The sequence below is a fragment of the Amborella trichopoda genome, chromosome 11 (genome assembly GCF_054954075.1).
Source record: "Amborella trichopoda isolate Santa Cruz 75 chromosome 11, AtrichopodaSantaCruz75HAP2 v2.0, whole genome shotgun sequence".
NCBI classification, from domain to species: domain Eukaryota; kingdom Viridiplantae; phylum Streptophyta; class Magnoliopsida; order Amborellales; family Amborellaceae; genus Amborella; species Amborella trichopoda.
In genome coordinates, this window is record NC_142346.1 from 36,259,579 (window position 1) to 36,331,667 (window position 72,089).

General features: G+C 34.6%; 2 protein-coding genes and 1 long non-coding RNA gene across 20 annotated transcripts in view; all 3 read left to right on the plus strand.

Moving 5' to 3' along the window:
* The first annotated feature begins 7,287 nt into the window (after positions 1-7,287).
* LOC148779883 (uncharacterized) lies at positions 7,288-11,488 on the plus strand. Its single transcript, XR_016043958.1, has 2 exons — positions 7,288-8,532; positions 10,637-11,488. It is a non-coding gene; the product is annotated as an uncharacterized LOC148779883 (long non-coding RNA).
* A 14,518-nt stretch (positions 11,489-26,006) lies between these two features.
* Positions 26,007-40,335, plus strand: LOC105420851 (uncharacterized). 13 transcript variants are annotated; one of them, XR_016043966.1, is made up of 10 exons: positions 26,007-28,411; positions 35,983-36,087; positions 36,177-36,231; positions 36,336-36,430; positions 36,514-36,605; positions 37,364-37,460; positions 37,960-38,016; positions 38,095-38,143; positions 38,329-38,395; positions 40,029-40,335. XR_016043966.1 is itself a non-coding variant. In XM_088851407.1 (5 exons), the coding sequence occupies exons 1-5, from the start codon at positions 26,630-26,632 to the stop codon at positions 40,087-40,089; spliced, it is 2,016 nt and encodes a 671-aa protein (XP_088707533.1). In that variant the 5' UTR covers positions 26,007-26,629; the 3' UTR covers positions 40,090-40,335. The 13 variants fall into 13 exon arrangements, 4 of the variants coding, with proteins under 4 accessions (XP_088707533.1, XP_088707534.1, XP_088707532.1 ...); XR_016043962.1 differs by having other exon boundaries at positions 36,336-36,413; XR_016043959.1 differs by having other exon boundaries at positions 36,336-36,605.
* Positions 40,336-50,668: 10,333 nt separating this feature from the next.
* The window catches only part of LOC18436747 (long chain acyl-CoA synthetase 9, chloroplastic), a 25,123-nt gene continuing 3,702 nt past the window's right edge, over positions 50,669-72,089 (plus strand). The window contains exons 1-10 of one of the 6 annotated variants that reach the window (XM_088851410.1): positions 50,669-51,004; positions 52,768-52,841; positions 54,357-54,892; positions 55,206-55,286; positions 56,432-56,704; positions 57,353-57,484; positions 57,861-58,034; positions 58,186-58,415; positions 65,736-65,853; positions 72,083-72,089. The exon at positions 72,083-72,089 is cut by the window's right edge and continues 125 nt beyond it. In XM_088851410.1, coding sequence (XP_088707536.1) covers positions 54,446-54,892; positions 55,206-55,286; positions 56,432-56,704; positions 57,353-57,484; positions 57,861-58,034; positions 58,186-58,415; positions 65,736-65,853; positions 72,083-72,089 — 1,462 coding nt within the window. In that variant the 5' untranslated portion in view covers positions 50,669-51,004; positions 52,768-52,841; positions 54,357-54,445. Of the gene's footprint in view, positions 51,248-52,767; positions 52,842-54,356; positions 54,893-55,205; positions 55,287-56,431; positions 56,705-57,352; positions 57,485-57,860; positions 58,035-58,185; positions 58,416-65,735; positions 65,854-72,082 lie in introns of all 6 variants that reach the window. The other 5 variants (XM_088851411.1, XM_088851412.1, XM_006846969.4 and 2 more) reach the window with 5 other exon arrangements.

Here is a 72,089-nt window from a genome sequence, read left to right on the forward strand (position 1 = left end):
CATAATCATCTTTAGAAACTAAGTTTTTGGATTTTTTATTTATTTTTCCTAATTTTATTCCTTCTTGCATAATGCAAAACAAGGTTTAGAGTATCTCTAATAAGTAATTTTATTTATTTTTTATTCATATCTTTTTTATGTTAGTTCAAAAAGAACATTTAAAAAAAAAGGTTGAATTTCGGACCTTTGAGGTCCGAATTTTATTTTTACTCGTTAACTTTAGACTGTGAATGTCCTAAGTAGGGATAATTTAGTCCGTTCAAAAAAATTCATATCAGCATAATAATGAAACATTTTGGGGAAATTTATAAAGCAATGGAAATTTCAATGGATAATAGCCTTAAAATTTTCAAAATAAAACAATTTACTTGGTGATATTTACAAAATATGGGATATTACATGCTCTATAATAGAATGATAAAAGAACTGCATACAACTGGGTTTAGATCACCTTGAGAAGGTCTGCCCCCGCCTTCATATTACATGAGTCAAATTCTCTCATGTTCTAGACATTTTATGTCATCCAATGCTTTTCATAATTCAACACCTCACAAAGGATCCTTGGTTCCATGACTCGACCAAGTCTTCTTGGACTTGGACTTGGACGAGTAACTCGGCCTTGCCCACTTGGGGAGAAGTTAGGCGTCTAACTCGCTATATACAATATATATACATATATATATAAACAAAAATAAAAGAAAAAGACACCAGTACATTATTTAGAAATACAACTTTTAGATGATCATAATATTTTTAAACTTGTCGGATAATTTTTATTTTCTTTATTTTTAATTTTAAATAAAATTCTCTATACATTATTTAGAAACACAACTTTAGACTATTATGATAGTTTTAAACATGATCAGATAATTTTTATTTTTTTTTATTTTTTATTTTAGCTATTTTTTTTTTAATAATCCATCTTTTATGAATTTTTAATCTTTTTTAATCTTCTAATAATTTGTTCTGCTCCTTTCATCATCCTCTATTAAAAGTTGCTCTCTTGACCAGCTTTTTCCCCCTCCTTCGCTGCTAACTCTCTCTAACCTAAAAGCATAGCCTTTTTTTCCCATTGAAAATCTATAACTCATTTTGCCATTAAAGGTGCACCTCAATAATTCACATGAAAATGTTGTTTCAATGCCAAAAAACCCTCAAATCTGATCATCTCAACCTTGAGATACATTAACATAAAAAGAAAAAAGACTTTAAATCTTAGAAATAGTGCATCTTGCAATGTATTATCTTGACCATCAAATTTTAAGATTTTCCAGTGTTTATAGATCTGCTTAATCTATATTATTTTTTTAAGTTTTAAATTTTATAATTAGATATCAAAATAAATTTTTAGGTCATCATAATGATTTACTGAAACGACATCTTTCGACACTATTTGATGGTGGGCCTTTGTCACACCCCAAGAATTTACAATACTATTATTCCTGAGATGTGACAGACAAAACATATATACATCTATTGATAGGACAAATTTACAGTGGCGAGGTCTTACATAGTAAATAAAGAAAGCTAGCACAACAACAGTATCTTCCAAGGCTGATCTTAACTAACACTCAAAATGAATCCGTAGTTATCCTGAAAAATGTTTACCATAGTTTAATGAGTTTGGCTACTCAGTAAGTGATCATCATAATCCTAAAAATAATCATGATTGAAAGATATCAATATTTTCCAAAATGAGATCTATTAACAGAAATGCATCAACAGTTTCACTTTCAATAATTGCATAATTAAGTATAATCCGAGTAATTGAAATGTTTATAACACTTTTAACGGCAGTACATAATTCAAAGGATTTCACAAAATACCCTACTGGCGTCCCAAGTAGGTCACCTATATACCCCATCAGCGTCCTGATGGGTCCACTTAATCCCTATCGGCGTCCCAGATAGGTCCACTTAATCCCTGCAGGTCCACTTATACCTCACCGGCGTACCGGATGAGTCCACTTAATCCCTATCGGCGTCCCAGATAGGTCCACTTATACCTCACCGGCGAACCGGATGAGTCCACTTGCATACTTAAATTATTTCTAAATCTCTTTAAACATTCGAAAGCAGCAATATCATGTACTCAACATATCACTGAAACCATTAATATGAATTTCACTTAAACCATTAATAACAGTCACTCTCTATAACATTTCAAAAATAACCAATCAAATATTTTGGGCTCAAATTTAAAAAGGTAGCAGTTTGTAAAGGCATTCTAGCATAATTGCCAATTTAATATGTATAGAAAAACTCTTATAAAAATTCAAGAATACGGAATTATCACAATTTATGGAATATCAATTCACAAATAAACATTTCACAACAATACTATAATCAATTGCAAAAATGTCAATTTTTAAATAATAAGGCAGTCATTTGCACATGAATTTTACAATGTCTAAATATTCAAAACAGTAGAAAGAAATATCACAATTTTACTAAAAGCAGAAATATCACATTTATTTCTAACAATAGACAAGAAAAATAAATAAATTTATTTTTCTAATTTACAGCATTCAAAATTTCTAACATAGATAAAATATCACAATTTTTATTAAAAAGATTATTTTTCAAGATAATGAGGTCACGTGCGCATAAAATTTATCACGGCTAAAATTCATGCTAATAAGCAGAAATAATTATTTCATTTTATTTTTAAAAAAAATGGATTATTTTTCGAGACAATGAGGTCACTTACACACAAAACTGATAAAATAAAGATCCTAGACGGAAATATCACTATTTATTAAAAATAGACTATTTTTCAGAAAGACGATGTCACTTACCCACAAATGTTTGGGAGGGAGCTTCCGATAAAAAATTCAGTTTGAGAGAGGAGTTCACTGTGTTTCGACCAGAGAGAGAGAGATCTCAAAATTTTGTTTTAGGGTGGGAGTGCTCACATCCCCTATTTAAATTCTTATAACGTATTATTATATTATTTTATTACGCTCTACCTCATACCTGAGGTGTCGCGTTAAAAGTCTGCTTTTAACGTACGAAAACCACGTCCGCTAAAGGACGTTGCCAGCTGCAAGCAGGAAGCAAAAGCAAGCAAGCAAAACAGGCAAGCAAAAGTTAAACGAAGTAAAAATTTTTGAAAATAGTGATGGTCCCCAAGGACCATCATACCAAACAGACCATCACCTATTTAAAAGCATCTTTTCTCCTTTTTTTTTTTGTTTTTTTAGGATTGTTACAGCCTTAGGGCCTCAACATTATACAAACGACACCCATATTTTTTACAGCTAAACCTTTGCAAAATTGTTTCATGCGAGCTGGACTGCATTTCTACATATGCGGTCCATAAAGTATAAAGCATCCATCTTTTAAGATGGATGCAAGTATGTGTTCTATCTAAAAACAATGGAAACTAACAGTTCAAATGTTTTTCTTGGGTGAGGTTTGTATAGAGCCGAGGCTCTAAACAATCAAAGTAGAGTCCACCTTCAAATATTATCAACAAATGTGTTTCAATACTGGAAATCTTTGTGATAGTTTTAAAATATATTTTCATATCTAATTATAAAATTTTTAAGTTTAAAAAAAAGTGTAGATCAAGCAAATCTATAAAAACATGAAAATATTGGATTTTTTTTTGGGGTAATTCAATGAGGATGACGAGCCCCTATCCGTTTTTTTAGAAATCGTTAGTGATTTGCATTAGGTGAGAATAGAAGTCTAAAGCTTAGCTAGGGCATAAGTGGTGCTACCACCACGACTCCAACCCCATTCTCAATAAATACATTACAAGATGCATTATTTTCAAAACGTGAAATCCATTTTTTTCTCACGCCCATGCATCTCAATGTCGATATGATCAATTTGAGGATATTTGAGAATTAAAACACCCTCTTTTAGTAAAATGTTTGAGGTGCGCTCTAATTTGATTGTTTAGAGCTTCGGCTCTATATCAACTTTTTTCCTTTTTTCAGCCTTTTTTTTTTTTTGATATTTTTTTAGCTCAAACAATGCTTGGGCAAGTCCTCAGACTTATCCGGGTAACTCTCTCGGACCAGAGTGAGCCATAGCCCGAGCTGGGTTTAAAACACTCCAAGGAATTCAAGACATTGAAGTGATGATCCATAGAGCCAATTCCGACATTAGGTCAGCCTTACAATATTATCGTAAACCCAATTTTGTTGTTATCTAGAAAAATGAAGTGACTTGGCACTTTAACCAATTGCGAGAATGTTTTCAAATATATTTTATAAAAATAAAAAATATTTCAATTTAAGAAAAATTTAGCAAGAAAAAAAAATTGAATCTGATTCTTGTCCATTTCTTATACACTTGATATCGGCTTTACAATTGAGATTTGTTTCAGCTTCATATAAATCTAAGATTTGGAGTTGTTGGATTCTCCCATCTTCAGGTGTATTAGCTCTCTTATTCATTTAATAAAAAGGAAAAGTTTATACAGAGACTAGCCTCTTACCTCAAGCATTTTATTAGAAGAGGTTGGTTTGATGCCCAAATATCTTCAAAATGATCATCTCGATATCAAGATGGATGGACATAGGAAAAAATGGATTTCAAATTTTGAAAATAGTGTACATTGTAACGTATTTTTGGACCGCCAATTTTCAATATTTTCAAGTTTTCATAAATCTACTCGATCTACTCCATTTTTTAATCTTTAAATTTTTTAATTAAAGATGAAAATATATTTCACGGCTATTACGAAAATGTCTGCTATTAAAACCATATTTCTCGATACTATTTGAAAGTGAGCTCTAATTTGATCGTTTAGACCCTTAATAAAAACGGCAAGCTTTGTATGCTGCCCCTACAACATAAAATTTATATACTTCCCCTTATCCACCTGTCTATTATGAATAGAGGATTAAGATTGTCCCAATCACAATATCACGTCTCTATACTATTTTATTTTTTATTTTTTCTATAAACTATTTTGACATCAAATTTTGTATGTCCAATCTTCTATTAAACTCGCACTAGCGAAAAATATAAAAGAATACTTTTAATAAAATAAAATGACGAAAATACCCCATATAACATGAGTTTGTTTTTACGATATTTAAAATGCTGTATAATATGGGCGGGTTTACAGTACTTAAAATGCCGTATAACATGACTTAGTTTTTACGGTGGTAAAAAAAAAAAATCTTAAATTAAAAAAAAATAATACGACTAATGTGAAGTTATTTTTGGTAAAAAAAACTTAAAATTGAATGAAAAAAAGATATAAGTGAGATTAAATAGATAAAAATTAAAATATATTTATGATAATTTTTGTACTTTTTACAACTTCTTAAATAATAATTTTCCTTGAAAGTGGTGAAATTTTAAAGGGCATGTGAATTCGCATGGACCTTAAACTGATATACAGGGTGACCAACGGTCACTAAAAAATGTGAATTCCCATGGACCTTAAACTGATATATAGGGTGACCAACGGTCACAAAAAAAAAAAGACCTGTGCCAATTAAAATTTAAAAATGAACGCGTTGTTTTTTAAAAAACCCATTGTTTTTTGCAAAACCGCTTGCCCTTACAAGCGGTTTTAAAAACCCTGCTTGTGTTCCTATTTAAACGCTTTAATGGCGGTCTGAAAAGATAATAGGTGGGAAGGTTTAATGGTGGAACATGGAAAGTGGTGTGGTAGCCGGGGGTTTGAGGTTGGGCGGGTTCAGGAAGGCGGCTTTTATATTCATTAGTAACCCTAGCTTTCCGAATCCGCCTATACCTGATACTTCCGGCTTCTATCCCCTCTTCATAGTCCACCCGAGCTGTGATCTTGGCTTCGGCTTTCATGCTGATTTAGGTTTTCTGGGTGGTATTGGTTTCAGCTTTTATAGTCGATTTTAGGTTTTGAGAGGTGGTTTTAGGTTTTCAAGGTTTTTGGGGAATGCTATATGAAAATGGTTGTTTTTATATACAGAAAAATGGTTGAGTTTAGAAGGGCACTGGTTCGGCACGGTAAAATGGCGATCCGGCCCTGTTTTTTGTCGAGTTTATTGTTTCTTTGTATGTATTTTTGCTGGTTGCTGTGTTTTTCTCATAGTACGATGCCAAATCGGACTGCCAGATTCACTGGATTTTGGGTTGCCCAATTTAAATCACTGCTTCTATCTGACAGAGTGGAATGTCAGTAGCTTGACAATTAATTTGCACTTTCGATTATGAAATTTCATTTTCCAGTAAAGTTTGTAGATATGGCGTGTCTTTGATCCATTTTCTGGTTTTCTTTTGGTGGATCTTGGGAAATTGTTAATTTGGAATGCAAAATGATTATTCTCTATGATGGGAGATGGGGAGACACTGAATCCCCGTGCTTTCCACATGGTTCGAGTATTAAAGTTCGGAGCTGGTGAGTACTGTTGGGAAAAACAAATAATACTATTTTGAAAGTATTACAATTTAAAAGTGAAATTTAGAAAATGTTTGATATGGCAAAAATGGAATATGATAAGGTTTGGATCTCCCATTTGTTTCAAATAGTGCCCACTTATTTCAACTACTGAGAGATTGCTGTGATGGGCTTCATGCAGGGTAGTGAGTGACAATCTGCCTCAAAATTGTCAAAAGATATTGCAATGCCAAAAGATATTCTACTCCTTTGTATGTGGTCCATTTAGGTTAAAGGCCCCACTAAGACTAGTTTTAGGGCCTTAATTTTTCGGGGTATAATCTCTTTTAACATATAGCAATACAGTTTTTGTTGTTTGTTGTCACAAATTGATTGGACTCTGAACTTCTATTTGTTTCTACTACTGCCATCATGCTGTACTCTGTTAACATCTATCTTTTTGATGTGGTCATGGATCATGGTGTGCTGATTTTTATTTCGGTGACTTTCCATATGCAACTGATTTTTAGTAACTGGCTGCAATCAATCTTAATGATACTGTTCTGATTTTTAATATGTGGTGGTTCTAGCTTACGAAAAGACATGCATGGTAGTTTTTTCTCTCTTCTGCTTTTTAATGCTAAGGAGATGCATACTGATGTTTTTTTTGGTTGTTGTTGTGCCCTCTGAATTTCGATTTTATTGTAAAACTCTTCTAAAGCTGCATTAAATATTTCCATCTTCTTATATTGTCTTCACTTGAATTGGTTTAATAAATTTGGTGTGAATTGGTTCATTTAATGCATTTTTTCTTAGTTCATGCTCATGATTCACATACAAGAACTATGCATTGGTTCTGAGTTGATTGTCCATATAATTTTTCACTTTGTTCTATTGCTACTGTTGTTGCAGCAGAAAACCAACACCTACATCATGATCACATCATAATGAGATGCTGTTTATGAAATATTGTGAGGATTGATTAGTTTCACCATCTGGCTATCTTGCCTACTAATTTCCATGAAAGATTTAAATACTTTTTATTTTTTCTGGATTTATTGTACTTTTTTAACTAGCATTTTATGATTTATTGATTATCATTATTGTAGGGGCTGTTTACTTTTGACAAACATCTTTAAGAAAGAACTAAAAATACCACATCTTTGATTTATCTTGTCTACTTATGGTTATCTTATCTACGTATTTTCATGAATGATTTAAATACCTATTTATTTTTTCTGAATTTGTTGTGGGGTATTTTTTTAATGAGGTGATGTTTATGAAATATTGTGGTGTAATCACTTAATTTGTGTGGATGTCTTAATTTTTGGTTTATGACATGGATGGGTTTCAATGTACACTTAAACATTGGACATGTGTTGACAGGTTATATCTATATGGTGTTTATTTTTGTGATGTGCTTGAGGATTTGTTGACGCATTTGGGAACTGAGCCTTCATGAGTCCTTGTACCATGATTGTCTATTGCTTTAATTATGCATTTTGTAATGTGGAGAGTTTGGTATCTACAACTTCTTCAATTATTGATTTTGTCCATTGTTTTAATTATGCATTTTTCCATGTGGAGAGTGTGCTTCTTTAGAAACATGCTATGTGGGGTGTATGTCGTAGCATTCGATGCTCATGAATTCAGTGGTTTTCCTCTCTCTCCTTGTGATTTTTATGGGTCCATGATTTAAAGTACTCCATATTTTTTTGTTTTATACCTTTTATGTGTTTCCATTGGTAAAAACTCATAATTGCCTTCTGTTAGTCATGTTTGTAGCCACGATTAATTTGGGTTTTCTTCGTTTTGGATACTGTAATGGGCTTGTTGTTTAGTGACTTTTTACCTTCTTTTAAGGTTTTGGAGATTGTTGGTGTGTTTATTTCATGATGGAATTGGTTTGCAGGAGAAGTTGAGAAGGTGCTTAGTTACAATAGTGAGATGAAGAAAGGAGAGACCATGAGCAAGGCATCGAAACTTCTTTCAGATTCTTGATTAGATATATGAGCCTGGGTGCACTCAAATTTTTGTAGTCTAGGTTTTACAGTAGTGGGTCTTTAGTTTTTTCTGCAGGTGGTGAATTTACACCAAAAAAATAAAATACAGAAATAGAAAACAAAGCATGCTAGTGGGGATTGATGCTTTCATCCTTGAATGGTGCTGCTGCAGTTTTGTGATCTAGCAAAACTGAAAACTAAGAAGGTTGTGTTTTCACTTATTTACAAACTGAAAACAAGCTTTCACTTATTTACGTTTTGCAAAACTAATGTCTTATATTTTTCTTTCTATTGGTGGCTGTGTTTTCTTACACTAAATTTGTTTGATCATGACCTTTGTTTTTTTGCTTCCATCTGTTAGATAAATCATGAGGGACTTGTTTGTGATGTGATTAAATTTAGACAAAATTGTTGGGACTCAATCTAGTTTAATATTCTGATAAGATTGATTTTGACTTCTATAATCCTAACTGTGGAGATTGTATGATTATGCATCCTTGTCAACAATGCGTTATTATTCGTGAGTTTTAAAATCCTAACTGTGGGACATATATGGTTGCTTAGTCTTCTAAATAGTGTGTTCTCGTTCATGAGTAACTGTGGAGCTTATATGACAGTGTAGACTTGTGAAGTATGCCTTATTTGTAAAAAGAAGAACAAAAAATTTACCTTTTAAAGAAGAAATGGCTATCAATAATTTTTCTATATATTTTTTTGGTGATAATTTTCTATAAACATGTCTGTGACTTTAATTTGTTTTTCGTTTTAGTTATATGCTTTTCAATATCTATTTTTCTTTCCTTTCCTCTCTCTCCCTTTGAACATTTGCAGGCTGTCCATATCATCGGCTAATCTGATGATTCGGAATGCAAAACTGGTTCCTCATTTCTTTCTCTTCCTCTCGCAATCTCCCCCCTGCTGATAGGGGACTCATTACCACCGTTTTTTTTTTTTTTTGGGACTTAATCTATTGTTTTTATGTTGTATTTCTTTGCCTTATCTTTTTTGTATGTATCAGTCTCACTAGTTCGTTAGGGGCATAAGTCCTTGTATTGTGAGACATATGGCCATCTAGAGCCTTATCTCTATCTCTCCTCTTTCCACTCCTCTCACAGAGACATGTTCTTTATATTTAAAATTTTTGATGTTATTCATATCTCTCTTGGTTTGATTTTTGCATAACATGTCACTTTCTCTCTATCTAGAATAAAGGAATCCATGTTTGATGCTTCTTTGAAGGGGCAGGAATATCTGTCTATGTTCTTTATTTCTTGCTAATGTTTTCCTGGCTCTGCAACTGTCTAAAGCAACCTATTTGAGTTCTGGTGACTGGTGCTGCAACATATTGGGTTCTCTGCTCTAGGCGTTTTGCTGGATTAGCTTTGAAAGATCTTTGGGTTTTTTATTTCTGAAATTTGTTGCAGTTTTGTTGAATGTCCAGCTATGTATTTATATATGTATATATGCATGCTGCTGGTTGTGTACATATAGTACATGGAGGCATGTATTTATATATGCATATATGAATGTTGCATGTTTGGATTCTGTGAATAAAAATGAATTTATACATGTAAGATGTGCACATATACATGTGTTTGTGACCACTGTTGCAGAAATTCAGGCATGTATTTCTTGTACTACCTGCACAACAAAACCCAAGTCCAAGAACCACTCGTATATACTTCAAATTAGAGTTATAAAACCATATATACGGAATGGAGAGAGAAAAACCAGAAAAAAGGCAAAGCTGAATTGTAAGAGGAGGGGGATAGGAAGTGAAGCTACATTTGGCTTGTCTCTCCTTCTTTCCTTGGGTTTTATCTGTGTAGTGATGATGCTAGTGGCCTGCAGCTGATTGTTTCCAATTTTTGGATGTGTATGCTAAAGTCAAGACGTTGGCATCTTTGATGATTCCTGCCCCTGCCTTTTGTGTTTCAAAACAAATAGTGTTGCCCAATGAAAGGCAATGCATACAATGATCAGTGTAATGCTACATTATTGTAAAACCCATAGATACAGTACATGTAGACATATATTCTAGCCAATATGTTTTGCAAACAGGAGATATGGGCTGGAAATGTTTGGCTTCAGAATTTTTGTGGCTTCAGTACATGTAGATATACATACTAGCCAATATCTCTATCTCTCTTTCTATCTAGCCCACCTTTTACTGCAATGATATTTTCTTTTTCTCAAACTAGAGAAAATTAGTAAAATAGAGCTCGGCATCTTCCTTTTATCAAATACAATCACCATGAAATTGAAGACTAAAGATCTTCTTGTTACTAACAGTTTTCTCTCTTTGTTAGAGATAAAATGGCCATCGCCCTATCGGCTCATATTGCTATGGAGTACAACTATTGGGCTTATACTGTAAAAATTTGAAATTGGGTGTCCTGGTTCCCATACTGTTTCTCTCTTAACAGTTTTCTCCACTTCAGACCACTGGATTAGTTTCCCCTCAGGTCCTTCTGGTTGGAAACCTGGTATGACCATTGAGATTTTGGTGATATACCTGTTGTTCCACCTGGTTGGAAACCTTGTGACCCTGTTCCTTTACCCCTCTGTTGTGGAGGTACCAGCGGGTTAGAAACCAGGAGAGATGCAGTTGTTCTTCCTAAGCCTGCTAAAGAAATTGTTCGAATGGTTCAGAAGCCGATAATTAGCACTGCAACAGAGCCTATCCAAGTCAACTTTGGCAGCTCGATATCAATCTAGATCAGGATAATTATAGTAGCGAGTATGGTAGTGATGTGGGTAGCTTTGAGGAGGATGATGGAGAATGAGAATTGGGTGTGATTATTTCTGTGGGTTGCTCTGATGTGGTTGTTAGGGAGTGGGATTTTGATGGAGAAATGGGTTTTGGATATGGGATATTGGTGCATATTTAGCTAATTGTGTTTGGATAATGGTTGTCCCACTATACTTTTCTGCTGTGGAGCAGATTGGAAAAGATATGTGCAAGTTATGAGGTGGGAAATATCTGCTCATGTTGGAGCAGGAAACAATTTTAAGTGAAAACAAGGTAATTTTGTTGATTACAAGAGTCTTGATTTCCCGATTCGATTTTAGTATGTGACCTTTTTATCAAAAAAAAGAAAAGAAAATTTGCATGGAGTTTGTAAGAAATATGGTTCATTAATAATAATACACATTTCAAATTCATGACATCAATTTGTGCATTGTAGAGTATTTGGCTGATAAGGGTGTATGTTTCAAAAGTTTCGTTTTTACTTAATCTCGTCTGAAGGCACCCCAAATGCCTATTTGGGAATTCTGATCGAGTATGACTGGGGATTTTATATCTCCACTTCTTTTCATGCTTGTGGCCAACTCCATGAAGGTTTCTAAGAAGGCCACCTCAAGTAGTAAGATTGAGGGTTTGAAAGTTCTAGACAAGCAATATCTGTATGATTCAATTGTTTTCTTTAAACAGTTGTTCCTTATGGCTACCCTCTCTCTCTCTTGGTTCGTTTTTTTTTATTTGTTTTATGGTCCCCGGTTTTTACTTTGGTTCTATGTGAAATAATGCATGCTGGTTGTGATGGTCGATCTCTCACTCTTGTCGCGCTTGTTCCTTTTTTTGACGAGATGCTCTGTCTTTGTATAGTTCTTACTTTTAAGTTATCTGATGCAGTGGTTTTTATTGCCTCTCTCTCACTATCAGATTGTATATTAGGTGTGTGTTTTATTTAATTTTTATTTTTTGTTTGATGAGTCCCCTGTTTTTACTCTGATTATATGCGTATTAATGAATGCTGGTTGTTGATGGGTGATCTGTATGTCTCCCCCATGTTCTTTTTTTTTGGCGGGATGCTCTGTTTTTGTATGGTTGTTACTTCTAAGTTATCTGATGCATTAGTTTTGATTCCCACTCTCTCTCTCAAAATCCACTTCACTAATTTGATAAACAAAAATTGTTCAAAAGCATTTGCAAATCACTACGAATAATAGAAAATAATTGATCTCGGGCTCCAAATATACTTCAAATTATGATGGATCTACTGTTCATTAACATGGTGGTCGTATTTGATAGTGTGACATGATTAACCTCTATAATTTGTGAATGTTTTTCTTTGGTACGGCCTATAAGGAATGATTTCATGCAATGGTTGTATAGCAGTATAATGCAATTATCTTCAAAACTATGTTAGTGATATGTGTTTGACACGAATTTTTAAATGTACATTCTTTTCATTTTGAAGAATAATCACAAAAAAGAAAATTTTGAAAAAATGTTCTAGAAAGTTTTCATTTTAGCCCAATTAATATAAGCCGTCTATTTTATTGAGATGGTTAGATATAAGTCTTAGAAGCAATTTTTTTTATACCTAAAGTTTTTATATAGCATTATCATCATTAGATTAATAATGCTAAAAGAAGAAAAAATGATTTTGAATTTGTTAAGGTTTAGATCTTGAAATTCACCAAATGGATGGTTAATATTCATTGTTGGATGAGTATTAATTTTGACCATATCTAGGGTGTAAATTGAATTTTGTTTTCATAGGATTGATTATGAGGATGAAGAGAATGTGTGTGTAAAATTTGGGATCATACAAATGTTAAAAATATAGTTTTTTAGATGTGTGGTTGCATTATACTACTATACAACCGTTGCATTGGATCATTTCATATATATATATATATATATATATATATATATATATATAACTCGGTAATTTTGAAATATTGTTTCATTTGGACAAACACTAGAAAATAAGATTCAATAATCATACTGTTGGAAATGGTTAATTGTTTAAAATAATAATAATTTATAAAAAAAGTAAATTTTCAAGAAAAATATATTCCATGCAATCCAAACAAGTAATTTGTATTTTCATAGTTTCTACCGGATACAATCAAAATAGCATACACCATAATGTCAATTCCAATAAATCTCAATTTCATTATGCATTTGTCCACCGGATTGAAAAATCCAAGGAACCAAATGGGCTCTTAGGGAGGTAGCATCAATCTCGACAATGAAATATTTGTAAGAAAAAACATTTTAAGCTCAACATTAACGTATTGGATTAGTTTATTTTTTCAAAGGCATAGTATACAAAGAGATCATTTATTTTTGTACAGATCACAAATATTCTTGTTTGTTAGATTTCAAATTAGATGGTTGTAAGAGTGTGTCAATAGATTTAAAGTTAAAAAAAAAAATTATTGAACTTCAAGACATACACCATGCCATCTAATTAAACATCTAATATTTGTGACCTCATTGTAATGACATTTGTTGTCTCGTAGTATATAATTCCCTTTCAAAATTTTAAAGATCCCCCTGATCTACCCTATATTTGGAGTGTCAAATTTCATGTTCTCAAGTGGAAACTATCGTAAAAGTTTCGTGTCTCGATCTCAACTGTACATTTTTCAACCTTTCTCTTTAACATGAAGCCTAAGCTTTACGGTAACCGCACCTACATTGTAAACCACTAAATATTATTTTCAACTTTGTTAGGGTTTCTACATGGCTTTAAGATTGATTTATTTATATTTTTGTTGATTTTATCCTACTTTGTAATGAAATTATTTTTTTGCTCAGTCCTTTATTTTATTTTTGAAATATGGCTCTGAATTTTTAAATATTTGTAAATATTGTTCAATGGTTTAACTTTTCTTTTTTCTTGTTTTCCTTATTTCTAATAAATCCATTTCTTGTTTGCTTGGTTTTGCATTTTCCTTTAAAAAAAAGCAAAAAGCTTATTTATCAAAATTCTTACGAGGACTATTTAACAATTTAACTTCTAGAGCTATTTTAACTTAAGATCCCAAATAACGGATCTCACCTAAGACTGTATTTGTAGTTAGTTAAATCTCAAATAAACAAACACAATCACAAATCTAGTGTGAGAATTTAATCTTAAATAATAACTCAACATAATATTTACATGGCTTACCCTAAGCGAGTAGCACCGATAGCCGCAACGAGATAAAATTACTTTTAATGAATATAATTTTGGGTTACACAAGATATATATCTTTCTAGACATTGACAAAACTATTATAGTTTTCCCTTTTAAGAGCGCTCCCTAGACCGAACAATAATGCCAAGTAATTTCCCTTTTTATGACCACCTTTCGGCTATTGGAAAGAGAATCTTGAGAGCAAACAAAAATTCTCTTTCAAAAATACAAAAATGAACCAACCCAAATCTCATGAAAAAATCGAAATCTATATCTCTCTCACCTAGAGATACATCTCACTCTTGAACATCCCTGCCCCATGAATCCAAGGGGTGTCTCTAAAAGAAGGAAAGTATTGTGTGTAGGTTTCTCCCTTGTTCATCATGAAACTCCCTTTTGCCTTTTGCCTTTTGCCTTTTATCCAATATGATAATAAATCAATCTTTTTAAGGAAGCATATGACTGATGATTTCGGCCACACATAACTAACTGTTTTCACTTTCAAACAAGGGAACCAAGTCCCTTGGTCCTTTATTTTCCGTTAGGACATTGTCCACCTTTGAATCAAAAGAGCACTGGATAGAGCCGAGGGAGTAGATGTGCAATATACTCCCATGAGAGCACACGATATGCGCCGTATAGATGTGCAATATACTTCCATGAGAGCATTGGATGTGGGACCCTCCGACGGGACCAATCCGTCTCGGTAAGGGCACAAAACTTTGACCCGGAGGGTTAGGTTCGGGGCCAAATCTTGGACCTGAAAATTAATCGAGTCCCGGTCGGGGTCTATATTGGCCCAACTCAGATCCGATCCCAATAGTGTTAAACTGTTAATATTTAAATAATTCTAACTGTAGATTTTTTAATATTTTTAATTATAATATTTAAATTATATATATATATATATAACATAATATTTAAATATATTTTTTTTGTTTTTGAGATGGATTCAATTGAGTCTCAATCCGTCTAGGCCGACACGTTGCCACCATGGACCGCGTTGTATCAAAAGTAAACAGTATGTGTAAGTTGCTTTATAATTATACTCTGATCCTCGTTTCACCCAGTAAACCTCAAAACTGAAGAATACCCTCCAGCCCACCCTTGTTTATTATAAAATCCCAGTTATCCCGTATGTGTTAGAAAAAGCCAAAATAAATCAATTCTTTTGGAAAATTTAAAAAGAGAAATTCTCAAGACCCATTTACTCTTACTCTCACGCCCATGTAAGTGACCGACCCGTGGCTCTCTCCATTATTCTTTCGAGGGTTTTGAAAAACGTCGATCTAGATCAGAACCATTCGATTTGAATCGAGTATATGTGGGATTAGTTTGATTTCCCACCCTATATTGAGAACCAATTGATCTGGCCCATAATTTTATTTTCATTATTTTTCAATTTATTTATTTATTCTCTATTTTTATTATTTATTAGCCTATTCACTTGATTGGATTCCTCATCTGAACCACCAATCTACTGATCCTTAACGATTTTCTAGACAGATGATATAGGTCACCGATCGACTTTTTTAAATATAATTCTCTACCCATCCCATTACTCTCCATGCTCCAAATTTTCTAGGATTTACCAAAAATCCAAATTTTTTTAGAAAAATTACAAATAACCCCAACAATATACTTCATATGCAACTTACCCCAATCAAACTTTTCTTTCCCACTTTTTACCCCAAAATATACTTTCCTATCAAATACCCCTCAAGTAAAAAAAAATACATTTTTTTTTTTTACGAAAATAGCCTTTTTCGTACATAAAAAATTAATTTGGCCTATACATTCATGTGGACTTATGCACAATACCAAAAGCTACATAGACTACCAGACTACCATGTACCAATTGCTAAACACCATTAAACTAAACAAAGTGTTTGACCGCCTTCATTATCAGCTAGACCGCATATATCGTACTGCCATATAAATATGTCAGACCACATGTTTGTCCATGAACATAAGTGTTGGACTGCCATAGGGATCTGCCAAACCGCATTTTGTCCAGGAAAAAAGTGCTAGACCGCATTGTACATTTGCCGGACCTCCTGTTTATCCAAAAAGAATAATGTTGGACCGCCATGTATATCTGTTGGACCATACGTTTGTCGAGATGAGAGAAAGGCATGGGTAAAAGTCAAGGAAGGGTAGTTTAGTTTTTCTTTCTTTTTTTTCTTTTTCGGTTGGGGGGTTATTTGCTAGAAAAAGAAATTTTGGGATAAAAAGTGGGAAGAAAAAGTTTTATTGGGTTAAGTTGCATAAGTCTATTTTTGGTGGTTATTTTGTAATTTTTCTCACGAAAAGAGAGAGAGCATATGAATCAATGATAAAACTATGAGTTGCACGAAAAACATACATACCTTAATAAAATAAAAGAAAAACTTCGTATAGAACCCTAATTCATCATATTATTTCATGGTAGACCCTCTTTCTGACTCCATCATCTCTTATCTCTCTCTTTTATTGACTTTTGATTATACAAATTAGCTTTAACAAAAAAATTTATACCATTTCAACCCAATTTTGTTTTAATGGGTAGAAAGGGGAATAGAGAGTTTAAAAAGTTTTTGGGTTGAAATGATATAAAAAGATTTGTTGGGGCTAAGTTTATGATAAAGAAAAAGATAAGAAATGCGGGTACGGTGAAATCCTTAGGAGTTTTTTTATGTCATTCGAAAGAAAAACGGAAAGAAAGTCTACTATAAAATAATATTAAAAATTAAAGTTCTATACGAAATTTTTCCTAAAATAAAATATAGGGACTGTGACTTTGGACTCTCTATCTACTTGAGCCATTAAAGAGTTGTAGATCTCTGAAAGTAGCAGCATTGAAGTGTGAGAAGAGATAGCAAGCAAGTTTCCAAGGAGTGTAAGAGGTTTGTGGCCCAATGTTTTTCATATTTAAGTTTGAGCTTTTTAAGGTATTGATTTTTCAGATACTGTCAGAGACTTTTCAGATATCCCGAAAAGGGTACACCAACCTCACGGGAGATATGGAGCTCATATATGTGAAAAATGAGTTGTTGATAAGTGTTTTGCAAAATCGAACCCTTAATCGGATATGGGCCTAGAAGCGGTTTAACCAGCCTAACTAGTAAATCGGTTGACTCAACCGTTCTAATTAGGCAAGTCTCGGGCGATCAAAAAAGTGAAAAAAAATAAAAAAATACAAATTTTTTTTACTAAAATATGAAAAGCATATAAAGAATAATTAAAACAAAACACATTCAACTGAAGTTAAAAATTAATGAAAAAAATGGATTTTAACCTATTTTATATTTTCCAATGGCTTTTTAAAAATTTTTCTAAAAAAGTTGGAAAATATAAAAATGAGTATTAATGACCAAAACAATATTTAATCTTTATTATAATGTAAAGAATATTTAAAAATGCATTACAAATCAAATTCTTTATTTTTGTGAATTTATATGCATTTTTAAAAAAAAAAATTTAAAAATACCGGTTGATCACCCTAACCGCCCAAAACCGGATCTGCCCATTGGCTGGTTTTGATCTTACCAAGCAGTTAGCAGTTAGATCAGACGATTTTACGAACAATGATTGTGATTTCCAGCCATGGTTGCGAACATATTGGGAGTGGAGTCCATTAGAGTTCATTAAGGACCTCCTTGTTGAAGAGCAGGGTGAAAAATCTGACTAACGTTTTACCCAAGCTTTCAGACTTGGCTCGGGCCCGAATCCGGACCTAGTCCGAGTGGACTCGATTGCATTTTGTACAGTAAAGAACTAAAAATAATAGTTTGTTAAAAATAATTAAAAATTAATAAAAAGTAGAACACAATATATTTGAAGATTTTTTTACAAAACTAATGACTTTTAGTAATATTTAACTAGGTTGAGTTATCCCTATGACCATAGGCAGAGGCGAGTCACTCAGCCAAGTACTTATAAATAAAGACAGAATATGGATGTAGAAGGAGATTAAGAATCGCTAGTCTTAGAATCGGGATCTGAAAAAAAACACAAAGAAACAAAAAAAATGAATTTTTTTTTTTCCAATCGTGAATACTATTTTTTCTTCACACAAATAGTTAAATATTCCTTAAAAAATTGTAGAGAAAGTTATGGAATGAAAGGGGCCTTGAGCAGTTTTTTCAAGAGAAAATATGATTTAACTTGGAGATTTTTTAAAAAAGTTTAGCCAAAAGAAATCATACTCCCCTTAACAGCACTGTTAAATTACTCCCATAGGTAAAATCCCATCTATGATTAACATTACAACCTCAAATCTTGGGGACGTAACGTCTTTGATCCATAGATTAACATCGATAAATTTTTTTTATTAATTACACACTCTATGGACATAGAAAAAGGAAAATCTCAATATTTATTTTGTTAATAATTACAGGATGACATCGAAGAATTACAAAACTCATTTTTCAATTTTTTTTCTTTTTTGAACAATCATCGAGTGACTTTTAGATGGCTCCCCAAAAAAACATCCTTCCAAACAGTAGTTTAACCCGAAGGAACAAAGTAATCTATCCTCCCATGGGAGTATATTAAGTGGTTAGAATATTGGATTAATGTTAGAGACTTCACTTTTAAACTTTTTCATTCCATTCATGAACTTCTCAAAAATATTTTGAAAACACTAATCTACTCTCATTAATTTTACCTACACTAAACTATTTAAAATATTTTAAAAATACAAATTTACTCTTATTAATTTTTAGATTGTGACCTCTTTATACCTAAATGGTATTTTTGTACATTTTTCTTAAAATGCCTCAAGTTTCAACCATGCACACAGGCAATTAGATTGTTTTAGTATATTTAAATATGAGATTGTATACAATGAGACCATTTACCTTTGATACAAGGTGATCACGATTTCTTACAAAGATGTGAAATTTGATAGCTTGGATGTGTAACAAAGTTCAATAAAATTTCTTTTGAAATTTGAGCTTGGTCAATGGAATAATTGCAGCCATCCAATTTCACATCAAATGGTCAAGATTTTTTTGACCATATTGTATCAAAGGTAAATGGTCTCATACGCTAGAGAAAATAACATATATATCTATTAATTATGAGCAATGATCCAATGCAACGGTTGTATTATAGTATAATATAACAACACTTCTAGAAAATCATGTTTGTGGTATTTGTATGACCTCAAATTTTGTACACACACTCTCTTCATCTTAATAATCAATCTTCCCCCCAAAAAAAGTTCAATTTGAACCCTAGATATAGTCAAAATGAGTCCCCTCCAAAAACGAATCTAGACTGTTCATTTTGTGAATTTCAAGATCTTAGCCTTTATAAACTCAAAATCATTTTTTTTATTTTTAACATTGTTCATCTAATGATAATAAAGCCATCTAAAAAAATTGGAAAGAAAAAAATCTTTCTAAAGCCTAGATCTAAGCATCTCACCAAAATGAACGGTCTATGTTACTTGGGCTAAAAAAATTCTTTATAGTTTGTGTTTTCAAATTTTTCTTTCTTTGTGGTTGTTCATTAGAATGAAAAGAGTGTATAACTCAAAATTTGGATCAAACAAATGGCCATAAAATGGTTTCTTAAGGTTATTGCATCATATTACTATACAACGATGGCATGAAATCATTGCCCATCCAATTATATTTAACATTGTCATTAGAATTACCTGGAAGTTTTTAGGAAGTCATTGGAAAATGAAAGATAGTTTACGGTTTTTTAAACAAAAAATATATCAAATTTTTAGATTTAAAAAAAATCTAAAACACGACAATTTTGATTTTGCAAAAACCGAAAATCTCTCTTTTCAGTAAATTTTCCACTAAATTATTGGAAAAGGAAATATTGATTTTGGTTTTTGAAAAACCGAAAACACGATATTTTGGGTTTTTCAAAAAAATGAAAATCTCAGTAAATTTTTCAATAAGTTACCAGAAAATGATAGATATCCAATTTTCGATTTTTCAAAAACCAAAAACATTAGAATTTTTTTTTTCAAAAACCAAAAATATGTTTATTTTCAATAAACTTTCCATAAGTCACTCGAAAATAAAAGACATTTTTTGAATTTTGAAAAACAAAAAATATCTAATTTTCGGTTTTTGAAAAACCAGAAACATGCCTCTTTCAATTTTTGAAAAACCAAAATGTTTGTTTTTCAAAAACTGAAAAGGGCAATTCCATTTTTTTTAAAATGTTGTGATGTTAAAAAAAAAAGTATATATGTAATAACAGTAATTCCATAATAATATTAAATATAACAAATATATACATTATTTTCTTAAATAACCAAGTGAGAAATTAAAATAAATATATATACCTCAATTTGGATGTTTTCGTTACCTTTTTGTAAATTAAATAATATTTTCCTTGACAATGTTAAAAATTTATCCGAAATTCACGGTGCCTTAGAGGGCCTGAGAATTTCTATGGCCCTTAAAATTGTAAATATGGTGACCAACGGTAAGAAAAAACCTTAGGCCATTTAAAATTTTAAAACTTAAAAAGGAAAAAATTTGAAAAACGCAGTTAAAACCAGGGTGTTTTTTTGGGCAAAAAGCAGTACCGAGTGCCGACCTTCAAAGTCCATTGTTTTTTGCAAAACCGCTGAACCCCACTAGAGGTTTTAAAAACCCTGTTTGTGTTCCTATTTAAACTCCTTAATGGCGGTTTGTAAGTAAGCATAAAAAAAAAAAAAAAGGTGGTGGAAAGGATATATGGTGGGGCATGGAAAGTGGTGTGGTAGCCGGGGGTTTGAGGGTGCGCAGGATCTGGAAAGCGGTTTTTCTATTCTTAAGAAACCCTAGCTTTCCCATCCGCCTACACTTGAGACTTCCGGCTTCTTTCCCCTTTTTATAATCCACTGGAGCTGTGATCTTGAGTTCGGCGTTGTTGAGGTTGTTTCATGCTTATTTAGGCTTTTTATTGTCCATTTTAGGTTTTGAGAGGTGGTTTTAGGTTTTCAAGGTTTTTCGAGCATGTTTTAAGAGGTGGTTTTAGGTTTTCAAGGTTTTTGGGGCATGTCTTTGCTATATATATGCAAATAACTGTTTTTATACAGAGAGAAATGACCGAGTTTAGAGGGGAACTGGGTTTGCATAGTAAAATGACGATCTAACCCAGTTTTTATCAAGTTCATTGTTTGTTCGCGTGTTTTTTTTAAATAGAAAAATTGTCGAGTCTAGAAAAAAACTGGTTTTGTACAGTAAAATGGAGATTTGAACCCAATCTTTGCTGGATGACTGGTTTTTTCTCATAGTAAGATGGCAATCCGGATTTCCAATTCACTGGATTTTTGGGGTGCCTGATTTAAATCACTGCTTTTGTGGAATGTGAGTAGCTTGAGAATCAATTTGCACATTCGATTATGAAATTTCATTTTCCATTAAATGTTGGAGATATAGTGTCTTTGATCCATTTTCTCGTTTTTTTTGGGTGGATCTTGGGGAATTGTTAATTTGGAATGCAAAATGATTATTGTCTATGATGGGAGATGGGGAGACAATGAATCCACATACTTTACATAGTTCCTGTATTAAAGTTCGGAGCTTGTGAGGCCTGTTAGGAAAAACAAATAATAATTATTTTGAAAGATTGTGCAGGCAAGTTCTGATGCGGGGAGAAAATTATTTTAATTTATTGATTATTAGCATGAAGCTGGTTAGGTACTATTTGTTAATGAGCGAAGTTGAGGAAATTTTTATCTTTTGCATTCACCAATGAAAGGCTTTATTCCTAGAAGACTAGAAATGTTAGTAGGATTGACTAGTTTCACTATCTAGTTATCTTGTCTACTTATTTTCATGAACGATTTAAATACCTATTTATTTTTTCTGAGTTTATTATGGAGTATTTTTTTAAAGAGGTGATGTTTATGAAAGATTGTGGGATGATCACTTTGTTTTTGTGGATGTCTGAATTTTTGGATTACGACATGGATGGTTTTCAATGTCCACTTAAACATTGGACATGTGTTATGACAGGTTATATGGTGTTTATTTTTGTGATGTGCTTGAGAATTTGTTGATGTATTTGGGAACTAAGCCTCAATGAGTCATTGTTCCCTGATTGTCCATTTCTTTAATTATGCATTTTGCTATGTGGAGAGTTTAGTATCTAGAACACCTTCAATTATTCATTTTGTCCATTGCTTTAGTTGCGCATGTTGCTATGTGATGCTATGTGATGCGATGTGGGGTATATGTCATAGCATTTGATGCTCATGAATTAAGTTGTTTTCCTCTCTACTTGTGATTGTTATGGGTTCATTAATTAAACTATTCATATTTTTTTGTTTTATACCTTTTATGTGCTTCCTTGGTAAATAATTACTATTTTTGGTTGTTGACAACAAAAAAGATAACATTTTTTGTTGTTGAACATCCAAAAATGTTATATTTTCGGATGTTCAGCAACCGAAATTTGGACTATGTATTTCAAAAGCTTGCTGGAAATACGTAGTCCAAATTTCGATTAATGAAATCTGAAAATATAATATTTTTGGATGTTTATGAACCGAAAATGTTATATTTTCGGTTGTTCAACAACCGAAAATAATAATACAGGTTAGAATAGGCATTGCTATTTTCGGTTGCTAAACAACCGAAAATGTTATTTTCAGTTGTTGAACATCCGAAAATATAACATTTTTGGTTGTTCAACAATCGAAAATACTAATGTAGGTTAGAATAGGCATTGTTATTTTTCGGTTGTTGAACATCCGAAAATGTTATATTTGATGTTCAATCACCGAAATTTGGACTGCATATTCCATAAGCTTGCTGCAAATATGCAGTCCAAATTTCAGTTGTTGAACATTCCAAAATATAACATTTTCAAATGTTCAATAACCGAAAATGTTATATTTTCTGTTGTTCAACAATTAAAAATAGTATCGGTTGTTGAACAATCGAAAATATAATGCAAGTTAGAATCCCTAGTGCAATCTTGGAATAAAAATAACAATGTCTTTTGCAATCTTGGAATGTTGGTTTTTCATAAATTAGGTGATCACAAATTTACATATAAAATGAGCTCTCAAATAAATCTAGTCACGAATTATTCTATCCAAAATATTGAAGCTTGTATGTATAAAGTTATTTATTACCTATGTACTTCTAAAACCACAAGCATTTGCAAAATGTTCAAGGTAAATCTGTACTTGAACAATAAATCAAGTACAAAAATTTGTCTTTAAGCTACTCAAACCATCAACAAGATAAATCAACTCTTTCCTAAGATATCGCTTCATCTTTCACAAATTTATACCTAAAACTATTTAAGAGTATCAAAGCTAACACACAATACACTATAATGTAAAATTTGATCCATCATTCAAAACAAAGCATTCAATCACAATTTTGTGAATTTCCTCACGGTCACTAAAAAATAGTAATCAACTCAATAGATCCTCTTGTAAAAATTTCGAGTTCTAATAAAACCCTCAAATTTGTAGTTCTCAATAACCCCAAATTTGTTTATAAATTCTTAAGCAATAAATAAAAGGAAAAAATGTATAAAACCCCCCAAAATAGACTTTCTAATCAATTACCCCCACATAACTTTCCTAGCAACTTCCCCCCTAAAAACCATGTTTCATAGCAAATACCCCCAATACAAAAAATTTATTGTTTTTGATTAAAATACCCTTCCCTATCATAACAAGAAACACTGGACCGCAATTGTACAACGACAAATTGATCTTTTCAAAATGCCAGACCACCACTTTAAAACGCTTGACTGCCCCTTCAAAATGTTGTACCGCCACTTTAAAATGCCTAACTGTCCTTCAAATTGCCGCACCGCTTTTTCAAAATGTCGGATAACATGATCCTTGGACTGCCACAATAAAACACTGGACCGCCCTCTCCAGCGAAAATGATTTGTTATGTAAGGCAAGGGTATTTTCATCAAAAAAATGACCTTTTTGTATTGGGGGCTATTTGCTGGGAAACATGGTTTTTTGGGGGGAAGTTGCTAGGAAAAGTTAGGTTGGGGCTAAATTGATTTAAAAAACAAACATAACTCAATAACTCATCCTATTAAAAACCCAATAACCCTTGCTATTAAAAACCCCAAAAATTTACACTTCTTAAAAACCCCAAATATCACTCAAACAAATTGTCACTTATAGAACCGTGAAATCCATCAAATACACCTTAAATTGCCATATTCTACTCAAGTTTCAAACCCTAAATCATAATCTTATACAATGTTAACTTCTAAAAATCGAACAACAAATCAGTTTATAAATACCTTCACTACATAATTGAAATCTGTCAAATGCTTTCAAAATCTGTTAAATGTAGTTATAATCTGTCAAAAAACTTGTATCCAAATCCAAATAACATGTTTTCTTGTGAGAAAGGTAAGAGAGAGTGAGAAATAAATTAAAAGAGACGAGAAGTGGGCCGGTGGAGCGCTAGAAATTGAAACTAGAAGTATAAATGAGACTCGTCTATTTTCGGTTGTTCAAAAACCAAAATTAGCTTCATTTCGGTTTTTGAACAACTGAATAACCATGGTCGAAGCTCGAACGCCAACTGTTGAGCGCCAAACCGAAATTAGTTATTTTCGATTGTTGAACAACCAAAATTGACATATTTTCGGTTGTTGAATAATCGAAAATCTATCCAATTCGGTTGTTTAAAAACCGAAAAAGGATAAAATGGTATTTTTTAAAATTTTTGTTATGAAATAAAAAAACGAACATTCCAGTAATAACGGAAAATATTTGGTAGTTTGGTAATAACAGAAACTATAACGGATATATATATATATATATATATATATATATATATATATATATATATATATATATATATAATTTTCCCTTTTTTTTTAATCCTCAGCAAAGTTTATTTCCGATTTCACATTAACTGCCATATATTATTACAATAATATCAAAACTCTGTAGGTTGAATATCCCCATGCCTTCCTAAAGCAAGTAACCTTGTCCGCGCCTATAGTTAGCAAGTCGGGGAATATCAATATATCGACTAACAGTAAAATCAGAAATAAATTGTTTTTATATTAAAAGTCGAATGAAAAATCGAGAAAAAACTACTGAACGGTAAAAATACTTTATATAAAAATGTTGCAAATATAGCGGACTAGGTTAAAAACCCGGAATGAAAAAAACAGATAAGTTTAAAAAAGGGGCACCATATTGATTAGACTAGCTATTCTAACTATGTACCGTACTAACTATATACCATTATTAACTATATACCATATTAATTATACGATTATGCACCGTACCATCCTTTGTACCTTATTTGGACTTTTAGAGAGGGGTGCATAATGCCTACGTAGTTGTAGAGAGAAGGTGCACCATCAAATTTTATTATGGAATATAATTTGATATAAAATGTTATTATTGTTCTCTTAAAATTTGTTTTTATATTTAATTATAAAATTTAAAATTTGAAAAATGATTAAAATCTAATAGATTTATAGACATAAAAAAATCTTGAAAATAAGTGATGTAGATAATATGCAGTAAATTATATTTATTTTTTAGACTTAATTACTTTTTATGGTCAAACATCTGGATTTGGATATGATATCTCCACCATCAATCGGATGGTTTTTCAATATTAAAATTACTTTTTTCGATAATATTAAATCGACCTTTTTCTATAGATTATTGAGGTCCATCCGTAGTTATACATTATAAACGTTTTCTGACAACATTAAAACTACGTTTTTCGATGAATTTTTTAGGTGCATCCGTACTTATACATTGTAAGGCGTCTTTACATAAACTTTGTCCCTTAGAGGGAGAAGACGAGAGTAAACTTATTCATTTAGAGAGAGAAGACGAGAGTGGGTGGCCATTTCCTTTGGAGCCAGGAGAGAGAGAGAGAGAAGTGGCGTAGGAGAAAGAAATGCAGAGGGAGAGAAAGAGGTGGATGCAGAGAAAGAAATAGAGGGCAGGAGGTGACCACGGATCTCTCAAAGGAGCACAGAAGGGCAGATAGGGTTTTTCAGAATGGTGCTGTCTTCTTGAAGCAGATGATGGGTTGAATCAGGTTTAGGGAAAAACACTTTGTTCTATGTTAATTTGGGGATTTTTGAGTTATGTTAAATTTGGGGATTTTTTATGTGATTTGAAAGTTCTGTATCAGATTGTCCTCTATTTTCCCCTAAAGTACATACAACCGCAATTAGTTCACAGCAAAAACTCACTGAAAACCATTTTTCCCTAAAATACATGCATATTTTCACCTAAAATACATTTTCGTATTTTCAAACACAAAAACGCATACAACTGCCATTAGTTCATAGCAAAAACTCAATGAAAACTACCATGAATTCTTGCACATCGAATCCTCTCTCTTCTTGCCAGTTTTCCCTATCTGACAATTTCTAGGGTTTCCACTCCATTGCTCTCACCCACCTGAAAAAATGGCGCTCAAAACTACCAGGATTGGCTCTTCTGTTGTAATTAGGGTTTATTTGAGCTCTTTGAATCTAACTTCCCATAGTTTCAGCTCTTCTTTTCTTTCTTACCCTAATTCTGAGGATTTAACATCGAAGGAAGACCTCATCAAATCTCTCTGTAAATCTGACATGGTTGATGAGGCTCTCGAGCTCTTCAAAGAAGTGGCTTCGGAGGTAACCCCAAAACCTTCTATTTCAACCTGTAATTATGTTCTGGCTACTCTAGTTAGGGTTAACAAATTCCAAGCTACATTATCTACTTATGATCTCATAAACCAGTCTCGAATTGTTCCTGATCTTGTTACTCTGAACATTATGATGAATTTTTATTGTGAAACCCATCAAATTGATCGTGCTTTTCAGGTTTTAGACCAGATTCAAGCCTTTAATTATGCACCCACTGTTGTTACTTATAATACTTTGATTAAGGGTCTTTGTAAGAGCAAAATGGTTAGTGCAGCTTTGAGAATTTTGCAGAAAATGGGAATGGAAGGGCCCTTTCCAAATGATCGAACTTATTCAATTGTCATTGATGGTCTTTGTAACTCTTCGAGATCAGAATTGTGTTTGGGTTTGATTGGGGAAATGTTGCAGAAGGGGTTGAATCCCACCGTTGTTACTTACAACACCATTCTAGCTGGCTTGTGCAAAGATGGAAAAATTAGAGCTGCTAAAAAGCTCTATAAAGAGATGAAAAATCAAGGAATTAGGTCAAATTTGCTCACCTACACTGCACTTATTGATGGGTTGTGCAAGGAAGGCTCATTAGATGAGGCCAAGAAGTTGTTTTACGAGATGTCGGAGAAGAATATATCTCCAAGTGTTGTTACATACTCTGCCTTGGTACATGGGTTGTGCGCTAAAGGGCAGTGGCGAGATGCCACGATGATTCTCCATGAGATGCTTGATAGGGGACTAAGCCCTAATGTTATTACATACACGGGAGTGTTGGGTGGATTATGTAAGGAAGGTAGGCTCCCTCAAGCTTTGAGATTGTTAGATTCCATGTTTCAAAAGGGCATAGAGCCTAATGCCGTGACATATACTACTTTGATCGATGGTCTCTGTAAAGGTGGGCGTTTGGATGATGCCATGCGAACCTTTCGTCTCATGGAAGAGAGGGGACATGGGTCTAATTTGGTGGCTTATAGCGTGTTAATTGATGGTTTTTGTAAGATTGGAAAGATAGAGGAAGCCATGGAGCTTTTTAGAGAGCTTGTTGCTAAGGGATCCAGACCTCATGTGATTATTTATAACACCTTGATGGATGGATACATCAAAATGGGGCAGCTCGAAGTTGCTCAAAGACTCTTTGATGAGATGAAAGAACAAAACGAGGAGCCTAATGTTACGAGTTATACTGTGTTGATGAATGGGTTTTGCAAAGCAGGTGCTTTGGAGAAGGTCATGGACTTGTTTGAGGAAATGACAAAGCAAGGGAAAAAACCGAATGTTATCACTTATAATACACTCATAAATGGGTTGTGTAAAGCGGGCAAGTTTCAAGATGCAAAAGGAATGCTTTCTGAAATGTGTGAGAGAGGGATTGAGGCTGATGTGGTGACATATTCATCAATTATAAATGGCTTACGCAAGAAACAACAATTGAATGAGGCCAGGGAAAGTTTTGCTTATGTGGTGGAGAAAGGGATCCATCCAAACATTGTCACTTACAATAGTAATTTGCAAGAGCTTTGTGTGAAAGGTGAGATTGAAGAGGCGCTCAAGTTACTCCATGAAATTAATGTGAGTGATATTGCACCATCTGCTTATACAATCTCTCTGTTCCTTGAATGTGTTCATAAATCTGGATATTTTGAGAAGGCCTCAGAATTGATTTCAGTGTTGGCTAGTAAACGACAGAAAGATGGTACCCACTCTGATGTTGAACTATTGGACATTCTTTGTAACGAGTTCAATTTACCCAACCAAAAGTCTTGATTGCTTCCCCCAGCATGATACTGTAACATTTTTGTTGTAAATTCTTGGTAATTTTTACTGTGATTGGTCAAAAGGTAGAGCTCATTGTATTTTAGAACCTGTCATGATTTATTCATTTTGTACAGAAGTTACAGGGTTCTTTCAAAGAGTTCCATATTTGGCATCTTTCCTGTTAAGATTTCTGTAGAGAGGAATTGCATATTATTTTGGGAAATTGTATCAATGTTACTCTTTATTAAACTATTTCAGAGGTTCTGACAATTTGTTTTATGATTGAAAGATATGTGTATGCAGTATTCCATAGATTAGATTCAAATGTATTGTACATATGTAGCTTGTTCATAGGCTTTCGAGCTAAAAATGTAAATGCATGCGCCCTAAAGTAAAAGGTAACTGTTGAAAGCCGTAATGAAAGCATAAACATATCGCATTGTTAGATGTGTACTGTCTGATTGTCAACTTCCCAGTGTCATTCTGGTTCAGGAAGCCTTACATAGACTCTTCACATGTACTAAGCTTCCTTCCTTCTGTCTTTGAAAATACCTTATCTTAAATACCACCAGATCTTAACTGTATTATTCTGGCGTTATTTGTACATGTTTCATTTAATATTTTGTATGTCTATAGGGTAGATTGCCTTAAGACTGTAAAATGCTTCAATCGCATGCTTAGAATTCTGAGGGTATATGTTCACTTCTATTTTGTGCACCTCTCTGCTATGAAAGATTAGAAATTATTGTTACTCGGCCCTAGCCTGAGGTGAGTTACTTGGGGGTTCACTTGGACTCGCTTGAAAAAAAAAGCTGTTGAAAAAAAAAAAGGAGCAAAAATAGTATAGTTTCAATGAAACCAAGAACAATCTAAAAAGTTCAAATTATCTTAACAAAAATTACAAAATATGGATTAAGAAAAAGAATGATTTATAGTTGGGGATAGTTTAAAAAATCCAAAAAAAAGAAAGAAAAAAGATATATGGCAAAAAAAGAACTAACTGATCTTTGACTAGAACATCCAAATTAAATATATACATCTATCCCATATATTTATATATCTTTTTGTATTTTTGTTCTATTTTTTAATATGACACGAGTTATCCTGGGTAACTTGGCTCACCAAGGGGATGACCACTTGGCTGACTTGCGAAAGCTGCCTTCAACTTCAGGCATTTCATGCTTCCACCATCAAAATCCTCTCAGTGGAGATATTCTTGTTTAGTCCCCACATCAGTATAATTGCTGCATTTCAGGTGCATATTTAGGTTTGTGCATTCTGGCGTTTGTTAAGAGAGAAAGAGAGAGAGTTGACTAAACATATCGTAAGCGGACAAGAAAATCTCAACTCTGATATTTCAGTGTTCCTATGATGCATCCTGAGGAAGAGATGCATCCTCCATACTGATACCAGATTCAAGAGTTTCTTTTCACAATATGTTTAATTAACTTTCCCTCTCTCTCTCTATCGCTCATGACAGCAGGTTAGATATTGGTGTGTAATGAAAATAGCAGGAGCTCTTTAGTATCTATTATTTATCAAAGGGTGGTTTTCCTGGATATTCAATTTTTAACGCATCGTATGGGCAAACATAGAGTTAAGAATAAAGTGAAAATAAAGAAATTGAAGATACAGTGATGCCAATTTGAGAAAAAAGAAAAAAAAGTTACACAAGTGAATTCAAAAAAGAAAAGAAAAACAATATTAATAGAAATGACTACATTGACAACTATATTTGATTTTGAGCCCATATCTAATGCGGTCCGTATTTCAAGCTCCATGAGGAATCTAGCTTCCTTAACAGAAATGGAATGGAAGTTGATGTTGAAAGTAAAACATATACCAATATATAGAAGGGAAAATTTATTATTTAAGGTTGTATGCTTACAATATAGAAGACGGTGCACATAAAAAATCCACTAGAATAAGTGTTCCAAAGTTAAAAAACCTTTCAGTTGATAATCTCGACCTCAAGATGTATTGAGATAAAAATAAAATAAAAATTCAAGTCATAAGAATGGTGCATCTTGTAATAAGTTATCTCGACCTTCTATTCAAAATTTTCAAATGTTTATAGATCTATTTGATCCCTGTATTTTTGGATTTTTTAATTTCATAATTAGGATTGAACACGAATTTCGAACGACCATAAGGTTTCCAACACCACAATTATATCATCTGGCAAAATTTAGAGGTGTGCCTTACTTGAAATGTATAAGGTGGGCACCTTATACAAACCTCACCCTTTATAGAAAATGCAACTTGGAGATAAAAGGAAAAAGAAAATTTAGCATGGCATAAAAGAAAAAAAAATTGGAATGAAAGGAATGAAACCCAATACGGAAATCAAAGAAACAACTGGACGGAATCTTCCATGTTCTTCTTTTCAACTTCTTTTAGTTTCTTCTTATTCCTTGTTTGGTATTGTTTTCCAAGTATTCGATGTTCCAACTCTTTTTTTTCATGAGTACTTATTTGTTAATGTTTAGGGAAGTTTAGGCTAGTATGCCCAATAACTTGTGGAACTCATCTAGTTTTAATATTCTGATGGGAGATTGATTTTGACTTCTATAATCCTAACTGTAGAGCTTGTATGGTTATACACCCTTGTCAATTATGTGTTATTATTCGTGAGTTTTAAAATCCTTACTGTGGTGCATATATGCTTGCTTAGTTTTCTAAATAGTGTGTTCTCGTTCATGAGTAACTGTGGAGCTTATATGACTGTGAGGACTAGTGAAGTATGCTTATTTTTCTATATATTTTTTTGCTGATAATTTTGCTATAAACATGTCTGTGACTTTAATTTGTTTTTGTTTTTAGTTATAAGTGTTTCAATTTCTGTTTTTTTTCCTTCCCTATCTCTCCCTTTGAACTTATGCAGGCTGTCTATATCATCGGTAACTGATAGGAGACTCACTGTACCACAGTTAATTTATAAATTTTTTTACGTTTTATTTCTTTGCCCTCTTTTTTGCATGTAACAGTCTCACTAGTCTGTTAGGACATAAGTCCTTTTATTGTGAGACATATGGCCATATCAAGCCTTCTCTCACATCGTTCCACTCCTGCTCTCACCGAGACATGTTCTTTATATTTTAAATTTTTTATGTTGTTCATATCTTTCACTCTGTTTGATTTTTGCATAATATGTCACTTTCTGTCTCTCTAGAATAAATGAATCCATGTTTGATGCTTCTAAGAGTTATCATCATAACCCATCTTTGAAGGGGCGGGAATCTCTCTTTCTCTCTCTCTCTCTCTCTCTCTCTCTCTCTCTCTATCTTTGTCTCTGTTCCTTATTTCTTGCTAATGTTTTCCTGGCTCTGCAACTGTCCATAGCAACCTATTTGAGTTCTGGTGGTTGGTGCTGCAACCTATTGGGTTCTTTGCTTTATGGGTTTTGCTGATGAGCTTTGAAAGATCTATGGGTTTTTTCTGAAATTTGATGCAGTTTTGTTGAATGTCCAGCCATGTATTTATATATGTATATATGCGTGTTGCTGGTTGTGTACATATAGATGTACATGGATATATATGGAGGCATTTATGTGTATATCTATATATGCCTGTTGCATGTTTGAATTCTGTGAATTCATGTAAAATGTGCGCAAATACATGTGTTTGTGACCACTATTGCAGAAATTCAGGCATCTGTTTCTTGTACTACTTGCACAACAAAACCCAAGACCAAGAACCACTCACATATACTTCAAATCAGAGTAATAAAACCGTGATATATACAGAGTGGAGAGAGACAAAAACCAGAAGAAAAGGCAAAGCTGATTTGTTAGAGGAGGGGGATAGGAAGTGAAGCTACATTTGGCATCTCTCTCATTGGGTTTTATCTGCGTAGTGATGCAAGTTTTTTAGATGTGTATGTTAAAGTCACCACAGTAGCATCTTTGATGCTTCCTGCCTTTTTTTTGTGTTTCAAAACAAGTAGTGTTGCCAAATGAATGGCATGCAATGACCAGTGTAACACTATATTATTGTAAAACCCATAGAAACAGTACATGTAGATATACATTCAATATGTTTTGCAAACAGGAGACGTGGCTGAAAATGTTTGGCTTCAGAATTTTTTGTGGCTTCAGTACATGTAGGTATACATTCTAGCCAATTTCTCTCTCTCTCTCTCTCTAAGCCTTCTTTTACTGCTATGATGTTTTCTTTTTCTCAAACTAGTAAAATAGAGCTTGTCCTCTTCCTTTTATCAATACAATCACCATGAAATTGAAAACTTGCTACTAACAGTTTTCTCTCTCTTTGTTAAAGATAAAATGGCCATCGTCCTCTTAGCTCGTATTGCCATAGAGTACAACAATTGGACTTATACTATAAAAATTTGAAATTGTGTTTTCTGGTTTCCATACTGTTTCTATTCTTAACAGATTTCTCCACTTTAGGCCATTGGATTAGTTCCACCTCTGATGCCTTCTGGTTGGAAACCTGGTATGCCTATTGGGATTGGTGATATTGCCATTGTTCCACCTGGTTGGAAGCCTGGTGACCCTGTTCCTTTGCCCCCTGTTGTGGATGTACCAGTGGGTTGGAAACCAGGAGATGCAGTTGTTCTTCCTAAGCCTGCTAAAGAAGCTGTTCCAATGGTTCAGAAGCCGATAGTTAGCAATGCCCCAGAGCCTATCCAAGTCAACTTTGTGCAGCTCGATATCAATCCAGATCAGGATGATTATAGTAGCGAGTATAGTAATGATGTGGGTTGCTCTGAGGAGGATGATGAAGAACGAGAATTGGGTGTGAGGATTTCTGTGGGTTGATCTGATGTGGTTGTTAGAAAGTGGGATTTTGATGGAGAATTGGGTTTTGGATCTGGGATAGAAACAATAAGAAATCTGGTGTATTAATAATAATACACATTTCAAATTCCTGACATCAATTTGTGCATTGTGGAGTATTTGGCTGATAAGGGTGTATGTTTCAAATTTTTCTTTTTAAATTACTTAATCTCCTCTTCCCCCTGGTCTATCCCCAACAGACCACAGCAGCGAGCCTCAGGGTTCTGGAGATCTATCCTCCACTCCTTGCCTTCTTTCAAAGACCACATCCTCCTCCATCCGAGGGATGGATCCATGTTTCGTTTCTGGCTAGACCCATGGATATCTCTTGCTCCTCTCTTTATGGTGTCTCCTTCTCTTTCGCCTGGCAAGAGCACCTTTTGCTTCTATCCAGTGTCTCTTCCCTTCCAAGAACGGTTCAAGAGTCTGGGACCCCGACCTCCGGCGCTTGCTTCGCGATTCAGAAGTTCCCGCCTTTCAGGAGTTATCCTTTCTGATCACCTCTTTCCCACCTCTACTAAGTGGGGCAGACCGCCTCTGCTGGGTCCCGTCTCCTTCCGGGACCTTCACTATGGTATCTCTACCACTCTCTCGCCAATCCTCTCCCAAGGACCCCTCCCTGCCAGGCCACTATCCCACGAATGTGGTTCAGTTTTATACCACTCAGGATCCAATTCTTCCTACGGCTGGCCCTGTGGGGTAAGGTCCTTATTGTTGACCAGCTCCAAGCTAGAGGTATCCAAATTCCTAATCGGCGTGTGATGTGTCTCAAGGCAGAGGAAACCAATGATCGCCTCTTCCTCCACTGCCCTTTTGTGGCCGATATTTGGAAATTCGCCCTCTCTTTCCAATTGTCTGGGTGACCCTAGGTGGTGGCATTTTTAGAGACTCCGAGGGTCTCACCCTCTTTGCCTTGTCCCTTTCCATTGGGAGAACTGATTCTACTGAGGCTGAGGCTCGAGCACTTCTAGAAGGCCTTAAATGCCTTAACTGCTCTTGGGGTCACCTCCTTGTAATAGATGGGACTCCCAGAATAATATCTTTGGCTTCGGGGGTTGCCCAACTTCCTTGGAGACTTTGGCATGTTTTTGACGAGATTTATGATCATTGCAGGGGTATGCGGATCTCCTGGACTCATATCTAGAGGGAGGCAAACCAGGTCGCAGATGATCTTGCCAAATAGGGAGCTGCTTCTGATCTTATCTCGGGTTAATTGGGCTCTGGTTTAACTGCCCACTGTTTTCGGGCATTTGTTTTAGCCCTACTGCGTCAGGTGGTTTTGTTTTACTTTATTTCGTCTTGTGACTTTTCACGTGCTCCGGTGACATTTTGTACTTTGACCCTCTTGGTCTTTTTGTATTTCTTCTATCCTTTAATACAAAGTCAACATTAAAAAAAAAAAAAAAACTTAATCTTGTCAGAAGGCATCCCAAATGCCTATTTGGGAATTCTGATTGAGTATGACGGGGGATTTTATATCTTCACTTCCTTTCATGCTTGTGGCCCACTCCATGAAGGTTTCTTAGGAGGCCACCTCAAGTAGTAAGATTGAGGGTTTGAATGTCAGTGAAATTTCCACACATGCAATTTTTGGATGATTAAGTTGTTTTCTTTAACAATTGTTTCTTATGGCTACTTTTTTTTTTTGGGGTCCCCTGTTTCTACTCTGGTTCTAATGCATGATAGTGGACCTCTCTCTCTCTCTCTCTCTCTCTCCCCCTTGTTCCTTTTTTGACGGGATGCTCTGTCTTGTATAGATCTTACTTCTAAGTTATCTGATATCTGATGCAGTGGTTTTGATTGCCTCTCCCTCTCTCTATCCGATTGCATCTTTCGTGTGTGTTTTCCCTTATTATTATTTTTTGTTTGATTGGTCCCCTGTTTCTACTCTGTTAATGAATGTTAGTTGTTAATGGGTGATCTCTCCCCCCCTTTTGTTCCATGTTTTTTGACAGGATGCTCTCTCTGTATAGTTCTTACTTCTAAGTTGTCTGATGCATTAGTTTGACTTCCTCTCTCTCTCTATCAGATTGCCTCCCATTAACTCTCACCCAGAAAATCATGTAGCTGCAACGCAAATCCATTTCACATAATTTGATGAAAAAAAATGCTAAAAAATTAAACAAACTAACATTGTGAGATGAGCAATCCTAGCTCTCTTCAGACGGCTGCGAAGTGGGGTGACATATATAACTCATATATAGATGGGGTCCCATACAATGCTTCGCATTATCGAGTATGGTCGATGGGCATGACTTGTAACATGCTGTTCTTGTTATACAACAGTAAGGTTGGCAATCCAAATTTCCCTGCCTCACGGCACAGGGGCGAGCAGCTCTTCAAACGCCTCTGTGGTTTTGTACATGCATTCCTTGGGACTTTCGAGTTCTCCATTGAAATTAGGGTTTATCATTCTCTCTTTAAATCAGTAGCTTGGTTTCCATTTCATATTTCTTATTGTAAACGAAAAATCCGGCTTTCCTTTTTTCTCTTCCCTCTGAAAACCAAAATCTAGCCTGTTTTTTTTTTGAGGTTTGAGGCTTTTTAATCTTCTGGTCTGAACACTTAATACCTGTGAATTATCAGCTTGAAATGCTTCGCTTAACTGGTGCTCGAGACGCCTGCTCGTTAACATGGAGGTCTTTGAAGAGCTCTCGTCGCTTCCTTCCTCTCTCTAACTCTATTCCCACTGTATGTCTTTTGGTTTTATTGTTATCTTGTTGTCTTTCAATTTTCTTACTGAATTCTTGAATGGATTGACGCATTATTCTTCTGCACAGGCCTCAAAAACTTGCAACTCTTCGTCCATCTTTAAGAGCTTAATATCTAATAAAGGTGTTCTTTTACTCTTTTTAGGATTTTTGTAAAGTGAGTGTCCAGATCTTTGGGGTTCTCTGAAACAAAATTTGATTTCTCTTGAGCTTTCTTGGGTGTTTCAGTGAATTGGAGAAATGGGTTTCTTAGTGAGTTGCTATCAAATAGAGGGAGATTTTCAATTCGATCCGATCATGCCACTGGTGGGCACCTCTTTGTGGTTTGTATTGTCTTCAATTTTCTTCTCTTTGCTTTCTCTGGATGGAGAATAGAGAGTGTTTGTGGTTTGCATCTGTTTTATAGGGTCGAGATTGATGGCTTCGAGAGACGTCTATGAAGTGCTTGGAGTCGGCAAGAATGCAACAGATTCATAAATAAAAAATGCTTGCTATGCGGTATGGCACTATAGAGGGTTCAAATTAGAGCAATTTTTCTTTTGGGTTCTCATGTATAGTTGTGGTTCAACTTGTGTTTATGTACTTTTGGATAGTTTTTAAGGATTGAATTTAGTCCATCCCAATTATCACTTATGAAACAGATTATCATAATCCTGTTATTCAGTTTTCTATGAATTGAAGATAGAAATACAAAGGCACATTTGGATGATTTGTTTAGTTTAAACAAGCAAATTTAGTTGTTGATTTGGTGAGGTGAATTTTGTGACTGGTTACCCTGGAGTTGGCAACTTACTTTTTGGAACAATTAGTGGACAAAGGAACCAATTGTTTTAGCCTGATTCTGATACTAAACAAAGCACTCTGTGTCTGGTGCCTTTTTTTCTTTTCTCGAAAATTGAGATCAAGGAAATAAATGCATGATATGGTGGTACGATTCAAGTTCAATTTGTTGAATAGAGTTCTTTGATTGTTTCATCTTGCATAACTGCCTCAAATTATGTCTTAGATCAGGTCACTTTGTAAATCTCCTGCTCCTACCTCTGCTTAAAAAGGGAGATTTATAATCTTGTGGTTGAATGAGCAGATTCAGATAAGCAAATTGCTTGAAACTGCTATATGTTCAATTTGGATGAAGACTCAATTTGTTAAAATAACTTATCGTGTCTTTTTATAAATCATCTCTTCCATGGATTATTTAGACAATCTGATGAGAAACGCTTTATTGCTCAGTCTTCACTTGTTGTCTGCTTCCGTAGCTTGCAAAAAAGCTTCATCTTGATGCCAATACCGATGATGCTGATTCAGCAATAAAGTTCCAAGAAGTTCAACATGTTTATGAGGCGCTGTTTAGATGTGAAACTGTTAACTTATTCCATTGATGAACAGCATTCCATTTTACATTCCATTTTACATTATTATTGATAACATCCCTTACTATCATTTCTCAATGTTACCTTATCATTAAAATTTGGAAGTCATTGTAAATGTTATTGAGTGTTATTGTAACAGTCGTTTTTAATCTAAATAATAGTCATTTTTAAGTGTAAGGACCATGTTATACACCTAGCCTACTACCTTTATTCAGGCTGTTACTTCCATTGTAGTGGCCACTTTTTAAACCTTGTTGCGATTCAACAAAGTTACAATTTTATATGGTTGAAAACTATAGGTTTTCTATTATTTATCAGTGTTTATTCATGATCGGCAGATTTTTTTTTATCAGAGATTGAGAAATGATTCTGTTACCATTAGTTATTGCATTTGTTGATCATCTAATTCGATGATCCAAAGTTCCGTGCATTTATATATGCTTGTTATATACAATATCTGATATATTATTGACTATGTTCAGGCAATCCTTGGGGGAGCTGTTCCGGTTCCAACTCTTATGGGGGATGTTATTCTTAAGGTCACTTGAACTGTATATAATTGGAATTTTCCTAGTGTGATATTTAGTGGAATGATAAATTGGTGCCTGGTTCTTTAGGTTCCACAAGGTACCCAACCTGGCCAAAAGGTTATTTGCAAAGGGAAAGGTAAGAACTACAGTTAGAGAGCTATGTATTATTTATAGCATCTTCAGTTTTATAATGTAGTGTGTCCAAGATTTCCTTTTTCTGGTTGAGTAATTTTATCTGCTTTTCTTTCCTTTTAGTCATTCCATGTTGGGTTCAGTGGAACTGAACTCTGAATGAATATATATGTTTGAGATTTTATGCAGGAATAAGGAATGGGAGGCCATATCAACGTGGAAAACAATATATTCATTTTAATAACAAAGTTTCAACGTAAGTATCCCAATGGCCAGACTGGTTTCAATGAATGCTCATTCTCTTTGTTATAGGTCCTTGAGGCGTAAGCTCAATCTCTCTAATCACTTTTATGTAGTGTGAATCCTAGTCTTTCATTTAGGGATTTGGGCATGCTTTGCTTTTTTTCTCCCTTTTGATTTTACTTCTCCCAGTTTTGTATCGTGTCATTGTATCTCACGGTTTATGAAAACTGCATATGGCTTCTACTGATCAGGAGGCATAAGAAACATTGTATGCTCCAATTATCAAATTGAGAGAGAACTTTTTGTAGCAGTAACTTTCTTGGATTAGTGGTCTTTGCATTGTCCCTCTTGAAAAATTTTCTTTTTGGTAGGCTAAAATTGTATTCATTTGATAAAACACAAGTATAGATAAGTGTATTGACCTAACTTTACTTTGCATTGCATTTTCCATATGAGCTAAAAAGGTGGTGCCCATGGAGGTTATTTTCACACAGTAATAACAGGTGTAAACTGGATTCAAATGTGCTCGATATAAGTTCCTTGTTAGTGGCATGAATTCTATTGATTCTCTATTTGTCGAACCTGCCATGCTTTGCAGGCCCATGTGTTGACATAAATCAACTTGTTTTCTCCAATATATTGTAAGGGAAAGCTTTCTATACTTCACCTACTGTATATATGTTATATATTTACCCCCATCTAGCCATTTAAATTGGATCAAGTGAGCTACTAATTGTTTGATTTAGATCCAACGTCTCAGAGTATTTCATTTTGATTTTCTTTTTTACAAATCATATGAATATGAAATTTTATACGTGACATCATCTCAATGGAGCACAGTTAAAAAAATATTCTTGATACAATAAAATGGCCAAAATACCTTAAGACTTTCAGGAGTATTTTGATCATTTTATTTTATCAAGGGAATATTTCATATATTTTTTGCTGGTGCAAGTTCGAGATAGGAGTGGATGTCCAAAATTTGGTGTCAAGGTGTTTTGTAGAAAAAAATTAAAAAATAAAACATTGTAGAAACTTGACATTGTGAACAGGTCCATCTCAACCATCAGTTCAGACGGCTGGATAGGAGGAAGTATATAACTTATATACAGCAAGGGAAGTATAGAAAGCTTTCCCATGTTATAAAGCCCCGTTTTGATGCATCTTCTGTAGCAATTTGTTTTTTGGCTTACTATCATTAATAAATTGGTATGCTCCAATTTATGGGCCAGCTTACTTTTCCTGGAAGCCCGCTTGTGCCCAAAAATGCGACCAAGATGTCCCTATGGATACAAGAAAAAAGTTGTTTCCTCTATTCCTTAAAAAGAGAAGCTTCTTGATATGATTATGACCATTTAGGACCACGAATTTTCAAGATTACCCATAATGTTGAGCAAAGTTTTTTATTTGATACGACTATTGGTGCCTAAAAAATTCTCTAATGTGATTTTGTGTGGGAATAGTTTCATACCAATTGGTCTTAGTGCATCTTTGCACACCAATTGGCTACTAATTGATGTAAAAATATTCTCACATTTAATCACATGAGAGAATTTTTTCATTTGAAAATGTTTTCTGGAAAACAATTTCACACGAACCAAACGTGGACCTATTTTCTGGCTTTCATATGGGTTTATTATGTGCAGGAATCTGAGTGATAGACAATGTTGTTTGATTGAGGACTTTGTGAAAGAGAAGGGAGAGTGAAAAGGTTGATGTTGCAGCTGGAGCGAACTGGTGATATTTAACTGACATATTTCTGGAGATTATTTAACAATTCAAACCCTTCTCGGTTTGAAAGTTTCTAGACTTTTGTCTTGGTTGTGAGGCTGTAGCATATTAAATATCCCAAGTTTTAATTAAGGTTCATAATATATTGAAACATGAGAGAAAATTTTGATAGTAGCGAGTGTACATATATAACTTTAAATATAGCATATAGTTCCCCTGGTATTCTATTCTATTTGCATGTTTCTCTTCTTTCTTTTTTATTCTTTTTTTATTATAGGGTGTTCTCATGCATAGATAACTTCATTAATTTGTTTAGACAATCAGTGTTAGCACCATGTGGAATTTCATAGACAACATTTGAAAGCTAAACAGAGTCCCTGGCCTCTGAAACTCAAAATGTTAAGATCTGTCTACGTTCTTCTTGTATCTAGCAGGTAGCAACATATCAAGGGTTTGAGGTTTCAAAATTGGAGTTCAGATAATATTTATTTAGGCTTCATTGGATCCTGTGGTGTATTTAGGTTGAAAGCTATGGATATGTAATAAAAAATCAGAAGTGGATATCAAGCTTTTAATGCTTAGGATGTTCGATTAGGTAAAAAAAAATTCACTGACCAAAAAACAAGCTTTGACAGTAGGGATCAGTCTGAACAGTGCACAGGAATCTTGGCCTCAGGAGTATTGAAGGAAGAGAAAGGGGGTGATTAAAAATTGGATTCAAGACTTCAGTGAAGATGGTTATAGATATCATAGTTGTTTTTAGTCTAGTGAAAATATCTTGAGAATTTGCCAGGAATTTCTAACTCCATTGTTGCAAATTTGGTTTCATTATATTATCATTTCTTTTCATTAAAAGAAATCATAGTTTGACAAAATAGTAATTTTACAAAATAAGAAACAAAGTTAATGAGAAGTAGAAGAAAATGGCCAGGGCCTGCTAGAAGGCATCAAATCATTGTTCCATTTTGCTTCTTAATATTAATTTAAAAGAGTTTATCATAAGTTATGAGACAGCATGATTTTTTTTTTTTGAAGCTATTAACTGTAAAATTGCTTTCTATTTCTCATTCTTTTTGAATTTTCTTATTATGTATCCTTTGTTTTCTATTTCTATGTTGAAAAGCATTCTGTAGTACCTATTTGATTTCAAACAGAACCCTAACAGCTCCTCATACCATCTTTCTTGCTGTATTTGAGGAGAGGAATGATACTCCTCGCCCATCCATTATTTTCATCATAAAGTTTTTAAGCAAAACCAAAATTTCAAGTCACTCTTGAGAAACTACCATGTTCAGAAATTCTCTTTTTTTTTTTTTAATTATTCCATGTTGGGAAATTCTCAGGAGTGAGATTAATCAATATGGCTACTATGCATGTTCAGTTAAGGAAATATACGCCATCGTCCTCTCTGAAGATGTCATGATGAAAACGGTTTACAGCAACAGAGTTTGGAAAGTGTTGGCAAACATCAATAATGGAAAGATGATGGAGATTGATGAATGGTCATTCGGATTTGCTCTATCTCCATCGTCCATCGCCATTGCACATGGATGTTGAAGTTGAAAACCGTATCCGATGCACCATTGGTGTATAGTGTGCTGTTCCCTTGTATCTTATTTTTCAATGGCATTACTTCTCCTTCATCCCAAGCATCTGGTGCATTAGGAAAGCAAATTCACAACTCATTCTAGATGAACCTTTGCCTATTTCAGATTCTAAGGAATATTGGGATCACTTTTGTTTTATTTCACCAAAATGCATATAGGTATCAATGCATCTTAACATTTCAATAGGGCTTATGAACTATTTCGGAAATCCCATTCAACTTAAAAACGCATATGGCCTGTTTAGAATACCACTAAATTCTAAGATTGCTAAAAGCTGGCTATCCACCTTATTGTGGAAAATGACAGGCCCCAATGAATTTGCACCAATCCAAGTATAGACTCTCTGAGAATCTCAATCAAGGATTATGGATCCTGCACTGACCAAATCTTAGATTGTATGGTGCCCCAATTTAGCAGCCAAACAGGCCCTAATTCTGGCCTCTATAGGTAAAGAGTGCTGCTTTTTGTGTTTGGCTTGGAACAGTTACATGGTACTTGGTCCCAATCCGAATGAAATCTTCTACCTAGTATCACATAATTGCTTTCATACATTTTTTATGATGGGTGTTTGAGAACGAAAATGTTTTAAGAACCGAAAATGTTTTAAGAACCTAGTATCACATAATTGCTTTCATACATTTGAATGTTTAAGAACCGAAAATATTATATTTTCGGTTTTTCAACAACTAAAAATAGCAATGCCCATTCTCACCTACATTGCTATTTTCGGTTGTTGAATAATTAAAAATATCACATTTTCGGTTGTTGAACATCCTTCATGCTAAACAAGCTTCTGGAGTATGCAGTCCAAAATTGTTAACACCATCACAAAATGAGTTTGAAAATTTCGTACTTTTTTGCATATTGATTACAGTCATTGCTTTTTATTAACACCATCACACCATTTACCTTGTAAAGATCCGTATATAACATCAAGTACAAAAACACAAGATTGACAACATGGAATTCATGCTATTCATTAATTCATCAAAATGACAATTTGATACAAAATACCAAAGTATAATGCATGTAATGAAATAATGATTTACTTCCTAATGGCCTATCGGTTCTCTGCAAGTCCTCATATTATGACCCACTGTGCCACAACATTTGCACTTCAAAGGCCTGGTAATGGACTGTTCAGTCTCAGATGTTTTTCGTTGCTTTTTCGGCCTACCGGGAATGCGCGTCGTATTTGATGGCAACACTGTCCTGTTGAATATACCTGTCAACTTAATATCATCCGGGACAGGCCCAAAGGGAGTTTGAAAGGCCTTTTTAAATTATTCCACTGTGAAATACTAAAGACAGTACATAGTGGGATTCAAATGCATATGGTTAATAGCCGCAATGACATGACTACACGGTATGTCACAGAGTTGTCATTTTCTACAACTGCACGTCCAATGAATTAAACCGACTACGTACTTCTTTCGAAGATAATGGATCTCAAACTGTATGTCCATAGCGGATGTAACTGTGTGTAAAAATCTTGCTTTTATCTGTCGCAAATCGAGTAATTCTTGAGCTTTTGATACTAACATGCCGTTCCAACTATTACCTAAGTTCATCTTCTTTTCAAACCTGTTCATCAACTGTACCTTTAATTCTTCACACATTATAATGATTGGCTTCTCTAGCATATAAAATCCAAGCATTGAATGACTTGGCTATGTTAGAGGTAAGATGATTGTATCATGCTCCTATAAAATAGGCATCTGCCCAAGATTTGGGAGTGATATTCTTAATCCACTCATATGCTTTTGGGTTGGCATACTGTATACCAAATATTATTTTTTCAAACCCACAAATGGTCGCTTTATGGGCAGCCTTCTAAAACAGCATCAGCAATACTTCGGCGTTTGCTGATTTCTTCATAATGCCCTTGAAGTTCTCTCTCATATGTCGCATGCATAAATTTTTGGTTGGTCAATATTGCGGGCTTTAATTTTTATTTTGTCACCCAATCACTACAAGCTAGTGGTTAATCTCCATTGGACCACTACGTGTGTGCACCTTAACTATAGATTTCACTTTAAAGTATGCCATACTGCCAAACCGTAAGCACCGTACTTGCCATGTGTATCCCTCTGACTTGCAACTTGCTCACACTTGGCCCCCTTCACTTTTGTCAAACTTTATGACAAAATTATTGTGAATAACAAAATCAACTCAATGATGCCGGTGCCCAATTTTCAATTGAATCTCGTTACCAACTCCTCTACATGGGCTCTCTAGTGGTTTGATATCCTCCATATCACGCTCTGATACAAGCTCAAGGTTGGGCACCACTTGAATGTTCTCATCTTGATCAAGTAAAGAAGCATTATGCCAACTGTTGACAGAAGATAGAGTGTAAGAAGAACCAACAATCTTTGCATATAAAATATTCAAATAGAGCAAATTAGAGATGACAAAGTAAATGGTAGATATACCTATTCCTTGCAGATGGGCCATCATCAACAGGTTATGCTGTTGGGAATTCCATAGATCCCCGTTCTGGCTCTATTGCAGAGGTAATATATACAACAATACTCGAAGACTCCCCTTCCGACATAAAAGATACATGTATATCATCACTTATATCAATCAATTCAAGCCCACTAGATAGACTTGTGTTGTGGTACATAATAGTTAATTTGTTTGGATCACACAATGTTAACTTACCAAAATGACTTTTTAGTTCCTTCAAGAAACTATTTCCATTATACTTCATAACCTTCAATTTTCCTCCTTTATAAACAATACATTCATTATCTGCATTCGTCTCAAATGAGCCTCTATATCGAAATACCAGTTGCACTCCCTCGGTAACCATCGTCAATACTACTGTATTAAAAGAATAGAAAAATTCGTGTTACACAAAATCAATACAATAAGGAATACAAAAAATTTGGATATATCTAACTAATTTAAGGTTCATAAAATGTGAGTATTGCGTAATATATTAAAATAAGGGTGTGGTTCGTATAGAGCCTAGGCTCTAAACAATCAAATTGGAGCCTACCTTCAAATAGTATCCAGAAATGTGGTTTCAATACTGAAAATCTTTGTGATAGCCTCAAAACATATTTTAATTTTAATTTATAAAGTTTAAAGGCTTCAAAAATAGTGTAGATCGACAGATCTATGAAAACTTGAAAATCTTAAAAATTGACGGTCCAAAAAGTGTTACAAAATACACTATTTCTAAAACCTGAAATCCATTTTTCTCTTATGTCCATGTATCTTGATGTTGAGATGATCAATTTGAATATATTTGAGTATCAAAATAACCTCATCTAGTGAAATTTTTGAGTTTAGGTTGTAGTTTGATTGTTTCGAGCCTCGGCTCTATATAAACTTTTCTTTTAAAATAATGTACTACTAAAAAAAACTCAACTAATCAATAAACAACAAAAAAACAACAAATACTAAAACAAACACAAAACAAACAACAAATTTTAATACAAACAAACAAGTTGAACAATATAGTCAAAATAACAAATACAATATAGTGTACTACTATATGTATCAACATAATACAAACAACAAATATTAATAAGAACAACAAATAATCATACAAATAAACAACTTCAACAATATTTAGCAAATATTATTTATTAATCAACAAAACACAACAAATACTAATACAAAAATACAATATTGTATTAATGGTGACAAAATTAACAAAAATTAATCAACAATATAAGGCAAAAGTAAGAAAGGTGTCAATCACGACCAAATAGGTAGTCAATCTCTTCAACTTTGTGGGATACTATATTGGGGGACATTAAAGTGCGTAGGATATTGTATTGGGGCACACAAATTTTTTTTAACCCTAAATCATCAAAAAAAAAAAAAACTCCTTCAGAATATGAGTAATGTTTTCGCGGGAAAATTTTAGATTATTCAAAAACCGAAAATTGTGAATTTTCGATTCTTGAGCAATCGAAATTGGCCTGTTTTTAGTTGTTGAACAACCCAAAATCTATCCAATTCTGTTGTTCAAAAACCGAAAAAGGGTAAAATGATTTTTTTTTTAGAGTTTCGTTATGAAATGAAAAAAATGGACATTCCAGTAATAACATAAACTATTTGGTAGTTTGGTAATAACAAAAATTATAATGGATATATACGTAATTTTTCCCAAAAAAAGGTTTTTTTATTACAAACCCTTATATGCCTAATTTAATATCTAATGATTGATGACTCGGAGTGCTTGTGATCTTCTTGTACGGTCATACAATTTGTTTTATTTTAGTATGAATCACCCTACAATAATTGATGCACCATGTAAAAATGGTATAGTTTCATCCAGGGAAATGCGTCAATCTAGATCGGCAATTTGTCAATCTAGATTGAATTTGGTGATGGACAATCTTGGATCACACCTTGGAATCGTGAGTTATTTTATTTGTTATCAATTTTTTATCTTTTAAATTTTTTTAAACCAATTCTTCACTAATTCGATCAATCTAGATCGCCGATCTCGGACTGAAAAATGGGTGGACAATCCAAGACCCACTTCCGAGCTTTCAAAGACTGCTCGTACCTAAGTGGCGACCTTGGTCCTTAGCAATCTCATTGCTACCCAACAGTTTCATAAAAAAAAAAAAAAGAAGAAGAAAAATATCATAAAAAATAAAAGGTTCGAAAGTATCCTTCCAACTTTATCGGATTTCTCAAGAGAGAATAGTTTGAAACATGGTAGTAATAAGAGATATAATTGAGATGAGAATTCTTCAATTTTTAACTCCCCACTAATGTCTTGCCTTGCATGTTTAGTTCACGTGAAATTGTTTTATGGAAGACGTTTTCATATGAAAAAAATTCTCAAGTGTGGGAATATTTTTACATCAAGTAGTTCCCAATTAGTGAAAAAATATGCATTAAAACCAATTGGTACAAAATATTCCCGCACTGAACCATATAAGGGAATTTTTACATATAAAAATGTTTTCTAAAAAACAATTTCAAATATAAAAACGGTTCGTTTGCTTGAAATTGTAAAAAAAAATGAGGAAATTCTAAAAAAAAAGGGGAAAATTTTATCAAAATAGACTTCTCAATAATTTACCAAAATAGACTTCTCAAAATAGACTTCTCAATGATATACACCTTTTTCAACTATTTCAAGTATAATATTAAAATACCTATGAATTTTCAATACACCATGTTACTGTATATAAAAAATTTCATACCCTTTCTTTTGAAAAGTTCCCATTTGCTCTTTTCGCACTCTTCATCTCTTAATGGTTAAAAAAATAGCCTATCTACACCTCTTTTTTCGTTTCTTTCTAACACAGTTCTGTATTCTGCCTGTAATCTCCCATCAACAACTCTTTTTTTTTTCTTTTTGCCTTTCCATCTCTTCCTCACTATCTTCAACCATTAAAAGAACTTGGATGTTGCACTCTCTTTTCACACATGCTGGCTTTTTCTTAGCATCATTTTGTCCCTTCCTTTTAAGTATTTGTAGGTTGGGAGTTTTCTCTCCCTTGCTCTGTATCATCAATGAAATGGAAACTCAAGCCCGTGTAATTTTGTGTTTGCACTTCTTTTTTTCATTAATATTAGAAGGTAAAAAAGTAAAAATAATAGTATAAATTTTGACTAGATCAAATCTCTAATCAACATTGATTAGTTCTTACTTTTAATGAGGGATATGAAAATGCACGTTTAGTTCTTCCACTTGTGCTAGAACACAACTGACGGTGACACTCTGTCGGACACTCATGAAACACTAAATGTGTCAAAAAAAAAAAAAAAAAAAACCTGCTATGAATGGTGCCTAGGCGATAAAAACATGCTATGAATAGTGCCTAAGCGATAATAGGTGGCGGGGAAAAGCTTATTTTTCCTCATATAATGACGAAGCATATCTTAAGAGGCACACTCTAAACTTGCCCTTGACTCATATCTAACATATTTGTTTCATGATAGGTTCACAGGACTCAATTAATTTGAACATCTTATATTTTAAGAAAAAAGTTTACATAAGTTTGCAACTTTAAAATGTAGAAGTAAAGATGCACCTCGAACAGCTATTGAAAAATGTTGTTTTGATGTTGAAAAGCCCTCTAATTGATAATCTCGACATTGAAATGTATGGATATGAAAAAAAAAAAAAAAAAAAAAAAAAAAAAAAAAAAAAAAAAAATATATATATATATATATATATATATATATATATATATATATATATATATATATATATATATTACCACAAATAATGCATCTTGCAACACATTATTAAGATCGTCAATTTTCAAGATTTTCATATGTTTAAAGATCTACTTAATTTTAACCATTTTTAGAGTTTAAAATTTTATAATTAGATATAAAAATAGATTTCAAATAATTTTAAGAATTTCTTTACACCAAAGTTACGTGTTATGATAAAATTTAGAAGTGCACCTTCATTGGATTATTTAAGGTTGCAACCTTATAAAAACCACACCCCTATTTTAAAAGCAATTAAGAAATCCATATTGTAACTGAAAAACGAATTTGAAAAGAAGCAAATGACATTTTAATACGAGATTTAAAAATATAATCAAATGAAGAGCCAAGGCCTTATACATGTATTTATGAAGGATGGGGTTTCTATGAGTCAGGTGACTCACATTGTACATATGCGTTCCCTCTCAAATCTATCCTAGACATGGTTTTTTAATCCAAATTTTTAGGTATTCATGATTTAGGCAAAGATGATCATGAATATAAAAAAATAAAAATAAATCAACATTTAAAATGTGATTTTTTAGACACTGTCTATATTTATTTTAGAACGGTGGGTTTTTTAGAACGTCCATGTTAAAAATAGACGCCGGTGAGTCGACAGACTTTTACACCCGCCGACTCTGGAACAACTTTTCTATCACATAATATCCAATCCCTAGTGTTGATTTTTTTCTCTTGATAAAGGGAAAAATAATATATACATTCCCTATCTTGAAAGTTTGATTCATTGTTCCCAACACGGCTCATTCTATGACTTTTTTAAAATGAGCAATGAAATTTTTGAAACGGTGCGGTTTGTATAGAATCAAGGCTCTAAACAATCAAAGTAAAGCACATCTTCAAATAGTATCAAGATATTTGGTTTCAATACTGGAAATCTTTGTGATAGCCTTAAAATATATTTTCATCTTTAATTATAAAATTTTAAGCTTAAAAAATAGTGTAGCTCAAGCAGATCTATGAAAGCTTGAAAATCTTGAAAATTGACGGTAAAAAAAAGCGTTAAAAGATACACTATTTCCAAAACTTGAAATCTATTTTTTTTTTTATATCCATGCATCTTGATACCGAGATTATCAATTTGAGGATATTTAGACATCAAAACAACCAGATGGGCTCTAATTTGATTGTTTAGAGCCTGGGCTCTATATAATGCTATTTCCTTTATGAAATAAAAGCACAATAAAAATTCCTTAAATTAGAAAGCCTAATTAGGAAAGAAAGCAAAAAGGTACACAACGAGAAAGCTGCATTGTTCTCATCTTAGTGACGGCGTTATTGAGAGTCATAACATTATATATCATCACTTCCTAGCTCACCGTTATCCCTCTTTATCATATAATTCTAAGAAAAATGTACATTCATACCCTTAACCGACTGTAAATAGTTGAGAAAAATCTATGCGGTTGGAATGATGAAGATTCTTTAAAGGGATAGAACCGAGGCTTTAAACAATCAAAGTAAAGCACACTTTCAAATAGTATCGAGAAATGTGATTTCAATACTGGAAGTCTACGTGATAGCTTTAAAATATATTTTCATCTTTAATTATAAAATTGAAAGCTTCAAAAATAGTATTGATCGAGCTGATATATGAAAACTTGAAAATCTTGAAAATTGATGGTCCAAAAATGCGTTACAAGATGCACTATTTTCAAAACTTGAAATCCATTTTTTTCTCATGTCCATGCATCTTGATGCCGAGATGATCAATTTGAAGATATTTGAGCATCAAAACAACCTCTTCTAGTGAAAATTTTGAGGCGAGCTCTCATTTTATTGTTTAGGGCCTCGACTATATATACTTTTTCCTTAATAGAGGAGATTTACCTCCTAAATTTTATATTGAAAAGGTTTTATGCTCCCGAGGGAGCATACTGCCTATTTACTCGCTCGGGTAAAATTTAATTTAGGAGTATTTTTTTAGGACCGAAAATTATGGGATGTAACCTCCTCAACTATATGTTAAACGCAACAAGATAATTTTCTAAATGGTGTTCTTTATATGATTAAAAAAAAAGCCTCAAGATTGAATAGAAACTGTCCAATTTTTGAAGGGTGAGATGTAAGTGTTATAAAAATCGAATTTCAATATTTTTTTTCCTTTGAACATAATCATCTAGTATTTTTAGGCGGTTCTTAAAATTTTAGATAAATTCTTTTCCTTTCAAATAAGTTATGTTTGAGGGAGTAAATATACGACATATTCCTATAGGAGCATAGTTTACAAGCTCAATTTTATATTCTACTTCATAGTTCATACTCATTTTTCTCTCTTTTGTCATTTGTTTCCAAAATAATACCCTACTTCGGATTATGCTAAAAAAATTCTAAAAAAAACTTGTCCAAAATTTTCTAATACGTTTCTAGTTGCCTGATTTCATATCCAACGGCTAATACACGCTTCTTGCCACCCAATTTTACATCTAGTGGAGCCCAATTTTACATCTGGCTAAGAATAAGAATAATGGGAGTAACCATGATATTTTCGTGACAAAAGAAAACGGCCTTAATATAAAGTATGTAACAAATTCCCAATAAGAAATCTGCGTTTTTGTTTTTCTCTCTCTTCGTGAAGCATCGCAACCACAAAATCGAAAGAGTCTTAGTTTTATGTAACTTCGTTATAAAGCAGTAAGTATATGCTTCCCGTTGTTTGCGTTCACAGCCGCAAATAAACAAAAAAACGGACGAAAAAGAGCATGAAGAGAGAGAATGGCGAAGAGAGAGAGAGAGTGGCGAAGAGAGAGAGAGAGAGTGGCGAAGAGAGAGAGAGGAGGGAGAGAATGGCGAAGAGAGAGAGGAGGGAGAGAATGGCGAAGAGAGAGAGGAGGGAGAGAATGGTGAAGAGAGAGGGGAGAGAATGGTGAAGAGAGGGAGAGGAGAGAGAATGGCGACGAGAGAGCGCGCAAATGGCGAAGAGAGAGAGTATTGATGGCGAAGTAGTTTGTGCATGGAGGAGCCAAGATAACGGCGAATTTGAAACCACAGCTGGCTCTCTCTCTCTAACTCTCTCGTCTCCACATTGGGAGCTCCGCCTCCTTACACGACAACAACTGGTATCCCTCTCTCTCTCTTACTCTGTCTCTCTCTATAATCGCTTCTCCATGGACGATTTGTTCAGCTCTGATTGCTTTCTGCGTGTATAGCTCCGTTATCTTTGGCATCATTTATCTCTCTCTATCTATCTCTGCTTTCTTAACTTCATTTGTGCCTCATTTATCATCTTGTTCTTCTGGTCTGTTTCTACTTGTGAATTTTGAGATTTCCAAAAGATCGATTTGTTTATCTAATGACAGCGGGTTTGTTTCCATTTGATCCCCGTTGTTGTTGTTCTTTTAATGCCTATTTAATCGCCTATAAGATCTTCATAAGTAGTCTAGTTTCTAGATATGAATTTATTTGGTTTGAAGTTTGAACCACAAAATCCTTTTTCTTCGTTCCTTTTCCTTGTATCTGCATGTTTCTCATTTTATCTTTTAGGATCCCCTCAGTCTGTCCATTGCGGCCTTATGTTCGCAAAAATGAAAATGTAATATAGGAATCAAATATCTTTATAATTTGTGCATGTTTAGGCTTTATTGTTACTGTGAAATCTGATATCTCCAATTCTTTGATGCTAAATCTTTCAATGTAGAGTTAATCACCCTGTAATATTGAGCAACCCTATGCTGAAAACTCATTCCTTTCATTTCTTACTCTATTTTTTCTTTTTTGATGGTGTAAAAATTTGGACCATTTCTTACTCTGTTTATTGTTAATATCTTATAATCAGCTTTATCAAACTGTATGGATCTTTCGCAGGTTATCTTCAATGAATTAATCCTGCTCAAGTCTTTGATTTTGTGCTAGATTTGTTTTCTTTTATAAAAAGTACCTGCGTTTCCTGGTCTTTTGTCGTTTCATCTTTTACTGGTGGTACAACTGTCTCCATTGTTCTACTCTTTAAGTGAGAAGGAAGCACCTTAGAGTTTGTTTGTTGAAGTGGAAAAGAGCCAATTTTTTTCATTAGGAATTTCCAAGGGAGCATTTTTTTTTGGTCCAGAATTAGATGCAAGCATATTGTTAGCTCCATTTTAGCCTTACTTGAAATTTCAAATTATGTATAACAATGTGGGTGACTCTTAATTTTCCATGCACATGCCAATAACACGTATCCTTCTATATTATCATTTTTATTATTGTCTCAACTATAAAGAGGATGGGCAGAATATGAGCCCCAGTTTTTAAGACTATTTGTAGTTCTTTTGTCTCAAATTTTGGCCTCGTCAACTTTGAAGTGGTCACTCATCTATACATATATTTTTCAAGTGAGTCTTGATTTTTCATTAACCGGCTCCCATGTCATTACCTGCAATGATTGTAATTTGAACTAAAATATAAAAAAGTCATGTCTTTTTGAAAACCCCATGAAATATTTTCGTGTGACTAGGACGCAATAGATTTTCTTTTCTTGAGGAGACGCACATCCTTGAACATCTTGCCATGTCTTGAGGATGGAATCGTTAACTTGAAACTTCTTCAAAATTGAGATTTGCCGTATCAGTTAATGGTTCAGTAAACCTAGAACTTTCCCTTATCTATGGAGGTTTCTTTCATTTGAATGGCTTACAGAAAGTTTATATTCATCTGAGGAAAACCTATCTATGATTGTTTTCTCTCACCAACCCAAATTGGTCTTCAATTCTATGGAGGTTTCTTTCATTTGAATGGCTTACAGAAAGTTTATATTCATCTGAGGAAAACCTATCTATGATTGTTTTCTCTCACCAACCCAAATTGGTCTTCAATAAAATTAATTATTTATTTTTCTATTTCATAGGTACTTGGGGCTCTTGAAACTGTAGATAAATGTGAAGCGTGTTTGAGGTCCAGAAGTCTCTGATACTAATATAAGTCAGTACCTAAAATCATGCAACACCATGTTCCTTTTTCCTAATTCCATATTGATCGTGAAGTTGCGCCATAGGCAACATCCGTTGTTTGTGACTAGATTTAATTTAAAATGGCTATTCCTATATATCTTCTTGGCTATGCCATATGATAATTTAGCTATTTCCAAAGTTAATATGACAAACTTTACACCTTTTTGCATATGCATGACAACATGTAAAACTTGTAGTGCAGCGTTTCTATGACTTCGAATTATTTTGGATTTTCTGAAGTGGATAGGTTTGACAAGCCTGTTAAAAATTCCTATCATCTGTTTTTGGGTTTGAGTTCCTTTTGAATTTATCTATGGCTAACGTGGAACTAAATATTGCAATCTTATGTGCAAACTGTTTGTAGAATATGACGTCCAAGATATATATTGTATGCCAATACAGGGTAAATTCCTTTATCAAGATATAAGATTTCTGTGGTGACTTCAGATCCCAATATATTGTAATTTATATAGAAAGTTTTCCTTTCAGCTAAACATTAACTGGAATCTGAAGTTCTTTTTCCATGGAAAGCAGAAGTTGGATGACTCATTTATTACCTGTTTAGGCTGAAAGTGGATACTTTTGCTAAGTTTTATGAGACGGGTGTGTCTAGGTGGAACAAAGTGTAGGGAAGATGAAATGGTCACCTTTTTTATAACCTTTTTTATAAACCTGTAACTGGCCCTCTTCTTCGATATCTTAATTTTGGCAATGGGCTTACCTTGTTGCACTTTTTAATGGAATTTTGCTAAGTTTTATGAGACAGGTGTGTCTAGATGGAACAAAATGTAGGGTGTTTTAAATAGGGTCGTGAAATGGTCACCTTTTTCATAAACCTGGAACTGGCCCTCTTCTTCGATATTGTAAGTTTGGCAATGGGCCTACCTTGGTTCACTCTTTAAAAAATAATGGAATGTCTTTAATCTGTTGCAATTTCTCACTTGTCTATCTATATATGCATCATGCAATATTATTACTTATTACTGATTGGGACTTTGAGTTGGAGTAGAGTAAGTTTTGCAGTTGTTGGTTTGCTTTTTATTCTGAAATATGTTTAACTGCTGAGCATTAATCCTGGCCATTAATAGTTGTGAGCCTCATGGTAAAGGAAAAGAAAAAGAAAAAGAAAAGAAACCAGAAAAAGACCTAGCAAGCATGGTAATTAGAGAAGAATTGTGAGTGATGTGCACTCATTAGAGTATTTTCTATGGTCCATTTTCCCTCTGCATCTAGTTTGGCTGAATGCTATGCTTGGCATGGCAATCAAGTTGGAATTTGAAAAGAACAATGTTTTGAACTCTCCCCTATTGCTTGGCTGACATCATGAAATATTTGGAAGTGTATATACATGGTGCCGTACAAAAATAAAGTGATATATTAGAAACTGAATCTAGTCTTCCTTTTCTTTTCAATTTATGGATGTGCTGCCGCAGATAATGTTAAATTTCTGTAAGCTGGGCTTAGGATGACTTTCTTTGCTTGACAGGTCTGCATGTAAAGGACTGAACTCCATCTACTTTTAGAAAATAGACTGCTAAGTTCCCTTCGTGTTAGAGGGCAGCTTTTGCAAATACAATGAGTCCATATCTTGTTGGTATCTTTGTGCCTCTTCTTTTTTCTATTGCATTAGAAAATGTGAGAAAGAAAAAGAAGAGGGGTTTGCCTGTTGATGTTGGGGGAGAACCTGGTTATGCAATTCGGAACTACCGCTTTCCTTCTCCAGTGGAAACAATTGGGAAAGGAGTTTCTACAATAGCTGATCTCTTTGAGAAATCATGCACAAAGTATGCAAATAAGCGATTATTGGGGTCTCGCAAGCTCATTGCAAGGGAGACTGAAGTCAGTGAAGATGGCAGGTCTTTTGAAAAGCTTCATTTGGGTAGCTATGAATGGCTAAGCTATGCTGAAGCTTTTGAGCGTGTGTGCAACTTCTCGTCTGGTTTACTACAGCTTGGCCATGGTAAGCAGGAGCGTGCTGCAATCTTTGCTGAGACACAATCAGAGTGGCTCATTGCCTTGCAGGTGCTTATTTTACATGCTTCAAAATAAACTGATGCTTATTTTGTTTCTTTTTATGAACCTAGTGCCTTAAGCTCATATCTTTGCAGTATATAAATTTAGTCAAAATTTTTATCATGTGTCTCAAAATATTTAAATGGCTTGCACCCATAATTTCGTATTTAAAAGTGAAAATATTGTTCCATTTTTGAGTTGTGTGTTACATATATATTGCCATTGCCATTTCTAATATGCATTTGCAAGATTTGGTTTTTTGTCTCTGCTATTTATGATTCTACCTGTTTGATAATGACGATATTTGGTTTTCTTGGAACAGGGGTGCTTCAGACGCAACGTCACAGTCGTCACTATCTATGCTTCACTGGGGGAGGAGGCTCTTGCCCATTCACTAAATGAGGTCCTAGCATCTCTTTGTATCTAAGTTTTACATGGGAGTTGCTTACTTTGTGTTGCATATGCTGCTTATCCTCCCTCCCTCTCTCTTTCTCTCTCTCTCTCTCTCTCTCCCTCTCTGTTTTTTCTATTGGTGTATCTTTTTTTCAGGGTTCTAGTACAAAATGCCTAACAATATCAAATTTTGAGGTTATAGTTGATGGTTAAATACAGGGCAGTTTCATCTTTTTTGTTACCCTAGTTATGATTATATTTGCACATTTCTGCAAGATACTTGTTCACCTAAATTTTCTTACAATATGTAAGTAGTAAATATGATGCTTATTATACACAGCAAGGTAACTACTCCAACATGACACAATGACCGTGATACCCATGTGCCGAATATCTTAAGAGTATCCATTGAAAATGACTAGCTGGATGAGGGGTTCGTGTTGATTATCTGAACTCTCTTATATGCGATGCCAATAAGTTATAAAAAAATTTTAGGTATAGAATTCCTGATGTTGTTATTGGACACTTCCTTAAACAATTCAATTTTAATGTTGCTAGCCCTTAATGCTCTTAAGGATGAACTTCATTTTTCTGAGCACACCTTGGCACAAAGGCTAACTTCGCAGAGAATTAGATGCACTGTGTATATTTACTCTTTTAGTCGTTCTTTGTTGGGAAATTTATCAAAATACACGTAAAAGTTGAGCTATTTAACATTTACTTTAGGTGTAAGCTGATAATCCAAAACCCATTTTGGTGGGTCATTTGATGGATTATTTTGAAAATTGATCAAAAGAATGATGGTCTATTTGAAATTAGATTAAAAAACATGGGTAAAATGTGAAATAGTTCACACTTTGGTGTAGTTTTATAATTTTTTTCCTTTGTCACTAGATTATGAATTATTAGTTGAGCTCTTTTGGAATATCAGTCAAAATTATTACCATCCAGTCACAACGAATAAATTTGGATTTGATAGAAATTGAGTTTCACTAGATCTAAACACTTACTTGAAATTTTTCTCGTTTTTCATGAGCCTTCTTTTAATATATCACACGTTTACACATATCTATCCATATGCAACTATTTTTATTAAGCTCTGTATCCCGTGATGTTACTGTTTCCATAATTATGTAATGTGTTCCAATTTGTCAGACGGAGGTTTCAACAGTAATATGTGGACACAAAGAGCTTAAAAAGATAATTGATATAAGTGGACAACTTGACACAGTTAAGCGTGTTGTCTACATAGAAGATGGAGCCTTCTCAGCTGACGTTGCCTTGCCTGGGAATAGTTCTAGTTGGGCTGTTACATCCTTTCTTGATGTAGAAAAATTAGGCCGAGAGAATCCCATTGATGCAGAGTTACCAGTCTCTGCTGATGTTGCAGTAATAATGTATACAAGTGGTAGTACTGGTTTGCCAAAGGTTCGTTCAAAATCAGTTTTACTTTGACAGAAAGATGTGAATTGCTAATGGAGTTCAATTCTTATTCATTTAGGTTTCGCACTGATTATCAACAATTTCATTTGTTTAGTGCTCATCCCTATCGTTGGAACTGAATTCTATATAGACTTCTTCCTTGAATTTCAACTTAACCATGATATCAGCAATCAGTTGTTACTATAGCTTGTGCATTTAAAGCTGATAATACTGCCTTTCTTTTTATGATTTTCTACTCTGTGTGTGTGTCTGCGTGCGTGCATGTGTCTGTGTCTCCATCTCTCTCTCTCTCTCTCTCTCTCTCTCTCTCTGTGTGGGTGGGAGGGTGTGGGTGCGTGTGTGTTGTGTGAGTGTGTGTGTGTACGTGTGTGCGTGCGTGTATTGGGGGATGCATTTGTGCGTGTGTGATATTAACAAACTTTGAACCTCACCTCATTCTTCTTGGTCACAGAAATTTAACTTATTACTCAATACAATAACTTCTACTCTGTCCATCATTATTTATAACCGAAAGCTTACTTGTCGAATTGTTAATCCTTTCATTTTCCCAGTCAACTGATTGAGTTTTTTTTACTATGATGGACTCTGCTTCTAATGACAAATCCTTTTCCTCTTATGTTTGGGGATTTATAGGGAGTCATGATGACTCATGGAAATGTCCTAGCAACAGTTGCTGCTGTGATGACCATTGTTCCAGGCCTTGGCAGCAAAGATGTTTATTTGGCATACCTACCTCTGGCTCATATACTTGAATTGGCAGCTGAGGTATCAATCTTTTCCTGACATTAGTTCTATCCCATCTCTAGATTAGCTTAGGTTACAAGTTCTTAATCAATTTTTAAGTTAATGATGGCAATCAGATGCTTTTGACTGTACAAATTCTTCAAGAAGTATGACAGTCCAGTGATGTGTGGTGTATGGTACACCATGGTGGCATCCACCATCCATTCCTCAGGGACAGATGATGGATATTAACATTACCTGATTGGCTTCTTTCTTCAACTCCACAATTGACCATCAATTATGGATGGTGGATCCTCCCATGGAGTACTATATATCATACACTAGTGGTGTACATCATACTTTTCAATTCTAAGATCTTCTTATTACTCTATCTACTATCATGTCTTTCTACTTGTAGGCAATAATGGTTGCAGCCGGAAGTTCAATAGGATATGGATCACCTCTTACACTAACTGATACATCAAACAAGATCAAGAAGGGAACAAAGGGCGATGCCTCTGCGTTGGGGCCAACACTTATGACTGCTGTACCGGCAATCCTGGATCGTGTTCGAGATGGTGTAAGGAAAAAGGTGAGTTATTTTTGGATAGTCATAGTCAATCTATCACTATTGTTTATTTTGTTCCTAACTTCCAACAATTCAATTCGTTTGTTTTTGCTCTATTGCTGATTTTATGAATTACTGGATCAACTGGACATATTGGTTCTCCTAATTCTCACAGGTTGACACAAAAGGTGGGATATCAAAGATTCTATTTGACATTGCATATAGTCGTAGATTATCTGCAATAAATGGAAGTTGGTTTGGCGCATGGGGACTAGAGAAACTTCTATGGACTATAGTTGTTTTTAGAAAGGTTCGAGCAGTTTTAGGAGGCCACATCCGGTTCTTGCTTTCTGGAGGTGCTCCCCTTTCTGGAGAAACGCAGAGGTTTATAAACATATGCCTTGGGTGAGTTTAAGGAATCTTTCTTTTTTACCTTTTGACTTGCATTATTGTGTAACATGTGCCTTGACATTTGTAAACCATTTTAAGTCTGTCACTGGTCTTACATGAGAGTAATCTATTGCCTTAAATGTAATAAAACATTCACCAATCATTACCCAAAAGTTCACCTTCGGATCTCAATACCAATATTAATGCCCTGTCCATGAAAATAATTTCTCCAGTACCACTTCCAAATGGACTGATTGATCTACATGAGAAGTTAAAAGTATAGTAAAAGAATCCACTGTTTCTAATTGAACAAAATCACCACCTCTCTGAAGGTCCCTCCACTCATCTTTTGAGTATGTAAAATGGCATGCTTCTTGTTTTTGAGGAATACCATAAAAGGGCTGCAGATTCTAGTTAGAATCTCTCATAAATTTGTGTGTTTCTTTGGGTAGCTCGCTGATGGGAATCAAACATGGGATGTGGTGTTGCAACTGTGAACACCATAACCAATCAAGCCCTCAACTACCGAACCGCTCCATTTGAGGCCACTGCAATATGGTCATGGAAGCAAATAATCCTGAGTAGGAGACTAGAATTGACATAAAACAATTGAACTGTGACAAGTTTCCCATCAAAAGATAAATCTCCATGAAACACAGTGATGCTATAATACTCTAGGCAAACTCAGTACTGAACAGAGGAAAATTATTAAAGGCTTTGAATGAATGATTGTATGTATGAAATTCTTGTGCATGCCATTCCTCTTTCAATACTTATATAATTGATTATGACTGCTACTGGAAGAAATGTTTGGATGTTGCTTCATTTTGTTTCTCTGCAATTGCTGAGAAAAAACTTGTAGTATTCTGCTACTGCAGAAACAGAGAGATAAAGATGGGCAAAAAACAAATCTTACTTAATAGCTGAAAAACAAGTTCAATTACAAGACACCAACAATGAGGGCTATTTAAAGAAAAAAAAATGCACTACGTGGGTCTATAGAGGTGGAGATAGTTTCCACTTTTTGTGCCTACACCTAAAAATAGAAACCCATGACAACTTAACCACCAAACCACTTCTAACACTTCCAATACTTGACCCATAAAACAAGGAGACCACTACTACATGTGCATCACACTTCATCACTCCCCCTTGATGCAAATCTGGATACACCAAGAAGAGATCTAAATTTCACAAACTTTGGATAAGAAAGTGTTTTAGTAAAGCCATCAGCAACTTGTTCATTGGTTGAACAATACTTCATTGTGATCACACCTTTAGCAACAACATCTCTGATGCAATGATGACGAAGCTCAATGTGCTTGGTCCTCCAATGGAAGACAGGATTCTTTGTCATTGAGATCGTTGCTTGGTTGTCACAGTAAATCTCTGTCGCGTACCCTTGAACTTGTTTCAAGTCTTCCAGAATTCTCTTCATCCAAACGGCTTGACAAACAGTTGTTGTCGTGGCAATATACTCTGCTTCGGATGATGACAACGCCGTAGTAGCTTGTTTCTTAGAACTCCATGAAGCAACACCTGAACCAAGATTGAAAACATACCCACTTGTGCTTTTCCTGTCATCTACAAAACCAGCCCAATCATTGTCAGTAAAACCAACTAATTGAAAATTAGGAACTGGTTTATACCAAATCCCATAATTGCTGGTTGCTCGGATGTATCGAAGAATCCATTTGGCTGCTCCAAGATGATGCACAAAAGGATTATGCATGAATCTTGAGACTAAGCTGACAGGAAACATGATATCTGGACAAGTATAAGTTAAATACATCAACCCACCAACAATACTTTGAAGAGCTTCTCACTAGCCTTTGCCGTTCCATCATCCATGGTCAACTTCTCACTTGTGTTCATGGGAGTAGAAACAACCTTACAATTCAGCATATTATACTTCTTAAGCAAGTCTAAAGCATACTTCTCTTGTGAAATAAAAATAAAATTATCTGTTTGCTGAATTTGAAGACCAAGAAAATAATGCAACAACCCCAAATCTGTCATATCAAATTCATGCATCAGGCTGCCTTTGAATTCTCTAATAAGAATATTAGAGGAACCCGTGTATATAATATCATCCACATAAATGCAAACAATAAGCACATCATTACCTTTCACTTTTACATATAAGGTGGGATCACTTTTACTTCGGTGAAAGTCATTCTGATGTAGGTAGGAGTCAAGTCTACTAGACCATGCTCTCGGTGTTTGCTTAAGACCATAAAGAGCCTTCTTCAACTTATAAATATTCTCCTCTTTGCCATTGATAACAAATCCTTGCGGCTGTTCAACATATACATCTTCGCCCAAAGAGCCATTTAAAAATGCAGACTTAACATCAAATTGGAAGATATTCCATCTCATTTGAGCTGTTAAAGCCAAAATTATTCGAACAGTTTCGAATCTAGCAACGGGAGAAAAGTTTCTAAATAATCAACTCCATACGTTTGTACATATCCTTTGACGGCCAACCTCGCCTGATATTTTTGCACACTTCCATCAGGATGATACTTTACCCTGTAGACCCATTTCACACCAATAGCATCATTTCCTGGTGGCAAGTCCACAAGCTCCCATGTGTTGTTCTTTTCAATGGCGGTCATTTCCTCCTTCATGGAATTCTCCCACTCTTCTTTTCCACAAGCTTCGTCATAACCTGTAGGTTCTGCAACCATAAGAACAAAGGTAGATTCATAAATTTCTTGTAAAGACCGAAACTTCCTTGGTGGAGTTTCACTATTTTGGGATGATTCACCACTGCTGCTGTTTGGACTGCTAGAACCTCTAGAAGAAGACTGGACTGCTGTTGGACTCTGTATTGGAGAAATCTGAGGTGACACCGTATCCTCCTCTAACTGTACTGATTCTGTCATATCTTTTTTTTTTACCATTCCATTGCCATATACTGTTTTCATCAAAAATAACATCTCGACGAATGATTAGCTTCTTGGTGATAGGATTATACAACCCATAACCTTTTGTTTCATCACTATAACCAACAAAAATACATTTCTCACTCTTCTTATCCAATTTAGCATGATCACTAGAGTCAAGGCATATGCAATACAACCAAAAATTTTCAAACCACTTACATTGGGCTTGATTTTCCATCGTGCTTCATAAGGTGTCATATTCCTTACTGCCTTTGTTGGATATATATTGAGAAGATGGACTGATGTTGCTACTGTCTCAGCCTAGATATCATTTGGAAGTTTCTTCTCATTTAACATACTTCATGCCATTTCCACAATCGTCCGATTCTTTCTTTCAGCAACGCCGTTCTGTTATGGAGTTTTTATTGTCGTCAGCTCCCTGCGGATGCCATTTTCCTTGCAAAAAGAACTGAACTCATCAGACAAAAATTCTCCCCCTCTATCTGTTCTGAGAGTTTTGATTATACAACCACTTTGTTTCTCTGCAAAAGCTTTCAATTCCTTAAATATTTCAAGTGCCTCTGATTTCTGAACAAGAAAAAACACCCAATTCATACGAGTAAAATCATCAGTAAATAATAGTAAATATTTACTATTGTTCATAAACAATGTGGTCATTGGTCCACAAATATCTGTATGAACCAATTCCAAAGGCATCTTGGCTATCCAAGCTTTCCCAACCGGAAGGGGCAGACGGTGTTGCTTTCCATAAACACAACTTTCACAAACTCTATCAACAAAAATAATAGATGGCAGCCCAGACACCATACATTTCTGACTCTCCAAGCTTGGAGAGCCACATCGTCTGCCCTTTGATGGTGTCAGAAAAGTATGGTGTCTCGGCTGCCATCTATTATTTCTGTTGATAGTGTTTGCGAAAGTTGTGTTTATGGAAAGCAACATCGTCTGCCCTTTCCGGTTGGGAAAGCTTGGAGAGCCAAGATGCCTTTGGAATTGGTTCATGCAGATATATGTGGACCAATGACTACACTGTCTTTGAACAAGAGTAAATATTTACTATTATTTACTGATGATTTTACTCTCATGAATTGGGTGTTTTTTCTTGTTCAAAAATCAGAGGCATTTGAAATATTTAAGGAATTGAAAGCTTTTGCAGAGAAACAAAGTGGTTGTATAATCAAAACTCTCAGAACAGATAGAGGGGGAGAATTTTTGTCTGATGAGTTCAGTTTCTTTTGCAAGGAAAATGGCATCCGCAGGCAGCTGACAACAATAAAAACTCCATAACAGAACGGCGTTGCTGAAAGAAAGAATCAGACGATTGTGGAAATGGCACGAAGTATGTTAAATGAGAAGAAACTTCCAAATGATATCTAGGCTGAGACAGTGGCAACATCAGTCCATCTTCTCAATATATATCCAACAAAGGCAGTAAGGAATATGACACCTTATGAAGCAAGATGGAAAATCAAGCCCAATGTATGTGGTTTGAAAATTTTTGGTTGTATTGCATATGCCTTGACTCTAGTGATCATGCTAAGTTGGATAAGAAGAGTGAGAAATGTATTTTTGTTGGTTATAGTGATGAAACAAAAGGTTATGGGTTGTATAATCCTATCACCAAGAAGCTAATCATTTGTCGAGAAGTTATTTTTGATGAAAACAGTGTATGGCAATGGAATGGTAAAAAAAAAAAAAAATAATAGAATCAGTACAGTTAGAGGAGGATACGGTGTCACCTCAGATTTCTCCAATACAGAGTCCAACAGCAGTCCAGTCTTCTTCTAGAGGTTCTAGCAGTCCGGACAGCAGCATTGGTGAATCATCCCAAAATAGTGAAACTCCACTAAGGAAGTTTCAGTCTTTACAAGAAATTTATGAATCTACCTTTGCTCTTATGGTTGCAGAACCTGCAGATTATGATGAAGCTTGTGGAAAAGAAGAGTGGGAGAATTCCATGAAGGAGGAAATGACCGCCATTGAAAAGAACAACACATGGGAGCTTGTGGACTTGCCACCAGGAAAGGATGATATTGGTGTGAAATGGGTCTACAAGGTAAAGTAGCATCCTGATGGAAGTGTGCAAAAATATAAGGCGAGGTTGGCCGTCAAAGGGTATGTACAAAAAAAAGTATGGAGTTAATTATTTAGAAACTTTTTCTCCCGTTGCTAGATTTGAAACTGTTAGAATAATTTTGGCTTTAGCAGCTCAAATGAGATGGAATATCTTCCAATTTGATGTTAAGTCTGCATTTTTAAATGGCTCTTTGGACGAAGATGTATATGTCGATCAGCCGCAAGGATTTGTTATCAATGGCTAAGAGGAGAAAGTTTATAAGTTGAAGAAGGCTCTTTACGGTCTTAAGCAAGCACTGAGAGCATGGTATAGTAGACTTGACTTTTACCTCCATCAGAATGACTTCCACCGGAGTAATAGTGATCCCACCTTGTATGTAAAAGTGAAAGGTAATGATGCGCTTATTGTTTGCATTTATGTGGACAGGTCCCTCTAATATTCTTGTTAGAGAATTCAAAGGCAGCATGATGCATGAATTTGATATGACAGATTTGGGGTTATTGGATTATTTTCTTGGTCTTCAAATTCAGCAAACAGATAATTGTATTGTTATTTCACAAGAGAAGTATGCTTTAGACTTGCTTAAGAAGTATAATATGCTGAATTGTAAGGCTGTTTCTACTCCCATGAACACAAGTGAGAAGCTCTTCAGAAGTATTGTTGGTGGGTTGATGTATTTAACTCATACTCGTCCAGATATCATGTTTCCTGTCAGCTGAGTCTCAAGATTCATGCATAATTCTTCTGTGCATCATCTTGGAGCAGCCAAATGGATTCTTTGATACATTCGAGCAACCAACAATTATGGGATTTGGTATAAACCAGTTCCTAATTTTCAATTAGTTGCTTTACTGACAGTGATTGGGCTGGTTTTGTAGATGACAGGAAAAGCACAAGTGGGTATGTTTTCAATCTTGGTTCAGGTGTTGTTTCATGGAGTTTTAAGAAACAAGTTACTACAGCGATGTCATCATCCGGAGCAGAGTATATTGCCGCGACAACAACTGTTTGTCAAGCTGTTTGGATAAAGAGAATTCTGGAAAACTTGCAACAAGTTCAAGGGCACGCGACAGAGATTTACTGTGACAACCAGGCAACGATCTCAATGACAAAGAATCCTGTCTTCCATGGCAGGACCAAGCACATTGAGCTTCGTCATCAGAGACGTTGTTGCTGAAGGTGTGGTCACAATGAAGTATTGTTCAACCAATGAACAAGTTGCTGATGGCTTGACTAAAGCAGTTTCTTATCCAAAGTTTGTGAAATTTAGATCTCTTCTTGGTGTATCCGAATTTGGATCTAGGGGGAGTGATGAAGTGTGATGCACATGTAGTAGTGGTCTCCTTGTTTTATGGGTCAAGTATTGGAAGTGTTAGAAGTGGTTTGGTGGTTAAGATGTCATGGGTTTCTAATTTTTAGGAGTAGGCACAAAAAGTGGAAACTATCTCCATGTCTATAGACCCACGTAGTGCATTTTTTTTTCTTTAAATAGCCCTCATTGTTGGTGTCTTGTAATTGAACTTGTTTTTCAGCTGTTAAGTAAGATTTGTTTTTTGCCCATCTTTATCTCTCTGTTTCTGCAGTAGCAGAATACTACAAGTTTGGGATATGTAAAAAACTTGATCTTAAGTTGTATATCTACATATATCTTGTCATTGATTTGTTGTAGTTTCTTTTCAAAATTTGAGATGTCAAACAACTACTATAGTTTAATGTCATATGTTAGACAATTCAACCCAATTCAACCAATTTCATCATTTAAGTCCGACCTATTGTTATTTTTGGATGCTAGACGATCTTTTATGACAATTGTGAAACTTACCGAAAAACTGACATATGAGAACTGATAGTTTTCTATAGATGTTTGCCTTAGCACTATGACCTTAATTCAATTCTTCCCATTTTATGTTTTGTTCACAATAATGGATGCTCCAATGACATATTGCACCCTTTCTTGCCTTTTCTTTCGTTTACAAGAGTGGATCTTTTATGAGAGAAAGACTTCTGTAACATGTAGTTCTGTTAATATAATTAAAGCAAACACTGGTAGCCATCAAATGTGTGATCAAATTTAATGAATTTATGGATTTCTGGTTGATCTCTGATGCTGAATGAAAGCTAGTCAAAAGTAGATCACGATAAGCCTGTTATTGAATCTAACTTCACTATAATCTTTAATTTGTTTCGTTGTGGAAATTGGAGGTGATGATGGTGCATGGTGTGGAAGAGTTCTTTTGGAAGTATATTCTAACAAATGCCTTCTCCATTTATAAATTAACGTTTTCCTGCCCTGTTATGTTTGTCCCCTGTGATGGAATCTTTATTTTACCTAACAATGTGTTTTTTCAGGGCTCCGATTGGCCAAGGGTATGGACTTACTGAGACTTGTGCTGGTGGGACATTTTCTGAGTATGATGATCCATCTGTTGGTCGTGTTGGTGCTCCACTTCCATGCTCCTTCATTAAGGTAAGAGCTCCTGGACTGATTCTGTGTGCATTTCCACTTCAAATCTTTTAAACAAAGAGTGAAACAGATACCGCTACTGATTTAGAAAACAATGATAACTTGTAAAGTATGGAGCTACAAATTATAGCGATGCCTGTTGATAATTATAAATATTGCTGATTAATCAGTTACAGTTACCTTACAGAGGATTGGGTCGGTATACCCAGTCTTTAACTGAAAGCTTCTACACCAAAAATGACCAGCTCTAGATTTGGAAAGACTTGTCTTATTAGATCTTGGCCGTTCGTGGTCCCTTGGTGTAAAAGTTCTACTTTGGCCCATTAGGAATTCCATGTTGTCATTTGGGATATCAAGAATTTTGGCAACTACTCATTTCAGATGATATAATAAATATATAATAAATTTGGGGGAAAATGACCAAGACACCCTCCCCAAATAAATGCATCCCGTTTAGACCATAGTTGCGGGCACCTTGGGGGTGAGGCCACGGTCCCACCTTAGGAACTCAATCCCGTAGTTTCTCTTAAGGGATCTTAGAGGGTGTTGGGTTTGGAGAAATAGGAATCTCGCTCTTAGGATCTTGGTTTACGTGCTTGTAGGATCCCTCCAAGGAGAGGAGCCATACTATTAATTGAACTACTGGTCGTCTCCTTGGTATTATAGTTTTATTTTTTAGAATATGTTAAATTGTGGTGCATATCACGTCATGATATATTAGAATTATGGTATTAAAAAACTTCAGTTTAATATCATAGTAAGCCAATTTCTGATATTATTAATTTGTGTTATTGTAGTAAATTGAAGTACCATAACTATGACATTGCTAATAAGCTAAGGTGTATAACAATGGATTGAGTGGGCATTGGCTCTGTCCTAATTTTGTCATATACTATTAACTGATCTCGTTTTATGTATAGTGGAGCTTGGATCCCCCCAAATCAAAACCTCGACCTCAGTGACATGGGATCTCGCTTCCAGGTATCCCAGGATCTAGCTCCTTAACTTGTTTAATGTTTACAAAACCATGAGCACGAATCCTAACCCCAGGGGAGCTTCCACCCTATGGCGGTTCAGCGCTCCTTGAACCAATCCTGCTCCTAGCTCCAACAAATATAATTTAGATCCTCACTTCCATGTTCCATGGAGAGCTCATGGACCCCCTCCAACTTTCTTTTATCGCGTATGGATCCCCCTCCCCATGTTTCTGCCTATACAACTTACTATACTGCCTCTAGTTTTTTGTTTGATTCCCACTTTGTCCAAAAATAAAAAAACCATACAAATCCGAATGTTTCAAAAACCCCCTCTCTACCCCTTATCTCATGCTTTCTCTCAATCCCTTGTTTCTCTCTCTCTCTCTCTCTCTCTCTCTCTGTCTCTGTCTCTGTCTCTGTCTCTCTACCTGAACATCCATGCTCTCTCTTTATCCCTTCCTCCACGCTTCATGTTCTCTCTTTAGCCTTTCCTCCACTCTCTTTCTCTTTACCCCTTCATGCTCTCTCTACCTTTTGGTTTCATGAACCATGTCTCTGTCTCTCTCTCAAATATTTCTCCTGAACCCACCCATTTTCTCAACTTCCTTTCTCTCTCTCTCTGCTCTCTCCTCTACCATTTCTGTTTCATATAGTAGGGATAGCCTTCATGATTGTCAAGGCACTGGCCACTGGTCCAGCAGCCTGTTCATGGAATGCATGCTTAGAAACATATATGAACTACTAAAAAGTATAATGTTCCACCAAATTGGTACATAATGTATTCACAACTTTAGTCAAATGTCCATAAAATTGAGCAGGATGCAAAGAATGTGAATCAAAGGATAATTTTTTTAACCCTGTGAATTGTTAGCGAAATTGGCTGGTGGAAAAATTCGGAAGAGGTATTCAATGTTTCTAGGTTATTATAATTATTGGTTCAGCCAACGTTCAGCTCTTTGAGCTCTTCATTTGAAGCAAACCATGTTCAACCAAAGGGAGCAAGAATTTCATCAAGAATTTCTAGAAGTGGCCCTGGTTTTGGGGTAAGGATTTGAGAATATTGACTATTTCTCAAACAACATCCCATTTCTGATAAAGAATTTCTTATCCATTCCTCAAACAACATCCGAAAGAGAGAGGAAATGGGTGGTTTTAGGGAAAAGGTTTGAGAGAGAGAGAGAGAGCGTGCTGGTTCATGATTCTGAAAGGATGTCGACAGCATGACGGAGTCGGTGGAGAAAGTCTGTGAAAGAAAGGTAGAGAGAGTGTGTGAAGGGGTAGAGACTAGCATGGAAGTTGGGCAAGAGAGATCATGAAGCGAGGGGTAGAGCACGAGGGAGTGAAGGGGGTAGACAGAGACATGAAATCAAACAAAAGACTAGGGACTATATAATAAACTATACGCACAAAAATGTGGGGATGGGGTTCATATCTGATAAACGAAAGTTAGGGGGGCTCCACAAGCTTTCTGTGTGCCTGAGGGTTTAAATGGTACACATTGTTTTTGGGGGAGGGGTTCTACATCTTTTTCTGTAAATAAAACAGGGCTCGTTGTTGTTCAGTTGGTTTGGTAGTTGACTACTGCATGATTGTTTTTTAAGTTTCATGTAAGACACATGACAACAACCAATGTTGTCAATCCAGACTGGAAGTTGAACCGGTGAGGCCACTGGTTCGGTCGAAAATATCAATTCAGTGGTTGCTGTGGTCAAAAAAAAAAAAAAACGAAATAAAAACTTGAAAATGAAAACCAAAAATACACAAAATCCACAATATGGAATGATTTTCATCAATCAACATTGTTCATAGTGTCATTCAAATGTTAAAGAACCAAATATATACAAAAAAAAAATGAAAGAAAAAAGCCAAAAAACACCTAATACTTATGTACAAAAAAGATGCACATAAGGTCACCAAATAAAGAAAAACCTACAACATTAAACTAACTATTAAAGTTAAAAAAATCATTAAACTGAATACAGAGACAACCGATTGCATTGATTTTTTTTTTAATATTATTTTTTGCCTACACCCTAAAATTCAATTTTTTTTTAAATATACAAGAAATGAATCAAATAAAGGGTGTAATTAACTCACTTAGGGCTTGAAGTAAGGCAGATTGATGACTGGAATCCTCTCTGAAAGATGGATTTGGAGGTTTTTGGGTAGAGAGCGCAAAATCGCCAAATTTGCTCTCTCTAAAAAAAAAACAAACAAAAATTTAAACCCTTGAATCCTATTGAATAATAAAAAAGACTAAAACATCCATAATTCTTCAAAAACAGAAGAAAAAAAACACGTCGATACTCTCCGGTTCAATATGGATTGATTGAACCAGCTGGTCCATTTGGGTGCCGTTCTCCAGTTCTGTGGGCTTGAACTGACCAAAATGGCCACCAGTTCAGCGGTTCCTGGTCCGAGCCAGCCGGCCGGTCCGGTCTTAAGGGCAGTACGATAGAATGAAATGGACACTAACAGGGATGCACATTCTACCTTCTTCATATGCTGGCATGCCTTTGAACTTGGACTCCTTTCAATTGAATTTGTTTTTGAAGAAATCAGAGGCTCTGCCATTGTCTTTACTTAAGCACTGATTACTCCTTTCAATTGAATTTGTTTTTGAAGAAATCAGAGGCTCTGCCATTGTCTTTACTTAAGCACTGATTGATGATGGCCTGTCACTCTGCTAGTTCACTCCTTTTGTATCTACTTAATAAGTAAAGAATGGATGTTCCACCGAAGGTTTTTCTTTCTTTTTTAATTGTTAACTGAATTTCTTTGATCAAAATTACTGTACAAGGTTGTGAGTGCTATTTTTGTTAACAAAATTGAGCCTCTATGTGTGGGACTGTAGAAATGACTAATCTTTACAAAATGCGTATACAGATTGAGGTTGAAATCAAAAGGTCACTATAGAATACCTTGGATAACATATCCCATCTTTAGACAAGTCAGCTTCGGATTTGGCCTCCTCCGAGTTTTGAAATTTTGATGAGGTCAAAATTTCTTGTAAGAGATTCTGCCCTTTCCAATGGAAACACTGTCAACCGTTGCCCCAGGTACAATGTTGCTGGAGTCTCCTTCCTATCTTCATGTGGCCAATTTAGAACCCAGTATTAGTAATTCCTACAGTAGTGACCTGTCAGCTTCATTTGATCTGCATGCAAAGGATAGGCCAGAATAGATCAGTAAAGTCTTACCTTGATGACTCCTTAAGCGACCTCTAATACTTAGAGAGCCTGGATTTCTGAGAGAGCCTCAATTGAAATTCAACTTTCACTGTGCCCTCTAGAGGAGGAATCCACGTAACCGATTTGTTTTGCCTTGGCATATATGATTTTCCAAGATCTTTGAAATGGGTTTCAAAATTTGTTGCTGAAGTCAGGCCTTCATTTTCCCATGATATAATTTTAACTCGAATTCTTTCCTTCAAAGTCGCTTCCCCACTGCTTTGCGTTCCTAAATATGCTATCATTTCTTTCGAGCCTGAGATACCATGATACAGCCGGCATTATCAGTCTCCATATCGGCATCAGCAGAGAACCATTGGAACCAGTGTTTGAAGACTTGTTCGATTTGACTCCTGAGGCTGAAACAAGGTACACCTGGGTACCTTGTACAATACTTGAGCAAGTAATGTATAAACTTGCCCGAGTACTATACAAACTTGGGCTGAAAGTGCTCGGACGAGTTGATACAGTACTCATAAAAAATTGCCCCCCCCCCCCTCCCCTCAGAAAAAAAGGAAAATAAGAAAAAAGAAGAGATCTCTTTGATTTTGAGCCCTGGAGTCTCCCATTTTCACCCAAATTTTAGCCCCTTAGCTACATTTTCGCTTGATCTACACTTTAGAAAAATTGGATTTGAGAGAAATTTAAGATTCCAAAGTTTTTTGAGATCTAAAATTTGTGACAAGGATTTGCACAAATTCAAAAAATTGCGATTTTTTCACAAATTTGGGTCGATCCTTTAAGATCTTTGAATCACAAGCCTATTTTTAGCTTATTGATCCAAGCCTTGGCTTTGCTTTTTCTTTTCCCCTAAAAAGAAAGAGGGAATTTAACAGAAAAATTCCTTTTCAATTTCGAACTTTAAAAATAGTTCCATATATTTTATACTTTACATGCAAGTCCCACTCTTTTATGGTGAATAATGTATTTTTTATTTTATTCCTTTTTCTATATATCTGATTAAGCTCGAATTTTGGGCATCCATGCTTCTCATCGTAATGCACTTGTAAAAGTCTTTTTGCAAATATATAATTTAACTACCCCTATAAATTTCAAAATTTTAGGGGATATTGTGGTTATTTTATTTATTTTAAAATATTGATTGGTAATTTTTGCAAATATGATATGATGTGGTGAGAAATATCAACTACCCAAATATGAGCTCAATTATATGTATAGAAATGAAATGAAAATTAAAATACACTATGCACTCTCAAAAAGTGAGACTTGATCGTAAAATACAAAATAGAGAGAATCATTTTTTTATTTTGATAATAAAATAGGATTTTTTCATCCCCTCCCCCCCCCCAAAAAAAAAAAAAAAACAACAAAAAAGAAAGAAAGAAAGAAAACTTAGATCTTGATGCATTGAAAATTTGGATTTACTATTCATCCGAAGTGCTCAGATCTCCTAGATCCAAACTTGCAACCCAAAATTGGATATAAGGAAGATTTTAATAGGATTGGCATCATTTATTCGCAACGAATGCAAATATTTGGTCCAAACTACTGAAGTTTCGTACCAAATATAGCAAATTCCAGCCACTGAACTTCCGATCAAATGTAAATCACTGAAGTTTCTCCACCAAATATAATGTAATAATGTATTCCAACGAATCTTATGAGATGGCCTACTATTTGAAATCATCCAAATGGTTTATTAAATTTCATTGGTTCTGCTTAAATTTCTTTCATCAAATATAAGTTCATCTTCTTACTATGAGTTGAGATTATTTTGGAAATTGTTTTCATGAATTGTATCAAACTTCTTCAAATGCGATATTCAGGTTCTTTATTTCTGATTCAAATGTTAAGTTTCCCTCATCAAATGCAAGTTCATCTTCTTTCTTAGTTGAGCCGTTTTTTATGAAGGTTACTGCCCTGAGTTAAGCTTATTTGGAATTAGATTTCATGACTTTCATGAGATTTACTTCTCATGTTTGTTATTATTGTTGTAGTTTTCTTACGAGAGACTGTGTGATACATGAAAAGCTGTAATTTTGGCTTGTTTCGTTTTTATGGCAGTTGATTG

Bases quoted from the DNA above. Each gene is read 5' to 3' on its own strand.
- LOC105420851 (XM_088851405.1), top strand. From the start codon at position 26,630: ATGGCGCTCAAAACTACCAGGATTGGCTCTTCTGTTGTAATTAGGGTT. The intron at 28,412-35,982 runs GTGAGTGATATT...GTGAATTATCAG, and splicing joins AGTTACTCCATGAAATTAAT to CTTGAAATGCTTCGCTTAAC. The intron at 36,232-36,335 runs GTGTTCTTTTAC...TGGGTGTTTCAG, and splicing joins GAGCTTAATATCTAATAAAG to TGAATTGGAGAAATGGGTTT.